The sequence below is a fragment of the Carcharodon carcharias genome, chromosome 18, assembly GCF_017639515.1.
Source record: "Carcharodon carcharias isolate sCarCar2 chromosome 18, sCarCar2.pri, whole genome shotgun sequence".
NCBI lineage: Eukaryota > Metazoa > Chordata > Chondrichthyes > Lamniformes > Lamnidae > Carcharodon > Carcharodon carcharias.
Genome location: NC_054484.1, coordinates 33,372,046 through 33,444,134, shown reverse-complemented (window position 1 = coordinate 33,444,134; position 72,089 = coordinate 33,372,046). Strand labels below are relative to the sequence as shown.

General features: G+C 41.4%; 2 protein-coding genes across 2 annotated transcripts; one reads left to right on the top strand and one right to left on the bottom strand.

Moving 5' to 3' along the window:
* The first annotated feature begins 24,122 nt into the window (after nt 1-24,122).
* On the top strand, nt 24,123-39,715 carry chmp2ba (charged multivesicular body protein 2Ba). Its single transcript, XM_041211758.1, has 6 exons — nt 24,123-24,373; nt 27,955-28,046; nt 32,132-32,326; nt 34,333-34,435; nt 36,812-36,918; nt 39,080-39,715. Exons 1-6 carry the CDS (start codon nt 24,340-24,342, stop codon nt 39,188-39,190), a joined length of 642 nt encoding a protein of 213 aa, XP_041067692.1. The 5' UTR covers nt 24,123-24,339; the 3' UTR covers nt 39,191-39,715.
* A 5,628-nt stretch (nt 39,716-45,343) lies between these two features.
* Nucleotides 45,344-69,965, bottom strand: pou1f1 (POU class 1 homeobox 1). Its single transcript, XM_041211812.1, has 6 exons — nt 69,884-69,965; nt 67,846-68,004; nt 62,671-62,916; nt 52,774-52,938; nt 50,000-50,060; nt 45,344-45,557 (listed from the first exon to the last, which is right to left on the bottom strand). The coding sequence occupies exons 1-6, from the start codon at nt 69,948-69,950 to the stop codon at nt 45,344-45,346; spliced, it is 912 nt and encodes a 303-aa protein (XP_041067746.1). The 5' UTR covers nt 69,951-69,965.
* Between the last annotated feature and the right edge of the window lie 2,124 nt (nt 69,966-72,089).

Genomic DNA, 72,089 nt, shown 5'->3' with positions numbered 1-72,089 from the left:
ATTTCCTGTTTTCTGCCACCCTCCCTTCTTGAATAGAGATACTGTATTTGCTACTTTCCAGTCTGATTGAATCTTTCCAGAATCTAGGGAACTTTGGAAAATTAACACCAATGCATCTACTACCTCATTAACCACCTCTTTTGAAACCCTATTATGAAGCCAATCTGGACCTGGAGATTTGTTAGTCCACAGCTCCATCAGTTTGCTCAGTACCACTTCCCTAGTGATTGTAATTTCATCAAGTTCCCCTCTTTCTTCCACCATCTGATTTACAGCTATTACTGGAATGTTTTTTGTATCCTCTATAATTAAGACAGAAGCAAAATATTTGTTCATTTGATTCGCCATTTCCTTATTGTCTATTGTCACATTTGCCACTGTCACTCTCTGGAGAACCAACACTCACTTTACCTACACATTTACTTCTCAAATACCTGTTGAAACTCTTGCTATCCATTTTTATATGTTTAGTTAGCTTCCTCTGATACTCTAATTTCTTACTCCTGATTCACGTTTTAGTCATTCTCTGCTGTTCTTTAGATTCTGACCTATCATCTGACGTGACACTCATCTTTGCGCAGTTGTATGCTTTTTCCTTAAGTTTGATGCTTTCCTTAACTTCTTCAGTTAACCATGGATGGTGGGTCCTCCCTTTAGAATTTTTGAAAAAAGAGACATGTCTAAGCTTTTCATCTGGCGCTCATCAGGGCATGTCCCAAGAATGCTAATAAAAGGGAAAAACAACAATTTATACTGTATGTGAAGAAAGTGCTGATTAGCTGGCAAGTGGACTGCCATGGAGAATGCACCAGTGACGGAGAATGACAGGTAACTGGCAAGCATTGTTTGAAATTTAAACCAGGCAGCTTGATACTGATTGGTCAAGGCATTGTCCTGAGGAATGAGTCAGAGAATGGGTGTCACTTATTTTGTTTAGCTGATACACATTCTTTCTGTTTGCAAAGAACAGGGCTCTGTGTATTAATATATGTAACTTCCAGTACATGCAAATGTACCACAGTGCGAGTCCGACTGATGATATTAAATTGGTTGTCAGCGTAATTCTTAGCCCATTGAGGGTTACTTAGCAAATATTGTCCAATCGTGAAATCACATCTAATGTTGGACACTGTTTTGAGTTTTGCAAGCATGGGCTGGTTGGATATGGTCTGTATCCTGCCCATTGCAAACAGCGGCTGGTTCATGCTGTTTGATACGATCTGCCAGTCTTTGGGATGTACGGCCTACATACCTAGCATCACACTGGCACTGAAATTCATATACCAAATTACTCATTTGTGTGGTAGGCAGAATGACTTTTTGGCTTGGTGGCAGCATCCTATTAGTGACGAATGCCACTACTGCATAGTTGCTCCTGCATAGTAACAACATGAAACAGCTAGCTTCACATGCTCCTCAAATTTTTGAGATACCATGACCTTCCAGGGTAATCTGAGGCAGACTGGGCACTTATCAGGGCCAAAAGTGAATGCCTTAGGCCTGTTCATCAGTTTGGGTGAAACACAGTGTGAAAGGATCTGATCATTGAAGCCATTATCTTGCAAGGTAGCTTTGATGCACTCTATTTCAGTGTCAAGCTTGCATGGTGAGCAAATGGCTTGGGCTCTATTTACAAGGTTGTCAATAAGACCAATCTTATGGCGTGTGGAACTGTAAGAATCCCAACGCGTGTATTGACCAGTGAAGGTAGGCTTGTGGTAGACCATGGTAGAGAAGTCCCTGCCAGATTTCGCAACTAGTACGTCAAGGAAAGGGAGCTCATTTGACTGCTCCATTTCAGAGGTGAATTTGAGTGCAGGATGGAGCCCATTAAGACATGTAAGGAATTTGTTTTAAATATAGCAAATGTATCACCCACATATCGGAAATATGCAAAGGGTAGGAGGTTAGTTGTCATTCCATCATGGAACCCAGCAAAGATGTTTGTGATACTTGGGCCTAGAGGGGATCCCATGACAACACTATCTATTTGGGCATACATGGTGTCATTAAAACTGAATTCAACTGCCTGAGTTGCTGAGTTCATAAGTTCAATGAATACTGATTCACACAATGGTGGCAGGTCTAGATCACCATGATAAAGTGCTGCAGCGCAAATATCTATGGCTTCTTTAAATGTAACTTTGGTGAATAGACTAGCAATGTGAAATGAGCACATGGTCATAGCATTGCTATCAATATGCTGTAATGCCTGTCAGGCCTTCACAAATGTGAAGGAGTCCTTCACCATATATGTGGAAATCTTTGTCAAAACTGATTGTAACAATTCACCCAACCATTTGGCCAATTCTTTGCAATCAGAAAGAACAGTTACACACGTTGCTCCTATATATACAACACCTCTTTCCCCAAGTGACAAATTCCCTTGAACCTAATTTGCTGCTCACTCATTCTTGTTCCAGCATAGTCTCCTGTCTCCTCATGTTGCCCTTACTGACCATATGTCTGAAAAGACTCTTGTATAGACCCTCTGATGACTCACTGCTAGCTTAGCTTCCTGCTACAGTAATTAACATCATTTGAACCAACTGCTTTTAGGGGATTGACAGATAACTGTCACTCCAGGCAGTTCCCTACTTAACAAGCTAACCTAACTTACTTGAAGGTTGGTACTATGTCAGATCTTGATTCTTAATCCATAGTTAAAACCTGAAAAGAACTTACCAGAACTTACCACATGTACCTAACTCACTACTCACTCAGTCTCCATCTCACTCCAGCATAGGCGCCTGTCTTCTCGAGCACCCCTTACTGATCAAATCTTTTAAAATTCTAGGCTGCAGCAAATCCTGAGAACTCCTTTAAGTAATTCAGTGTCAGAAGTTCCATTGGTAAGAAACCAGTCGATAAAACTTGATCCCTGACTTCGAGCCTGAACACGTGGCATCCAAACTCGTCCAAAGAAAACTGAAGACAGAGCAAAAAATTGCCTTCAATTCTAGTTCAAAAGCTCAGGGGAGTAAATCACTGGCCAAACTATTCATTTTGAAGGTTATGCACAGAGAATAATTAAAAAAAATATATGGCCCCTTCAGCATAACAGGAGCCTGCTGAAACCCAACAATTGTTGGAAGAAGAGCAGAGAGGAAAAAAATAGTCACTGCACCGACGGCACAAAGGGGCAAAAACATTTAAAGCTGTAACTGCAAAAAATATTAAATGACCATGGATTTAAAATCTAACCTATAAAATCAGTTTGGACTTATCCAAGGGCCAAAACCAATGGGAAGTATTGCATCCTTGAGAAGAAAATTTCTAAATTACTGGAGTACATCAGGTCTCAGTGAAGAATCACAAGAAGTGCAGATTAAAAGTTTTTTAATATTGGTTTGGTGAACTTGTGGAAGAATTATCCTAATGCATGGCATTGATGAATCCTCAACCAGCTTCAAGGAATTACTGACAGCCTTTGACAAATGTTTTAACCTTCAAGTTGAGGAATGTGCAGAGCATAGAAACACCCCCAGCAAAGTGATGAAAGGACAATAGACAATACCTGAACAAACCACACAAGGGTGCCAGAGAGTCAGGGAAATTTCCATAACTCACAAAGGTATACCTTTTTGGAGACCCCAACATGTTTTCAGAACACTACCAGCAGCTGTCTGTGAATGACAAGGCAGGCAGAGCAAGAAAAAGCAGAAGTAGAATCAGAAAATGTTTGTATCAAAGCTGAACTGGAAGATTTGAAGCGCAAGATTCAAGCTGAGTATATACCTTTGAAAACGCATGATAAACTAAAGTCTTCAATGAACCAAACTGTTCAAGGTTTGAACAAACAAATTTCTGAGACATCACAGAGGTACCAGGAGGAAATAACAACTCTCAATTCCAAGATTGACAAATCAAAGCGGGAGTTGGCAAAACTCAACCAGGTGTACAGCCAGGCACAACACCTGGCAGAAAAGGCACTCAAAGGAGTTGTGGCCTTGAAGGCTCTTTGAAACACCAATACATGACCTGGAAAAGTATGAGGAGTTAAAAAAGAAGTTGAATGCTACTTCAGAAAAAGCTGCGTTGGAGCTGTCAGTAGTGATAGAGCAATCCATTGAAATGCTGAGTGAGAAGACAAGAGCTGACCAAGGAAATAAACAGTTGAGAGAACAGCTAATCATCCTTCAAGATCAAATTCGAAAACAGTACATAACCCTTCAGCAACATGACAGAATAAAGTGTACCTTCATCAGCAGGATTATTGAACAGCAGAACAAACTCAATGAGACTCTGTTAAATTACAAGAAAACTTAAGACGAAGTAACTGAGCTTTGCTATGAAAAGGAAAACCTGTTGAAGGACCTTCATATGCTACAAGGATCTCTCAGGTCAGAGTTTGTTTCTCTGAAAAAAAAGTGAAACACAATGAATTTAATGTCATTCTGAAAGAACTGATGAACCAGTTGGCAGAGAAGCCTCAGGAATGTTCTGTATTCTGGGTGGAAGCCAAGAGGTACAAGAAAAAGACTGCAGCACTGAAAAAAATGGCTGCACATTTGGAAGGAACCTTGGAAAAACATTACATTTCCAAAGAGATACACAAAGGGATGAAAATCAAGAAAATAGAATGGCAAACAAAGATAGATGTTCTCACTAAAGAGTATGAGGTGTCTCAAAAATAATTGGCAGAAGCGCAATTACAGAAAGTGAGCTAAAGGATAGCACAGATGAATTATACTTTGCCAAAAAAACTGATTAGCATAGAGAACCAACTTTCATGTATGAAAGATGGGTTTGTTAACGAAAAACGAGCACTGACAAGAACACTGGAATTGGAGCACTTGAAAGAGGACTTGAAAAGCTTGAATTATGAACTTGTACACACAAAATCAACAAAGATAGATCTTCAATTAAAACTTGGAGTATCAGAAGTCTCTAGTAAACATTGTGAAAAATGCCAGAACAGAAGGAATTGCTGAAAAATCAGAGCAGTTGCTTGAGTGAAGAATTGATGACCAAAACTGATGAAACTGTTGAGCTCCGATCCAACCAGAACAAAATAATGGACAAGATGTGTAATATGGAAGAGCAAATCCAGACTTTAAAAGCAGAAAAGGAAAATTCTTGTTGCAGGTCCCAGAAGACCCTCAATGGTCAGAGCAGCCAACAAGCCAAGAGGTAACCATGATGCCTCCAGTGGAAGAGGTGAAAGAGAGTGATTAGCTGTCTGAGAAGCCTCTACCTCCAGCCCCGATGACAGCAAAGCAGGTCAATACTGCAACCACGGTGCATATGCTGTAATTCCCAGCTGGTGTGCCAAAGCTGCAAGAAATGCTGGAACCTGGTAGCAGCCACCCATGGCTGACAACGAAAAGCAGAGGTGAGGGTACCACTATATCTTCTTCATAGGAATGCTCCTCCTCAGCCACAGAGGACATCAAGATGACCCACATGATAATTGAAAAAGCGAAAGGAGAGACAAGGAGGCAAACACAATGTTCGTCCACTCCACAAGAAACGGGTAGCAGCAACCACCAGTCAATGCAACAGCTAGACTGACCAAGTGCAGTTCAACACGAAGGAATGGAAGAAAAGAATGAAATCATACCCAGATGCCAGTTCAACCTCCAGTCCAACAGGAAGAACCAGCAATAACAGAGCCTACCACTCCTCCGACAGAATTGCGAATGAGATACGGAAGGATTATATGGCTTCCAAATTGCCTGAACCTTTAAATTCAAGGACTTGAATGGGGGAGATGGGGTAGGGATAATGTACCAATAATGATGATGAAGTAACAGTGCTAAGGTAGAAATAGTGATAATGTAGTAACAACAATAAATTCATGAGACTGATAACAATAAGACATGTTGTAAACTAACATAACTCCAAATGCATTGGATAAAGATTTGGGCTGTATGTACTTAAGGCTCTGACTCTCCCTCTTCCCCCCACCCGCACAGGTAGCACTGTGTGTCACGCTGGGTGGACCTTAACTGGTCTACCCATGTAAAATGGCGGAGCAGAGCCAATCATGAGCAGCAATCCGCTTCGCGCCTGCTCCCAACCAGCCTGCCGGACAATCAGAAAATTCTCCCCATGGAGATAGCTCCTACCTTGTACCCTTTACTGTACATGTGTAAATAGTTCTAGTAGCTAATAAAGACTTATAGTTAACTTACAGAAAGCTATGGAGACTCCTTTAAGAACGTCCAATTCTGAAACCAACACTGTCCCAACAATATAGGGCTGGATTTAGTGGAACCTGCCGGAACAGGCATGGCTGTTTGGAGGTGGTGGGGGTGCGGGGAGCAGGAAAAATTCGGCAGGAGTACCTGCATCAGATTCTCATCATCCACATTATTGGAGTAAAATCCAGTCCATAATTTCCATTAAATATTAACCAGAACTAACCTCTTTGATTAATGTTTCCATGCTATCTCCCATGGATAGTAAGTCCAATTGCAGAACCCCTCCTACTCCCCAGTTTGAGATTTGTTAACACAGTGCAGCCCGGGGATTGAACCTTGGGCCTTCTAATCTGCATGGAACTATGCCAGCAGTACATCAGGGATTCCTTTATCCACAAAGCTCTCAGGCAAAGTGTTTGAGACCAAAACTTGCAGAGTTCTGCTGGTCCTATGGTTTGTGGTGGAGTGTAATTTCTGGAATGAAGAAAAATATGTTTCAGATACATTAAAAACTTCAATTGATGAGAAAAGATATGGGGCATTTTTTAAAAAACATCTTTTTGGTGAAGAGAATATTTAAGATTGTTCAGAACATTGAACTAGACATTAGTGTTGACGGTAATAGTGGAGAAAAACTTAATTTGTTCGTAAGACATTTTTCTCTTTGCTATTTCAACAGTCATTAGCCCAATCGCTCTTGTCACTGACTGTAATTTCTAGCCTAATGTTATCGTGCAAATTACAGCTAACTCTCTCACCACCACTATTCAGGATAAGGTTGTCTGTATTTACACACAGGCATTTTTATTCTTCCTAACAAGTTCCCAATGACTGTGTGCCTTTAAAGATACCACCTGTTACTCTTTCTGAATGAAATGTATAAACCAAGCTCAAGAAAAGCAAAATGAACAGATGTCAAAGTATGAAAAATACCATAAATCTCTTTGACACTAATTAGCGCAGGCCAAAATATTATGGGGCCGACTACAATTGCTGCATTCTTTCATGTTTTTTGAGCTGTAATGAGAAAAGGAAACTAGTGAAAATGTGTAAGTGGATCTGCCATTTTAGCTTTTAAGGACAGAGTCCATGCTTTTTGCTTCCTGTATAAAGTTTTCCATCATACATATCCTTGTGCTTGAATATGGCTTTCAAGAAAATTTATTGCCAGAAATTGAAGGAAAAAATGTTCATCTGATCATGCAAAGAAAATGTTAATCCTTTGGGACACAAGACTAGGGGCTGAATTTTTAGGAGGGGAATGAAGTCCCGTTGCAGAGGCCAAAAGCAGGAGCTGACCCTGCTCTGGCAGGCAGCGGGACCCGGGGCGGGGGGGGGTTGTGTGTGTGGGGGGGGGGGGGGGGGGGGGGGGGTGCACTTTGCCAGTGGCAGCCAATTAACAGGGTAGCGGCCCACTCCAACCCCACCCCCAGAGCTGCAATCATAGAGTCAGCAGTACCACCGCTAGCAGTGACCGGAGCTGGGACAGCAAGGTGAAGGAGAGACTGCCTCACTGCTAGGGCACGCTTGAAGAGCAAATAAATTATTTTTGAATGGATGGGGGGTGGGGTGGGTATTGTGGCACAATTTTGGCACTGTAGCCACCAGAGCTCCTCTCCATGGGCTCTGGAAAGGCCATAAATAAGAGCAACCACCCCTTCTGGAAACCCACTAGAAGGCCACCGGGGTTTATCTGGCAGTCTTCCCAAATGACAGTGGGCCCTCCCAACATGAATAAAATGCTGGCGGAAGTGGCCCTTAATTGGGCCATTAATTGCCTCAATTGGCCGCCCGATGTACCACAGAAGTTCCTGCCACTGCCAATAGACCATGGTGGTGGGAAGATATCAGACTCTCCTCCCAATGTCTTCACCCACCACATTGCCAGCCCTCTCACCTCCCAGCCTGTCTCCAAAGGACTGGGAAAATTCAGATCTACATTTCCTATTTTGGCTTTCAAAACCTATGCTTGAAACTGGGTGAGCAGGCAGTTGACATTCAAGAACACTCAAGAAGCTTGACACCATCTAGGACAAAGCAGCCCACTTGATTGTCATTTTTTCCACAAATATTCATTCCCTCCATCACCGACAAACAGTGGCAGCAGTGTGTACCGTCTACAAGTTGCACTGGAGAAACTCATCAAGGTTTCTTATGCAGCACCTTCCAAACCCACAACCGATACCATCTAGAAGGACAAGGGCAGCAGATACATGGGAACACCTCCACCAAGTTCCCCTCCAAGCCACTCACCACCCTGACTTGGAATTATATCACCATTCCTTCACCATTGCTGGGTTAAAATCCTGGAATTCTCTCCCTAACAGCACTGTGAGAGTACCTACTCTACAGGGACTTCAGCGTTTCAAGAAGGCAACTCACCATCACCACCTTCTCAAGGGAATTAAGGATGGGCAGTAAATGCTGGCCTAGCCAGCAATGCCCACATCCATAAATGAATAAAAAAAACCTGGGGTCGTAACTTATCCTCTCTAATTATGATGCCTTCCTGAAGGATGTCATTTTAAGCTGCTGCTTTTAGCAATACACTGCATCAGAGAAATCTAGTACTAAGTATGCAGATTGAGCTTCAGTGACACAATTGGTGGCCAACTGCAATTTTTACCTGCAGACCAAGTAGAGAATCTATTCTGCTCAGATACTGCCTCAAGAAACCTACCCTCTCCTTACAAACAACCACCCGACCTCCAACCTACTTTCACATGCCCATCTTTCGCAAAATTCCATTTTTGAATTTCTCTGATCATATCTGGGTCTCCACTCCAACACGAAAACATTCTTAGCCAGAGTCACAAGTAACATCCTCTGTGACTGTGACAACGGCGCATCAGCCCTCCTTTTTCATTCTTGTCTTCTATTGCAGTCTTTGACACAGAAGAACACTCCACCCTTTTCCAATGCCTTTTCTCTCTTGCTCAGCTTTGTCCTCACTTGGTTCTGATTTTAATTATTTAAGCATAGCCAGAACATCTCCAGCAATGACTTCTATTCCAAAACCTGCAATGCTACCTCTGGGCTCACGCCAGAATCTATCCCTGGCTATGTTCTCTACCTTATCTATAAAATGTCCCTTATCATCCATAGTCTACAGTCCACAGTCTTGAGGTCAGCTTCCACATATTCACTGATAGCAGTTCTATTTCTTCAATATTTCTTCATACAACTGTTGCCTCTTAATTTGTTCAATATCTAGTCTTGGTTGAGCTACAATTTTCTCCAGTTGGTTTGTGAGAAGACTAGGCCCCTTCCCCAAATTCAGCACTCACTACCAATTCTTCCCTTTCCTGACATTAGTCTTAAACTGTTCAGAATCTTGGCATTCTCCTTGACCCTGAGCTGAGCTTTCAACCCCAGGTCCATGACAAAGGCTACCTACATTTACTTCCATACCTCTTCTTAGGCAATCCCTTGGGATCGAGGATTACTTGTTTCCACTCTGGTTCAATGAGCTCATAGATGGTTAATAAGTCCAATGTGTGATCTGCAGGCTCTGCCACATGCGGGACAGGTGGCCCTTGGATGGTTGGGTAAATGAGTTGCTTGGAGGTTAGTGTGCTGTTTCTGATGCCTCGACTTTGCCTCTGCGTGTTCCCAATGAAGTCTCTCAATATGACTCGCCTGAGTCAACAGGGATGTTTGACCTCTTCAATGTTGTTTTGAGATCATCCCTAAAGTGTTTCTACTGTCCTGCCAATGACTGATTCTGAGTAGAGCAGAAACATTTCCTGTCTCAGCCCAGCTGTTACTGAAACCCTTATCCATGTGTTTTTCACCTCCAGACCAAACTATTCCCATACCCTCCTGGCTGGCTTCCCATTCTCCACCCTCCATAACCTTCAACTCATTAAAACTCTGCTTCCTCCATCATATCCTGCAGCAAATCCTGTTCGCTCATCGCTCTAGTTCTTACTGACTTACACTCGTCCCAGGTACTTAACACATCAGATTTAAAATTCTCATCCTCATATTTAAATTCCTTCGTGGCCTTTCTCCGCACTATCTTTGTAACCTCCAGCAGCCCTACAATCCCTCCTTCCCCTCCCAAACCTGTTGTTGCTCCGGATCTGGTCTTCTGCGTCCCTTCCTTCACCCCATCAGTAAATTCATTTACGTTAACAGAACTGTGTTAAAAATCTCTAGAACGTGCCTCAAGTAATAATTGAAGAGCCTATTTTATAAATTCGTCATTCAATCAAGATGAGATTCTGACCATTTGCCATTTGGTTAGATGGTTATGAAAGATCAGGAACAAACTTTAAGATAAAGCCTGGGGCAATTATGACTCTTTGCAAAGTGAAATGTGGTTTAAGGATAGCCTGTCCCCAATTGCTTTTGAGTAGATGGTAGTGAGCCACCTTCTTGAACAGCTGCAGTCCTTGCAATGAAGATACACCCACAGTGCTGCTGGGTAGGAAGTTCCAGGATTTTAAACGTGTGAAGGAATGGCGATTTACATTTCCAAGACAGGATAGACTTGGCGGGCAACTTGGATGTGGTGGTGTTCCTATGTGCCTGGGCCTCAACCAGGAGGCCTAAGGCCATCACAAAGTTGGCTTCAAGGCCTCAGGCAGCTTGTGCATTTTACTAAGAAGTAGCTGTAAGCTAAGTGTCAAGAGGGAGGTTGGACCAGCAACAAGGCCTCAAGGACAGTGGAGTTGAGGCAGCTTTCCTACTAAACATTTTCAAAATGTTAAAACTTACCCTTTAGTGTTGATCACTACTTAGGCCACACAAACTGCTGAAACATCCCAAGCAGAGCAGAACCAACTCTTCCTTTATGCAACTCAAACTAATTGCTGCAAGGGGGCCTAAAATACATTTTGCACTTGCTGTTTTACACGTTTACCCCTTGTTCTGCATAAAAAATGAGGGAAACAAGGGCTGATTTGTACCAACATGTCTACCACCTTCTTATTTTGCATTTTATGTACATTTATGTGCATTCATGTATGTACATTCATCCCACAAGGATAGGACAGACTAAAATACAATTACTACCAAGCAAAACAATATTTGTACTTTTATATTCATATTAATCAAGCTTGATGGATCATTCCATCTTAAAAAATTTCAATAAATATTTTTTAAAATGCCGTGTTTCCAGGTTATTAGTGACTTCCTCAGTCTAAGCTTGTCAGAGGAAGGGATCCACAGCAACATTTATATTCTCACCAAGGCAAACCTCCTGCAGCCAAGCAATTGCCTGGGTGTTGTTTTTATTGCACTATTTATTTGTATGTAGAGAAAGTTGAATGCTCGAGTGAACTTAAATTAATCTTCTGGAACTGATCTCCATACTTTTAAACAATTATGGAGAGGATAGAATTCCCATTTGGATAAATTGAAAATGGTCTTGAAAGAACATTTTCCTTATTGCCTGTCTTCCAGTGGCATTTGGCTGTTGATAGTTCTACATTACTTATCAAATAATATTGCTTGCATTTTAATATCATTTTATCATGTCAAAATGTTTCAAAGCACTTTACACAGTGAAATATTCTAGAAGTGCATTTATGCACTTCTGGAATGCACTGCCTGAAAATGTGGTGGAGGCAGGTTCAATCGAGGAATTCAAGAGGGCATTAGATGATTATTTAAATAGAAACAATGTGCAGGGTTATGGGGCTTATGGGGAAAAGGCAGGAGAATGGTCCTGAGTCATATTGCTCATTCAGAGAGCCGGTGTAGACATGATGAGCCGAATGGCCTCCTTCTGCACCGTAACAATTAGTGATGCCTGTAATGTATGCAATTATTTCTGCATTTAAGTAGTGATAGATCTCAAAAACAAAACTTTTGCTGCTCTGTACTGTGACAGTACACAGTACTCCCAGATAAGGAATGAAAATAACTGGATGCAGTACACATCTGTCTTTAATGACCATTCTATGTATCACAACTCCAGCTTAAGATCTTTGATGGACCCATTGTGTTGTGTCCAGTTTGCAGCTCAATATTTATACATATAACATTCAATGCTGTTCTTAGCTAGATAGTAGTTCAAGAAATTAATTAACACACCATTAACTATTATTAATAGGAGTCTAGTCCATACATCTATTCCTTCATGGAGAAAAATATTTTCGAATTTCTGGCTATAATTCGGTGCTCCAATGCACTGTTCCAGTTGAATGTTGCCACTTTTTATTCCAATTCTTTTGATTGAATTGAATAGCATGCTTCCATCTATACTATTGTTGTATTTCACCATTTAAAGACTGCGATCGTATTTCATTTTCATCTTCTATTCTCCAATGAAAACATCCATTTTTGTAACTTTAAAATTCCTAAATCACTGTTCTTCTTTGTATCCTCTCCAATTCACCAATGGTCTTTTCGAAGATAAAGAGGCTAAAATTGCACACAAAGATACCCTACTGGTGTGTCGCATAGGGTTGAAGTAATGTTTAAACCTATTGGCTTTGTTCGGATGGCATGAACTGTGCTAGAAGGTTCACTTATGGAATGTGAAGGTTATCAAAATACATTCAGCTTTAATTGACTGATAGTTAAATTCCATTATTTAATTCCTGATTATTTATTTCCTACCCATTTTGAAAGTTGCCTTTGTAAACATTGTTACAATCCCAGTTGAGGCCGATAACTGTTAAAAAGAGATGAGTTTCCCAAACGACCCAATGGAAGAAACTGATAGATGAGATTTCATTTTTTAAAACTTTTATAGTAACTATCAAACCAAAATCAGCATAATTCAAACATTATTTAACAGGCAAGTGATACTTAAGACAGAAAGGGAAATATAACTTTAAACTGGTAGCAGAAACACTCTTGGCACATAAAGGGCCATGTTTTACCGCCCCGTTTCAGCAGGGATGGGGCTGTTATAAATGCCATTGATGACAGGAACGTAAAACCCGCTGTCATAAAATTCTGCCCATATAGCATCAATGGCAGTCCCAAAGTTTCTCCCACACTCTGACAGAGTTACAGTGCTCCTCACCATGCCTAGTCAATTCTTCCAAAGGTCTTCGCCAACTGTTCCACTCCACCTGAGTTTTCTGGATATGATTATCACCAGCAAGGCATGCTTTGACGAACACTCTCCGTATCTCAGTCCTGAAATTCCAGATTCCCAGAGACTCCTTTATCCAACTCTTAAATAAGCGCTATTATACAGTTGAGTTAGCTCTGGTAAAACTGCTTTTTTCAACTTTTAGGTGGGGGGGGGGGTAGGGGGTGGGGGGGGGTAGGAGTGGGCTGTTGGCAGGGGGACAGGTAATCCGCTCCCCATAAAATCCACCCCATAGAGTCATAGAGTCATTTATGACACAGATGGAGGCCATTCAGCCCATTGAGTTCATGCAGGCTTCCCACAGAGCAATTCAGTCAGTCCCACTCCCTTGCTGAATCCCTGTAGCCCTGCACATTTATTTCCTTCAAGTGCCCATCCAATTTCCTTTTGAAAACATAGATTGTTTCTGCTTCTACCATGATTGTGGGCAGCGAGTACCAGGTCTTTACCACTGTGTGCATAAAAGTTCTTCCTCACATTCCCCCTGCATATCTTGTCCCACAAGTGGGACAAATTGCCTTCTTCTGTGCTGTAACCATTCTATGATTCTAACAAGAAGAATTTTTTTTCCTGTATACCTTAGCAAAGCCTGTCATAATCTTCTACGCCTCTTTCAAATCACCCCTCAACCTCCTGGGCTCCCAACCCGGCACCATCCCTGGAACCATTTTATGTGGTATTTTGTCAAACACTTACTTAAAATCCATAGAAATAACATCCACTGCATTCCCTTCATCAACCTTCTCTGTTACTTCATCAAAAAAAATCAATTAGATTAGTCAAATACAATCTGCTTTTCACAAATCCATGTTGGCTTTCCTTAATTAACTTGAACCTCTGCAAGTACCAGTTGACTTTTTCCCTGATTATAGATTCCAAAATCTTACCCGCCACTGATGTAACCAGCCTGTAGTTGCTTGGACTGTCCTTACAACCTTTCTTGAATAAGGGTATGTCTAATGACAACATTGCCAGAAACCACTTCAACTTCTCCCCCGAAAAGTCAGTTTAGTTCCACTTTGGATTTAAAAGATGTTTCAAAACATAAGTGCCTTACAAAGTTCATAGTTCATCATAAAATAAAAAAAAGTTTGGATTTGACAGATGGGGCATTCAAAAAATTTTAATCATTTTCTTGCTGTTATTTTTCTGATTCTACTTTTTAGTTGATGCTCCCTGAAAACAGATGTGTAGGCTCCAGTCAAATGATACATTTTTTGGTTGCACGTTTATCTGCTTCGCTGACTTTTTATTAAATGTTATAGAATACCAGTTAATTAATAGAAAGGGAACACTGCCACCTACTGGGTTATTCATAGATAATACAGTAGAAAACATTGGCTGGTAAAATAACAAATTGAATTTCACAGAATCACAGGGCAGGATTTTCCCCCCGTCGGGGGCAAAGTTGAAGTGCAGGCGCACGGAGCCACGCCTCCGATCAGCGCCCCCAATCAGGGCGTGCCGCCATTTTACGTGGGTGGGCCAATTAAGGCCCGCCCAGCGTGATGTCCGCACTGAAGCGCTGTGTGCTTCCTGTGATGGCGGGGGAAATCCCTAAACCCGAGAGTACGCTCTTTCGTGCGTGTGCATGGAAGAGCGCACTCATCTCCCTGAGGCTACGTGCAGCCTCAGGGAGATCGGCTCCACTGTCACATGAGTTGGGACATGTCCATAGTTTTTAAAAATGCTTTAATTAAATTTTTTGAAACCTACATGAAATCTCATCCCGCCTGTGGATGAGGTTTCATGCTTTTTCTAATTCTCACCAGGGCTCCTGGCCTGCCCGCCAACCTTAAGGCCTTGAATGCCTCGATTGAGCCTGCCTCCACCACACTTCCAGGCAATGCATTTCAAACCCTAACTACTTGCTGCGTGAGAAAGGTTTTTCTCACTTCGCAATTGTTTCTTTTTAAAATACTTTAAATCTGTGCTCTCTCATTCTTGATCCTTTTACAAGCAGGGACATGTTCTTTTTATCTATTCTATCCAGCCCCCTCATGATTTTGAACACCTCTATCAAATTCCTCTTAGCCTTCTCTCCAAGGAGAACAGTCCCAACGTCTCCAATCTATCTTCATTACTCAAGTTTCTCATCCCTGGAACCATTCTTGTAAACCTCATCTGCACTCTCTCCATTGTGTTCACATCCTTCATTTGGGTGACACCCAGAACTATACACAATACTCCAGCTGAGGTCTAACTAGTATCTTATATAAACTCGTTATAACTGCTCTTGTACTCTACACTCCTATGAATAAAGCCCAGGACACTGTATGCTTTATTAACTAATCTCTCCATCTGTCCTGGCAGCTTCAGAGATCTTTGCCCATATACACCATGTCCCTCTTCTCCTGCACGCCTTTAAGAATTGTACCCTTTACTTTATATTGCCTCTCCATTCTCTTCCTACCAACATGCATCATCTCACACTTCTCTGCATTGAACTTCATCTGCCACCTACCTGCCCACTCCACCAACTTGTCTATGTCCTTTTGAAGTTCTATACGGTCCTCCTCACAGTTTACAATGCTTCCAAGTTTCATATCATCCACAAACTTTGAAATTGTTCCCAGCACGCCAAGATCTAGATCATTAATATAAATCGGGAAAAGCAAGGGTCCCAAAACCAACCCCTGGGGAACTCCACTACAAACCTTCCTCCGTCCTGAAAAATATCCATTGACCATTACCCTCTGTTCCTCATTACTTTTCCCATTTTGTGTTCATATTGCTACTGTCCCTTTTATTCCATGAGCTATAGCTTTTCTCATAAGTCTGTTGTTTGGCGCTCTATTAAATGCCTTTTGAAAGTCCATGTACACCACCTCAACAGCATTACCCTCATCTACCCTCTCTGTTACCTCTTCAAAAAACTGCAGCAAGTTAGTTAAACATGATTCCCCTTTAGAAATCCATGCTGGATCTTCCTAATCAACCCACATTTTTCCATGTGACTACTAATTCTATCCCGAATAATTGTCCCTAGAAGTATCCCCACCACTGATTCAGAAAATTGGATTGATTGGAAAATGTCTGTTCAACTTATGCTACATTTATGCTGGTTCAAGTTGTGAGGGCAACATTTTCATTTCAAGACCCAAGCAATTTTGAAGATCACTTGTAACCATAGGATTGGGACTGTATTGTCTGTTCCACAAGGTGGAACGTTACCAAATTTGCACTAAGTGTGGTAGCGGGGGGTGGGGGGTAAAACAATGTTTTACCCGCCAGTTGTGATGATGTGTTTTCATGCTGTATTGTCCCAAACCCACCTCACTATCTATGCACTCCCAGGAAACCTGCCATTTCTTTGGCGGGCGGGGTCTTATTCCCCTGCCATCACCTCGCTGCTGCATCACGCTGGGCGCCAAGTTTAAAGTCCAGCCGCAAGCACACATCTCAGTGCTTTCAGCACACAGTTGCTGCACGGAAACATGGCCCTGAAACTGAAGAAGACTGCAGCCCCTTGTTTAATGACGGGTCTCTCGAGTGACTGCTGGATGTCGTGGAGGCCCGCCGGGTTGTCCTGTACCCGTGCTCTGGCTGCAGGATGGGCAGCAATCTGGCTTGGGAGGTAGTGGCAGCGGTGGTCCGTGCCAATGCTATTCAGAAGAGGACAGCCACACATTGGCACAAGAGGATGAATGATCTCCTCTGTTCTGCCGGGGTAAGTCACTCCTTTCATCACTCTCAACTCACACACTCACAAACCCATCACACATCCATAGGGCCCTCACTCACTGCCAGTTCAAGGGACATCACCATTCACTCTCTCATACACACACCTTCATTGTTCTCAGCTCGTCCATGAAGCCACTCAGCACCCACACAGGTCATACTTGGCATCTGGCCTGGCAGGCATCCTGCTTACACTTTCTCCACCTCTTTCCATGCTACACAAGCCTGGCACACAACAAGGGAGAGTGGTCACAGACCGGTGACAGAACGTCTGAAATCAAGCTCCTCATGGACTTGGAAAACAGAGCCATCCAGCTGGCCATTAATGACTGGGACCGGTCCTGTGCTGATGGTGATGTTTGTGCTGCTCTACCAAGTGAGGATCCAGCAGTACAACATCCACCAGGCAACAATGCTGTGAGTGATGTGTTCTCTTTCACAGGCCACTGCCATGCACTAATCATCTCTCCTTGCTTTCGCAGGCACTTCTGCCAAACAGCTGACAGAGTCCATGACCCAGGGCCTCCAATCAAGCCTGAAGAAACCTCTGAAATGTAATCTGGAGGCACAGTCCCAGAAGTCTCATCACAGTGCTCACCCACATCCTCCACCAGCGCAGAGATGCATACCTTGGTGGGACCTAGCTTTAGAGTAGCCTCGGGACCACAATCTGGTGAGCACATCGCACTGTCTGATCCACAGCAGGCGGCAACTGGGACTACCCTGGTGTCTGGCACTCTGAGGACTGCTGGAGGCCAGAATGTTGCTGAGTCCAAGTCAGATGACGAGCCTTTGGACTCGGTCATGTCACAGTTGCTGGAGCTGCAAAGGCAAGCTCATGAATATCAGGAAGGAATGTCTGCTGTACTCCTCAGATTGTAAGGCACGATGGAGGAGTCCGTCCATCTTCACTCTGAGGTGATAGAGCTGGCATGCCAATGCATTGAGGTCAACACTAGTAGAATGGCAGCTGCCATGGAGGCCTTGGTCCAGGACTTCACTCCTGCACTGCTGCACGGGCTCAATTCCATCGCTGATGCCATAGGTGGCCTCCAATAGTGTGTAAGCAAGAGGGGTGCCGGGCAGCCCGATCTCACTCCAGCTACCCCTGCTTCTCAAGGAGTCACCTGGAGCATCTGGGCACCCATAGGGAGGGGAGGAGGATCCGCAGATACATACTCCGGGCCCACCCATCCAGGTGACTCTGAGAGTGTCTGGTCCATCCAACTCCCTTCTTCCTATGACCTCAGCAGTTCCAGCTCCACAGGCCGAGGAGGGTGCCACAGCAGAACCCGGAAAGCAGGACTGGGCCCTCTATGTCTCGTCCCTCTAGAGGACGCCTGCCAAAGTCATCACAGACAGAGCGTCGCAGTCAGCAGGCTGCCTCCACCCTCGTTGTGGATGTCCTGGGAGCACCAAGACATAGGGACAGGGTTAGGACGGTTAAGGAGAATTATTTGTACAGCCTGGGCACGTGTGTTAATCACTTGTACATACTGTTCTCTATTGTCAATAAGCCCCCAAGAATGTCTCCCTGCCTATGGCTCCTTGTTCTGATGAGCAGTGTTCTTGTCACTCAGATGTGAAACCTTTCTGCACAAGATAAAGAAAGCTGTCTCAGTCCAGGGCCTCTTCCTTCTGGCCAAAACCTCACATTTGCTGAAGACATTACTGATGCCTGCACTTCGGCGGGGCTTGTCATTGCTGCCAGAACATATGGGCAGGCACCACAGAGTTCTCTCATTCTCTCTGTATGCACCTTTAAGGTGGGGCTGGCCCCCATCTCTTCAGCATCTGTGACCACTGATGCTGTGCTCCAGCTCCTGAAGGGCTCAGATGTTGAAGACAGACACAGCATCAGATTCTTCTAAACATTCCTGACTGCATCTCTATGATATGATCCTGATCACAGAGCGCAAGCGAGCTGCCCTTGACATTCACAGAGGCTGTGTGAAGATTTATGGAGTGTCCTCACTGCATTTTGTTATCAGCGACTATTAGGGCCTCCACTGTGTCTCCATGACAGGAGCATTCTCACAGAAGGTATGTGCACTGCCATAAGCCAGACTGGAGTCAAACATTCATAAATGTGCTGAGGAACTATGGGGTCGCCTCACTGCATGTCATCTTCATCCTTCAAAATCTAGCAGTTATGAGGGCCTCATGAGTGCGCCTGCCTCATCTAGGCAGTGCGAGGGTCTCATCCCTGTCATTGTCGCCTCCGAGAACCTCCTCAGCCTCATCCTCATTTGCATCCTCTGCATTGGAGGAGACGTGCAGCTCCTTCTCAGCCAGCTTGTCTTTCCATTGGAGTGCCAGGTTTTAAAGGGTGCATCAGACGATGATGATGCATGACACCCTCTGCGGACTATATTGCAGGGCACCACCAGACTGGTCCAGGCCCTGGAACCTCATCTTCAGCATCCTGATGTTTTGCCTCACCAAGTTGTAAGTTACAGCATGAGCCTCATTATAGCATCGCTCTGCTGCAGCCTGAAGCCACGGCACAGGTGTCTCAGACACGGTCTCTGCGGGTAGCCCTTGTCCCTGAGGAGCCATCCCTGCAGCTTCTGTGGACCCTGGAAGACTCCAGGGATTTGTGACTAAATGAGGATGTAGACTTTGTGCACACTCCCTGGAAACTGTGCACACACCTGCAGGATGCATTTCTGGTGGTCACACACCAGCTGTACATTCAGTGAATGGAATCCCTTGTGGTTGACATAGTTCACCATATGTTGCAATGGAGATTTGAGCACCACATGAGTGCAGTCAATTGCACCCTGTACCTGTGGGAAACCCAAGATCTGGGCAAATCCAATTGCTCTTGCACCCTGACAGATTAAATTGTTGTTCCCTTTTATATTTGATATTTTTGAGAACCTGTCCTGATGAGTGCAAGATGAAAAGCTTCAACAGTATGTCTCTTTTTTCAGCAATACCCAAGTTACAAGTTTCATGCCTTTTGAAATTTTCTACTGAGTTAGTGTTGCCTAACCAATGTCTTGCACCTTCACTTCCTTGATGTTCCAGTGCACCATGTTTAATGACAGTACCTCATGACAAAAGGTTTGCCATGCCTTTGCTTTCTTTGGCAAGGGAGGAAAGGTGGAAGAGCCCTACAAAGTGTCAAAAGTCTAAAAAAAGAGAAAACCATGGGTTTTTCTGAAATTGATATGCTCAACTCTCTCCAAGGGCTAGGAAGCCCCAATGTCCAGAAACGTCACTCACCAAAGCAGGTTGGTTAGATCACACAGAGTTAGGGGTAAGTTAGCTTGGATAGAGGATTGGCTAACCAACAGAAAGCAGAGAGTCAGGATAAATGGGTCTTTTCTCTGGATGGCAAGCAGTTACTAGTGGAGTGCCACAGTGTTCAGTCCTTGGGTCCCAACTATTTACAATCTATATTAATGACTTGGATTCAGAGATAGAGGGTACTATAGCTAAATTTGCAGATGACACCAAAATAGGTGGGAAAATAAGAAGCATGAAGAAATAAGAAATTTACAAATGGATATGGACAGGTTAGGTGAATGGGCCAAAATTTGGCAGATGGAGTTTAACGTGGATAAGTGTGAGGTTATCCATTTTGGTCAGAAGAATAAAAAGGCAACTTATTATTTAAATGGAGAGAAACTTCAGAATACTTCAGTGCAGAGGGATCTGGGTGTCCTGGTGCATGAGTCGCTGAAAGCTAGTATACAGATACAGCAGGTAATAAGGAAGGCAAATGGAATTTTGGCATTTATTGCAAAAGGAACAGGGTATAAAAATAGGGAAGTGTTGTTGCAACTGTACAAGGCATTGGTGAGACTGCACCTGGAGTACTGTGCACAGTTTTAGTTCTCTTACTTGAGGAAGGATGTAGTTGCATTGGTGGCGGTTCAGAGGAGGTTCACTAGATTGATTCCAGAGATGCGGGGCTTGTCTTATGAGGAGAGATTGAGCAGTTTAGGCCTATACTTGCTAGAGTTTAGAAGGATGAGAGGAGATCTAATTGAGGTATATAAGATGCTAAAGGGGATAGACAAAGTAGAGATGGAGTGGATGTTTCCCCTTGTGGGGCCTTCTAGAACGAGAGGCCATAGTTTTAGGCTAAGAGGTGGTAGATTTAAATCAGAGATGAGGAGGAATTACTTTTCTCAAATGGTCATGAATCTGTGGAATTCACTACCTCAGAGTGCAGTGGATGCCGGGAGGCTGAATAAATTTAAGGAGGTGATAGACAGATTTTTAACTAGTAATGGGTTGAAAGGTTATGGGAAGAGGGCGGGAAATTGGAATTGAGGCCAAAATGAGATCAGCCATGATTGTAATGAATGGCGGGACAGGCTCGAGGGGTTGAATTGCCTACTCCTGCTTCTAGTTCTTATGTACTTTCCCAAGGCAGTACCTGAACAGCAATGTTAAAGAATCAAATAGGTTATAAAAAGAACATTTCATCATAGGTGCTAAACAAAATTATCATGTTGTAAACCCCGGGCTACATGTGAGTATCATCATGATGGGCCAGTCATTTAAATGAAAAATAATTGGTTTAGTTTTTTTGACCTTGGATTTGGCAAAGCCCATCAATTGGATATAAAGGTCACAGGAAATGAGTGGCCTCTAAGCCCCCTTTACAATGCACTGGATTTCTGGGAGGTGGTGGGAATGTTGCTGGGCCTGCACTTGAATTAGACTCTGTAGATTCCTGACAGCATCCCGAAGATTGCTGCTGGCATAATGTGGGCTGGAGATTTTCTCTAACATGATATTCAGCCTTCTGGCTGCAATATTGTATTTATGCAATGCCTGTAAAATCATGGTGGTGTTCCCAAGTGCCTGTTGTCCTTGTCCTTTCAAGTGGTTGAGTTGTAAGTTGGAAGGTGCTATCCAAGAAGGCTTGGCCAGTTGCTGCAGTGCATCTTGTTGTTAGCATACCCTGCTCCCTGGTGGTGTCATACTCTGGTGGTGGAGGGAGTGAATGTTTAAGGTGGTGGATAGGGTACTGATCAAATGTGTTACTTTGTCCTGGATGGTGTCGAGCTTCTTGAGTGTTATTGAAGCTACACTCATCCAGGCAAGTAGAGAGTATTCCATCACACTCCTAACTTGTGCCTCGTAGATGATGGACAGGATTTGGGGAGTCAGGAGCTGAGTTACTCACCTCAGAAGTTACAGCCTCTGACCTGTACTTGTAGTTCCTGTAGCTACAGTAGTTATATGGCTGATCCAGTTTCTTTTCAATGGTAATCTCCAGGATATTGATAATTGGGGCTTGGTGATAGTAATTCCATTGAATGTCAAAGGGAGATGATTAGGTTTTCTCTTGTTGGAGTTGATCATCATCTGGCACTTGTGTAGCGCGAATGTGACTTGCCACTTATCAATCCAAGCCTAAATCTCATCCAAATCTTGCTGCATATGGACACAGACTGCTTCAGAATCTGAGGAATCACAAATGGTAGTGCACACTGTGCAATCATCAGCAGAAATCCCCATTTTTAACTTTATTATGAGGGAAGATCATTGCTGAAGCAGCTGAAGATAGATGGGCCCAGGGCACTAGCTTAGGAACTCGGCAGCTAAAAGCATGGCCACCAATCATTGAAGGATTAATATCACAGATATGCAAAAGTCCAGAATTGGAGGAGCCCGGAGACCTCAAGAGTTGGGCGTTTGTAGGGCTGAAGGAGGTTACAGAAATAGGAAGGAGCATAGACAGGTGGAAGTAGTCGTTCATGGTAATGGAGTGATAGAGGACCAGAACCTCATAGAATGGTCAAATAAGGTGCCAAGGTGGCGAAGGGTCAGATCCAGTCTCAGATAGTGGCCAGGGAGAGGGATGGAGTTGATGGCTAGAGAGCGGAGTTTGTGCTGGGGTCTGAAGTTCTAATAGATGTTCTGATACTTAGTGTGAAAAAACTGTTGGACATCCAGTGTGACCAATAATAAGTCACTGGAGGCGTTGAGAGAGGTGATGGTGCTGCAGCAATATTGTATTGAATGGAAGGCCAAAGGTTAGTCAAACTCCAATATTTTAGAACTTACAAAGGAAAGTGTTCAAAGAAAATTTAGAAAATAATTTTTAATGTCCTTTCAATTTGTCTCCTGGGTTGCTTGCAATAGTGACCAGGAGATGAATCTTTAATTTCTGGAGCCTCCAGGACAATCAAGCACTAGCTGTGGCTGTTAGTCAGAAATGCAATTGCAGGCCTGACAGATCTGAAATTGTGTCTGAATTTCCTCACCTTCATTACCAGCAGTAAATCCTGCCAGGGAATAGGCTTGTGCCAGAACATGTTAACCAACCAAAGTAGGGAATACCAGTGATCCTGAGCCTGCTGGACAGACTGAAGTTAACTGTGTGGGAGAAGAGAAAGGAGAACAAGTTGGGAAAAAAAATGAGATTAACAACAGCCAAAAACAAAAATACCTGGAAAAACTCAGCAGGTCTGACAGCATCTGCGGAGAGGGATACAGTTGACGTTTGCCACTTGTATAATACTAATACAGCCACTTGTATTTTAATGTAGTATAGCATCTGAAGATGATTTACATGAGTGCTTTCAAACAAACTTTGACATCAAGCCACACAATAGATGACCAAAAGCTTGGTCGATGAAGTAGGTTGATTATCCTTATGGAAAGCGAGGTGGGGAAGAGAGATTTAAGGAGGCAAAAAGTTAAAATGAACCGTAGCTGAGCACTTTTATTTTCACAAGATAGTCAAGCTGAACAATGGCTGTGAGGAGAGGTTGCATTAAATTAGGGTGGCATTAGCTCCCAGGCGCCAGCTGAGAGCGAGGCTCCTTCTGCCCCCAGTCCTCCCCACCGTCAGGGGGCGCGTTACCACTTCTGCCGCTTCTCCCCCCCCCCCCCCTTCCAGTCCTCCCCACCGCTAGGGGGAGCGGTAACCCTCACCCCCAACTCCGAGTAAAAGTCTGCTTCTGGTCCCCAGTCCTCCCCACCGCTGGGGGGAGCGGTTACCCTCACTCCCAACTCCGAGTAAAGTCTGCTTCTGGTCCCCAGTCCTCCCCACCACTGGGGGGAGCGGTAACCCTCACTCCCAACTCCGAGTAAAGTCTGCTTCTGGTCCCCAGCCCTCCCCACCGCTGGGGGGAGCGGTAACCCTCACTCCCAACTCCGAGTAAAGTCTGGTTCTGGTCCCTAGTCCTCCCAGCCGCTGGGGGGGAGCGGTAACTAGTTTCCCAAACTCCGAGCAAACAGGGGCGGGGGGGGGGGGTGGTGGTGGTGGTGGCGGAATCAACAAGGAAAGGTGAAAGAGGAAAAAGAAAGATAGCGGAGCGGAAACAGGAAGAGGGACAGAGTGAAAGATATATATTATATATATAAATATAAACCAAAAAAAAATAAAGACGAACATTTCCTTCCTTTCGCTTTACACTTTTCTGCTCCGATTGAGAGGCGGTAGGGTCGCCGTTTCCAAGGTGACGGGGGCAGACGGAGAGGAAAATGTCGCTGTTCGGGAAGAAGAAGACGGCGGAAGGTAAATGGCAGCAAGTCCCTGACACCGGGCATCAGGCTGGGGAGCCCGCACGGTCAATGCTTTCTTTCCTTGTATTACTTATAATAACTTAAAATAGTGCGAGTGTGGGCGAGTCCCTAGCTGTTTGGCCAGCAGTGTGGGGCCAGTATAAATTCTCGTGAACCTAATCATATTTATTGGAAATGTGTTAATCAACAAACCTAAATGGTTCCGAAGAAGAGTCGTAATCGGAGCCGAGACACAGATGCTGCCAGAGCTGCTGAGTTTTTCCAGTATTTTTTGTTTTTATATTGTATAAATGGTGTGAGGACCACCTTAGAGCCCTTGTTATTGCCGGCAGCGGTTTTCATTTCCTAAATTTGGAGACTTGAGATGGAACTGTACGCTGCTGTTTTTCGCAGACATGGAAGAATACGTCTGTTTTAAACATATTTATGTCATTGCCCCCACTTTCCCACGACTGTCACAGTCCTTCTGCTGCTATGATCCTTGTGTGGGTCACTTTTGTTTTGCTCTAATGCCCCACCTTTCTGAATCCTAATCTCCACCAACAAAATCTAGTCCAAAGTGCACCCACTGATATGCTGCCCTGAAATAAGTTCTGCTCAACCATCACCCTGTCTTCACTGATCAACTACATGTCTGCCGTTATATAAATTCAACCATGGCCTGGGCATCCTGATTGGTTGCTTTGACTTTAACCTTTTGTTTGTATTAACTCCTTTCACTCCACTATTAATGGGAGAGCTCTTCACTGACTTGGCCCCACTCTTGGAGTTCACCCCTGAAGTCCCTCCACATTTCTCTTTCAACAGCCCTCTCAGAAACCATCTTTTTGATCAAATTTTTACTTGTGCCTTTTGATCGCACCCTGTCTGTTTTTCTTTAAACTAGTGATTTTATTGTAACTTTTCAGTTGTGGAGTCCAGGAACAACAAGACCATTCTTTTACAAAAACAAAAATACCTGGAAAAACTCAGCAGGTCTGACATCATCTGTGGAGAGGAATACAGTTAACGTTTCGAGTCTGTATGACACTTCATCAGAACTAAGAAATATAGAAATGAGGTTGAATATAAGCTGGTTGAAGGGGGTGGAACAGGTAGAGCTAGATAGAGGGCCAGTGATAGGTGGAGGCAAAGAAGAGATTGCCAAAAATGTCACAGACAAAAGGACAAAGGGTGTTGATGGTGGTGATATTAGCTGAGGAATGTGCTAATGATGACATTCAGGGTAGAAAGCAGGACGAGCAAGTGACAGATAGCCCTAGTGGGGGTGGGGGAAGGGATCGAAATAGTCTAAAAGGTAGAGATAAAACAATGGATGGAAATACATTTAAAAATAATGGAAATAGGTGGGAAAAGAAAAATAAATATATATAAAAAAAATTTAAAAATTATAAATTATTGGAAAAAGGGGGATCGGAAAGGGGGTGGGGATGGAGGAGAGAGTTTATTAACTAAAGTTGTTGAACTCAATATTAAGCCTGGAAGGCTGTAAAGTGCCTAGTTGGAAGATGAGGTGCTGTTCCTCCAGGTTGCATTGAGCTTCACTGGAACATTGCAGCAGGCCAAGGATGGACATGTGGGCATGAGAGCAGGGTGGTGTGTTGAAATGGCAAGCGACAGGGAGGTCTGGGTCATGCTTGCAGACAGACCAAAGGTGTTCCGCAAAGCGGTCACCCAATCTGCGTTTGGTCTCTCCAATGTAGAGGAGACCGCATTGGGAGCGAATGCAGTAGATTAAATTGAAGGAAGTGGTCTGCGGTCGTGTGGGCAGGTGCTGTGGGAGGGGGTTGAGGTGTAGAGGGTGATGGAGGAGTGGACCAGGGTGTCCCGGAGGGAACAATCCCATTCTTTTAGACTGATATTAATGGCTCCAGCAATAGATAAAGAAAATCATTTGAAAACTATTTGTAAATCTTTCCATTCTGTATGATTACAATTCTATGGGAAAATATTTTTGGTCATAGAGTAACAGGTTTTGAATACTATCCTGTTTCCTCTAAAATGGTAGATTTTGATCTTGATTCCAAAGGAGCACGTTATACCACTGTTCCACAGAGTTGAAAAAAATATATAGATTTGATAAGAGATGACTCATTTGTTGGGTGACTCGCTGGCACACTGATACACCCAGCCACGTGATGTGATTGAGACAGTTGTAAATGGTCATTGTCACAGATTTCAACATCCAGCTCTGAAGCTTATACTTTGTGTTTGGGATGTGACTCTTTTAAATCACATCATGGATTTTAACAAGAAGGATATTCAAAAATCTTACCTTTGCTGGTGAGATATAAGAGCAGTTTTGAATTTTACTTATGAGTGAACAGAGTAAAACTATATCAGCCTTGCTGATTCTATTGTGATGCCATGGAATTTTCCAGAGAATGAATTGGTTATGACAGAATGGGGATGTGATTTCATTGTTTAGCTCAAGTCCCCTGTCTATAACCTGTTCGCTGGATGCTAAAATATTTATTTGGGTTTCTTCACTGGTTGAAAGAGGAAAACTACTTCAGCTTTGAAAATAATCAAGATTTGGGATTCCTATTATGAATAGAAAATGACATATGTCTCTCATTTGTAAACAATTATAAAATGTCGGGAATTCTTTATGCTGGTGGCTTGTGATAAATTATTACAGTAGATTATGGCACCATTCATGATGCATGAATACTGATAGATAGGCCCACTAAATATGAATGATGGAGTGTGTGTGTTTGTGTGTGTGTGAGAGAGAGCCATGTTTACAAATTAAAATGTTATTTCCATCTTTAATAGGCAAAAGTAAGTGAGGTTTTTAATGCTCACGCAGGTGTGACAAGCATTTGAAACCAGTCTCCAAACCAAGTCCCTGAAAAATACAGTGGTTTCTGAGCCTGTTATTGGGCACATACACTCTCCATATAAAGGCTGCATGCTATTCAACCTAAGTTTATAAAGATTAGGTGCAGGTTGGCACCTGTTAAGGATCCAATCTTCTGCAGAGACCATGCTGGAGTTTCACCAGTTAAAACTGTACAGTTGCTAGCACAGTGTGCTTGCAAGTTTCCCATTAAATGCCTACAAATTCCATCATTTAGGACTTTGACTTGTAGGGTTATCTAGTGCTGAGTGTGAGGAATCTCAGGCCTCTTAATGAGTCAGATCATCTCTAATATCATGGAGTACTGGTCACCTGCCTGGCTTCAGTATTAGTGAGTGAACCATAACGACTCAAATCTAACATCCATCACCATGTGTATCTTCCTGTAACCAATTCTATCTTGAAGAACTGCTGGTTATCTTCTCTTTTCCTCCTCCCCCTGCAGAGAGGGCAGTTAATAATAGAGAGATTCACAGCTAACAATGATTTATTTGATTTTGTAATGTTTTTACAAAGGGCATTTTTCAGTACCAAGTTATATTTGTGTGTATTTCAAATATCTCTTTAATTATGAACTGTGGCTTGCAAGATCATGAACAATAATATCTAGTAATGACTGTCCATGACGTAATACAGGCCAATTGTTTTTCGTACATTGCAACATTGATAGTTCTGGCATGTTATTTCAAGCACTCTCAATTTCTCTCCAGACATAATAAAGGAACAGAATCGAGAGTTGAGGGGAACTCAACGATCTATAGCCAGAGATAGAGCGGGCTTAGAGAAACAAGAAAAACAGCTGGTAAGTTGGTCAGAAATCATCTTGATGGAAATTCCAGGCCAAATATAGAGTCCTGGCTGCTTCATGTCATCGGAGACTGTGTGAATAGCAGAGGTCAGTAAAAAACTAGGATTGTAAAATATTGTAGATTCCGGAAATCTGGAACAATAAAGGAAACTGCTGGAAACACTCAGGTCAGGTAGTGATAATGTTTCAGATAATGATCCTTTATTAGAATTGAAAGACAATATTGATTAATAGTATTTAAAAAGGAATGGAATGAGGGAAGGAGAGGGAAGAACATTTACACCTAACAAAATGAATGAAATGACTTGGAAAATGCTCGGGTGGAAATGGTTAAATGGCAGAAGTGGTATAAGTATGAAGCAAGAGAAGCTACAAGAGAATTTTTAAAAAAAAACTTATGAGACAGTATGTGTGAAGAGCTAAATGGATGAAGGATAGACAAGTTGAAAGGGAAGAATGAAAAACTGGCAAACTGGAGCAGACCCGAGGGGCCAGGAGCCTGGCACAAAAATAAAAAAAGTTGCCATCATGTGTGCAGGCCACCTCATCAGCACAGTGCTCTGACTGAGGCATCCAACTTCAAGCACTAACCTGTTCCACCCCAAACTCTGAGTACATTATTCGGTTCAGCTCCATTGTCATATCTGCCATCCTTTGAATGAGATATTAAATCAAGGTCTCATTGGCGTTCTGATTGTCCACAACGTATATGACAATTATTTGAAGAAAAGTGTAAGTTCTTCCAGCACACTGGACAACCTTTCTCTTTCAATGAATATCACCCAAAAAATATAAAATATCAATTCATGTTGTTGCATTTGTGGGATCTTGTGTGTAAAATGCCTGTCATGTTTGACTATTTAGCAATAGTGCCTGCATTTCGATAATTAATGTGTTATACACTACATGTCTTGAAATGTTTCTAAGATGAGACAATGAGTCCATAAATGCAAGTCTTTTGCTGTTGTTGCCCAATTCACTTTTGTGCATCCCAGTTGTAGGAACAGATGAGCTGTTCCATGATTCCGTGAGACCACTTTACATCAACTCACAAATAACAATTTAATTAAATTTAATACTGAAATTTTATGAACTTTTGTATTTTGTGAATCACTTTTCATTGCCAATCCATAGATACTGGATGCAGTACCAAAATTCGAGTTCACTTTATTGCAGCAGGCAAAGATATTCAAAAATTCAGATTCAGAAGTCATGTCAAAAGGTATGCTGAGAACCTGCCCAATCCAGTTCCTCCCCTGCATTCTTTTACTACAACTTTAAAAATGCCAGCATTATTTGGAACTAGTTTTAGAAACACATCCTATGTGATACTGAAAGATCTCTGGCACTTTTTAAATGTTAACCTCTCTGCTTATCATTTACCATTAAATATAGATGAGGAGTTATACATTGCTTGCAATGAACTCAGGATGTCCTAAAGTGCTTTGGAACCAATGAAGTATTTTTAAAGTTGTAATGCAGGAAATTCAGCATCCAATTTGCTTACAGCAAGGTTCCAAACACGGCAATGTGATAATGATCAGATAATAAAGTGGTTCCATGGGATTGTTTACATTCACCCGAGAGGGAACAGGAAGCCTTGGTTTAACATCTTTTCCAAGAGATGGAACCTGTAACAGTGAAGCACTTCCTCAGTGCTGCACTGGAGTGTTGGCCTAGATCTTGTGATCAAATCTCTGGAGTGCAGCTTGAACCCACAACCTCTGATTCAACATAAGTGTGCTGCCACTGAACTACACTCGATACTTTTTAACAGGTGATTATAATGTCTTTTTCACATTTGTTTTTAACCTTATGACAACAACTTGCATTTATATAGCACCTTTAAACTCATGAAATGCCCCAAACTACTTCTTAGGAACAATTATCAAACAAAATTTGACACAGGGCCAATAAAAGAAATGCTAGGACAGGCTTGGTCAAAAAGGTAGTTAAGGAGCATCTTAAAGAAGGGGAAAGAGGTGGAGAGGCAGAGAGGTTTTGGTAGGGAATTACAGAGCTTAGAGCTGAGGCAGCTAAAGGCATAGCTGCTAATGGTGAAGCAAAGAAAATCAGAAGTGTGCAAGAGGACTGAATTGGAGAGGCACAAAAGATCTTAGCAGATTCTAGGGCTAGATGAGGTTACAGAGATAGGGAGGAATGAGGCCATAGAGGGATTTGGTAAAAAAAAATGAACATTTTTACAATTCCAGTGTTGTTGGAGGAGATAGCTCAGGTCAGCAAGCACAATGGCGATGGGTGAATGGGACTTAGCACAAGTTTGGATACGAGCAGCAAAGTTTTGAATGAAGTCAATCTATGGAAAATGCAAGATAGAAGGCAGCCAAGAGAGCACTGAAATAGTCAAGATGAGGCAATAAAGGCATGGATGAGGTTTTTGGCTGCAGCTGAGCTGAGGCAAGAGCAGGGGCTGTTGATATGGACGTGGAAGTAGGTGGTCTTAGCAATGCAGGAGATATGGGGTTGGAAGCTCCAGGGTCAACTAGGACATCAAAGTTGTGAACAGCCTCATATAACCTCAAACAGTGACCAAAGAAAGGGATAGTGTCATTTGGTAAGTACAAAGGTTGCGGTGGTGTTTGAGGACAATGGCTTCATCTATTTGAGGAATTTCTGCATATCTAATACTGGATGTTGTACAAGCAGTACAACAAATCAGGCAGTGATAGGGTCAAGAGAGGTGGTGATGAAGTAGAGCAAGGATGGCATCAGCTACATGTAGAATCTGACATTGATATAATTTTCCCTCTTTCGGGAGGTGTTGTGCAGGGGCGGGCGCAGATTAAGGCCCGCCCAGCGTGATGTGCACCTGGAAGCGCTGTGGTGGGGGGAGGGGTGGTGGGGGGTGGGGTGCTGTGGCCTGAGTCAGGAATATGCTCTTTCGTGCATGTGCGCGAAAGAGCACAGAAACCTAGAGATGCCTCAGTTTTAAAGTTTTAAACGGTTAATAAGGTGGAGAAATAATTTTTGTGACATGTCCCCTCATGTGGAACTGGCTGGGACATGTGCATTAATTTTAAGAAAAATTTGTGTGAAAATTTAAAATCGTTCATGAAACCTCATCCTGCCTGTGGATGAGGTTCCATGAAAAATGTGAAGGCCCCTGGGCTCTTTGCCTGCCCGCCAACCTTCAGGTTGAATGGGCAGCTCAGTTAATTGCTTAATTGCCTTTTTAAATGGCCTTAATAGGCCTTTGACAGATCGGCAGGCGTGCAGCCGACTCCGGTGCGTGCCTGCTGAACTGAAGATCTGAATGACACGCTGTGGCATTGGGATGCATGCCTGATGTCACCCCGTGTTATTTTACGCCCCGGCCCCGCTCACCAAGCCGAAAATTCAGACCCATGTTTTCAAATGATGTCACCAAGAGGCAGCATGGAGATGAGAAATAGGAGAGGGCTATGGATGGATATTGGGGGACACCAGAAGTCATGGTATAAGTGAGGGAAGAGATGTCATTGCAGATGATCCTCTGGCTATGACTGAATAGGTAAGAACGGAACCAGGCAAGTGCAGTCCCAGCCAATTGGGCAGTGAAAAAGAGGCATTTGGGTAGGGTAGTGTGGTCAACTGTGCCAAAGGCTGCAGAAGGCTAAGGTGGGATAGTTTATCACGGTCATAGTCACATAGAATGCAATTTGTGACTTTGAGTTGTTTCATTGTTGTGGCGGGGGTGGAAACCTGATTGGAGATGATCAAGCATGGAGTTCTGGGAAGACAGACGCAGACTTCGGAGGCCACAGAAGGTTACAGACTTTTTGTGGAGGAAAGTGAAGTTGGAAATGTACTGGTAGTTTGCAAAGACAGAGAACAAGAGAGGTGATGATGGCATCTTTAAAGGGACTGGCCAGGCTAAGTACTAGTTACATACCTTGTTGATGTTTCTATTTTTATGAGCTGATAAAGGGTCTAAAGCCAAACCATGAACCTGTCTTTGCTTGTTACAGGTTTTGACATACCTGCTGTGTATTTCTAGCATTTTCTATTTTTATTTTCGATTTCCTGAATTAGAAGGTTTTTTTTCACCTTATACATGATATTTATTTGTACTTAACCAGGAAATGGAAATTAAGAAAATGGCCAAGGCTGGCAATAAAGATGCTTGCAAGGTTCTTGCAAAACAACTTGTGCAGTTGCGGAAACAGAAGACCCGTACGTATGCTGTGAGTTCAAAGGTCACTTCTATGTCTACTCAGGCTAAATTAATGAACTCTCAGATGAAGATGGCTGGTGCCATGGCTACCACAACAAAGGTACATATTAAAAAAAATGTTTTTGATGCATTAATGATTAATTTGTCAATAAATATCCTAGGGAAGATGTAGTGTATGATTGAAATAAATTTAATCTAGTAACTCTGTTTAAAAACAGTTAGATTTTAATGAGCAGGATTGGTTACAACTTTGTTGATTATTGGAGAAAGCTGCACTTCAGTACCATTGAGTTATGCAACCTTATCCTGTTAGTAGTGATATTTATGTTAGCCTACTTGTAATGGGGTTCCTTTTCCTCACTTTACAGTTTGTGGATTTATTAGCCATGGATATTTGAGGCTAATTACACTCTTTTGGTCTTCCTGTAAACTCCAGACCAAATAGATGTGAAGGCATGAATACGATTTTTGCATTATTTTGCCTTGCAGCAAGTGAAGGTTGGAGAAAATGCAAAATTTAAAGCGAATTTCATAATGCCACATACAGGCTATACTATATAGTAGTGTTTAGAAATTCTAGCCAATGCATATATTTTATTAACAGATGCAAAATATTAGGGGTCAAGATTGAAGTAAACTTGAAACTAATTTACCCTCAGGCCCTCAGCTCAAGACTAATAGCTCCCTAAATTTTCCTTTTGGACTGAGAATTCTAAAATTTAGCTCCTGTCAAAATCTGGTTCAAAGCCTGGAAATATAAGCAGCCCTCTATTGCAAAATATTTATTAGGCAATTTAGCAATAGATTTAATCAGAAAACCTTTTAAAATTGGTTGAGAATTATGATCAACTATAATTTTCCCACCTATTTCCATTATTTTTAAATGTATTTTAATCCATTGTTTTATCTCTACCTTTTCGCCTATTTCAATCCCTTCCCCCTCACCCCACCCCCATTTGGGCTATCTGTACCTTGCTCGTCCTGCTTTCTACCCTTAATCTCACCATCAGCACATTTCTTAGATAATATCACCACAGTCAACACCACTTTGTCCTTTTGTCTACGACAACTTTTGGCAATCTCCACATATCACTGGCCCTCTATCCAGCTCTACTTGTCCCACCCCCTTAAACAAGCTTATATTTCATCTCTTTTCTATTTTTCCTTAGTTCTGTTGAAGAGTCATACGGACTCGAAACGTTAACTGTATTCCTCTCCGCAGATGCTGTCAGACCTGCTGAGTTTTTCCAGGTATTTTTGTTTTAGGTTTCCAGCATCCGCTGTTTTTTGCTTTTATCTTAATGTAACCTGTCTCCTGGAGACCAGGACTCTTGCTTTAAGTGTGGTATGATATAGAATTGAGTTTACCCTTAGGAAATATGAACAAATGATTGATTATTTTATTCATCAAGAGTTCAGATATGAGTACTTTTGTTTCTAGAATTTCCCTATAGAGTTTTATCATGCAAATGCAATGTTATTTAGGAAGACAGCTTCCATCCCAATAGGCAAATGTTATTAATTTCATATTAATCTCTTGGCTTCCATTTGCTATGTAATTTTGAAAATTTAGTTTGCTGGCACAAAGGAAGGTTCTGAATGAACTGCAATACATTAATGAAAAAGGGGTATAAACTGTGCTGTCAGGTTTATGTGGTCTTTGGATTTGCCCTTGGATTTGCAGGTTTCCCCTGAGGCAAGTTGGAGTGCCTTGAGCAAATACAAGCATTTAAATGAGGAAGGGGTGATATACAGGCACCTTCCACCTTATTTTCCTCCCTGTATATCAAGTGGATGTCCTTGTTCAATATTTATTTTCCTATTAAGTAAATTAATTGCATACTACCTGATATGCTATTGCATCAACATTGTTTAAGTGACATTTTGGTTGCCTGAGCAATATTTTGGAAAATAGAGATTAATTTTTAGGTAATGTATTTTTTGTCTGTTAGGGCCCAATATAAATAGTCTCTAATCAAAGATTATGGATGATGCAGAAGGATTGAATTATTATGTAAAATTGCTAACTCTTCTCCCACAGTTTTTATTAAATAACATACTGCTGAAATAATTTGAGAGGGAATGAAAACATGCTTTATATTTCAGACAATGCAAACTATGAACAAGAAAATGGACCCACAAAAGACCTTACAAACAATGCAGAATTTCCAGAAAGAAAACATGAAAATGGAAATGACAGAAGAAATGAGTAAGTATACCATTTCAAAGGATAAAATATGCTTGGAATTGTCTTTTTAAGCACTTTGCTGAATCATTTATGCAAAAGATACTCAAATATGAGCTTCAATATTTTCTATGCCATACAAAGCGTAGCTTGGTGAGGATAAAGGATTTTAAACTGATGGAAAACATTGTACATTCATTGGGATATATGTAGTTTCCCAATGTCCCATCTTCCCTCCAAAAATACATGCCCCTGATGGAGGAGTCATTATAAAACATTCTGTACCTTTTTCATGTTCTCGGAGCACAATTTAGATGCTGAATCTCAATATAGTAAACTTGTTTAGCCCAGGCTGGGGTCAAGGGTGGCTCAGAGTGCAGGAATAGACAGGTGCACAAGTGGCAAAGGGGATAACTAGTCAGATGTAACATCGCGCCAATGCAGCTCCTAGCCAAATTGTCCAGGTAATTTTTTTTTTACTCCATTAAAATTGATGCATGGCATTTTCTAAAACTGTCCAGTTTTCAGACAACTCTGGTTTTTGGACAGCTGGATTTGAGACACTGTACTGTACTGAGTATGATTTGAAATCCTGGTGATGCCTTAGTTCAACAAATAGACAAGATATAGTCTCTGATGAAACTGCATTTTAAAGTTGGAAAGGGTCCTGCTTTCAGCAGACTTTGTAGTGATGATTGGATTTCATGTTTAGTAATGTTAGACGATCTCCAGTGGCATTTCTTACTGACCAAAAAGGTCTTAATTGAATAACTGCTTCTCTGCTTGTCCATTCACAAAGCAAAGTTGAAGATCAAAGTCTCCAATCTTTTCAGAAATGATTAAATTTCTTTCTGGAAATGGGGCATTGAGGCAGGTACCAACTTTTTGCCTGCGTGCAAAGAAGTGGAGTGAGCACAGAAATGAGTTGGGAGAAAGTTGTAGGTGGAGGTTAGGGGAATCAGGCAGTCAGAGTTTTGGAATTAGAAGATTTAAAGAGTTTGGTGGGCAGATTTTTAAGAACTGAGGGGTCAGCTCCTGGGAATTAGGCTTGGTTGGATCCGGAATAGGAGGGCATAGTGCTTCTGAATGCTAGTTGAGCTTGGAGCAGTAAGTGATCCCATGAATCACGATGCATTAATGGCTAGTGTAGTTGAACTACATCCTGTGGGATATGGTGAATAATTGTGGGCTGTACAAATAGTGGTATTATTTAAAGTTTAAGTATATGAATAGATCATTAAAAACATCGCATCAAAACTTTATCAAAAATAAACAATGCTAAAAATGTTAATGGGACTTAAATAGTTATCCAGTGTTTACCTTTACCTGCCTTCAGGATCGAGCACAATTGATGAAGCACATTGCATTCTGAGCAGAGTTGGATTGAAGCTGGCTGTTGCATTCAGGACAAGGTTGGGTTGGGAAGAGAGCTGGATGACTCGTGATTGGCTAGGTCAGGCCAAGCAGGGATCAGATTGACTGGAGAGTTGCCAGTAGCACCAGCTGCTGCCCTCAGCTGGACTGGATGTGGAGCTGGCTGCTGTACTGAAGTATTGAAAAGGCTGTAACTCTTTCGAGTACAAACCCATTTCCATCTGTTTCAGATGAAGTTACATTGTTTGCCATGGTGAGATTTGAACTCTTGATCTTGGGGATACAAACCCAGTACCATAACCACTTAGCTATTTAGGCCAAGCATTGAAAAGGCTCTAGCCAAACCTGGAATAGTCAATGTGGGTCTCATTAGGAGGGAGGAATTGGAGCCTGGTGTGCCTGATGCTAAGGAAAAAATAGTGTTGGAGTACTTGGCTGAGCCTGAGAGGTGGGAGATAGAGCAGTTTGCTGTTTAATTCTGTTCATAGACTCATTCCATATAATTCTTTCTGCTAATGCATCTCACGCTACTTCAGAAAAGCTTCTGGACTTTGGATTAGAGAATCAAAAAATAGTGTGAAATACTAACTCTGCACATTTAAATGATGCTGTGATTGAAAGTGGCAGTTCAGCACTGTTATATAAAACAATGTAGTTAACTTGTACAGCAAAACAGTGGCATTTGTTATATAAATCATCACCCAATGAATCTTCCTAACCAGAATGTTGTATTCAAAGTTTGTTTCCTCTTTACTCCTTGCCCTCAGATGAATGCTGAGATCTCACTGTATTATGAAACACCAGGGAAGAAATGGTTGTGTCTCAAAAGATAGCTAAATAAGTACCTTTAGGGTTCAGGACAGCAATTTAGTGTTAAATTAGAAAATCTTATTGAATGACACTGCAGGTTCAAATGGCCCACTATTGAACTTACTTCTTACATTTTTGTAGCTTGCAATTTGAAATGTAATGTTCTTCTTTTATTTGACAAGAGCCTAAAAGAAATAAATATATGGTTTCTTCCAGTGAATGACACATTAGATGACATTTTTGACGAGTCTGGAGATGAAGAAGAAAGTCAAGATATTGTGAACCAGGTGTTAGATGAAATAGGAATTGAGATTTCTGGAAAGGTATTTATCCATTTGATTTTTAGAGATTTCGTATCCATTTGAGGATTGCAGATATTGTCATTGACCCCAAAAATTGAATATTTTATTTGTTTAAACTAAATCCAAAAAGAGAAAATAATCCAGCTGTTTGAGATGTAATTGTATTTTTTTCCTTCATGGATACATACCAAAGGAAAACTCTAGTGCAAAGCAACTTGAGGTTTCAACAATTGAATTCTAATCTCTGGTTCTAACTGATAAATCCAAATATGATACCATCAGACAGAAAGTTTGCAATTAATATCTATCTCAGTACAATAAAATCACATTATTAAAGGGAAATAGGCAAAGAAATGAGCAGGTTTATCTTTACTTGCATTTCTATAATGGGGACAACATAAATTCTTTTGGTTCATCAGTCAGATTTCATGTAAATGACAAAAAGTACTGAAAATATATTTAAAAACAAACAAGAAACTGCAATTAAAATGCTCTCCTTTTCATAAGGAATGAATCAATGAAAGGAAATAAGCTTTTTTTGCACCTAAGGTAATTTTCCACTTAGAACACCAGAGATAGTTCTAAATATAGTTCATATTAATCACTTTTTACTTGAAACCTCAATATGGTTGTAAATCATTGCAGCTTGTAATTCATAGAAAAGATTAAACTTCCACTATTAAAACTGGTTTCAGTTTCATGAAAATCTCTCTTTTAATTGAATAGGGATTCTAAACTTGGGCATTGATTTAAAATAATTGGTAGAAGGATTAGTGAAGTTGAGGAGAATATTTTTCACCAGGTGGTGGTGGTAGTCTAAAGTTTTAAAACTATCCACAGCCTGTCAATTTTCCCCTTTCAATCTCAGAATTTATCTAGTTTAAAAAGACTCCAGGTGTTCCTTCATGGTAAATACAATAGTGTACTCCTTATATTTATTAAAAGTAATTAGGGGAATAACCAAGTCCAATACCTACACAATCCTTCAGTCTGAATAAACTTCAGTTTTTGTTATATGGATATTGTGCATTTTTATAGAGTAATACTGCTGAACTGTCAGTTCTAAATGGAAGCTGATCTATAAAGCATCGGTTCTAAGGATACAGGTTAAGAGGAAAGGGTGCACAGGTGGATAACTGGAATTTTGCCTACAATGAACTATCAGCTCTAGTAATCATTTGGCGTACTGCCATGCCAATGACTCAGTCTAAATGCTACTGTAATCTAATTCAAAAGAGCAAGGAATAGGGGGAAAAGTGAACATTTGTCCCTTTTAGAGGAAATACTGCAATATCTTCCTACACAATGGATGGAATTTAATGCACCCTGCCCCATCCCCTAAAGATTGCTTTATAGACTGGGGATGAGGGGGGGATGGTGGCGGGGGTTGCTGTGTGATCAGCTGGGAAGGTGCGGGGTGGAGTTTCCACCGCCTTCCCCTTCCCTCTGATTTGGCCCAGGGCAGGAAGGCTTGAGGATGACACAGGGGGTCCCTTCTTGCTGGACACTTCATGCCTGATGGAGCCATCCATTAGCGGGAGTGGAGGGCTCTCAAATGACGCCCCCTTCTGACCTTCAAATCGACTCCTCTCATCCCTTTCCTGGGGGCCTCCCTATCTGGTCCCAGTGAACCCACTCTAATCTTAATCACCTATCCTTTGACTAGGCTGCACTGCAGTACTGGCAGCGGCCACCGCTGCTGCTAAAGGGCTTAATTCTGTTGAGCCTCTTGAAAATAGCCATGACGGGGTTACCACCAGTGTTTCAGCTGGTGGATGGGCCCTGCTGCCAAAACCATTAAATTCCACCCTGTGCAGCCAAAATGAACCAACCCAGATTTTACAGTTTATGATAAAGCTTTATAAACACTCTGTACTAGTGAGGAAAGCCAAGCTTTGTCTGTTATTATATCTTCTAATATTAGAGATAAAATTTGAAATAAAGTGGAGTGTTAATAATGTACAGGACTCGTCAGCTTCTGAAATATGAAAAAGAACGTAATGTTTTAGGAGAACTGGGGGAGTTCTCAGTACCCAGAATGTTTCCTATTTTACTGTCAGATTCTGATGGTCTGCCAATGAATTTACAGCATTTTTATTTTTTTATTGTTCTATTTGTATATGGTTTTAAATGACAGAGTGCCCACATTTTACGTGAGTGAAACTTGTTGTTACCCCCACAGATGGCTAAAGCTCCGTCAACAGCCAAAGGTCTACCTACAGCATCGACGTCTAAATCTCATATCTCAGATGAAGAAATTGAACGGCAGCTGAGAGCTTTGGGTGTGGATTAATTGATCAGGCTGTTACTGGGGGAGGAGGAAATCTCTTTCTGTTCACACGTGAACCACGCCTTTTACCTTAACTAACTTGGATTTACTTTAAAGGCAACATTGGATAAATAGTGAGAGCAACATGGACATTCTTATGTAACTTTAACAAAAATATTCATTTCCAAGGCCAGACTTTAAAGCCAGGTTCTGCCTTCTTCGGTTCCATATTGCTGCTTTAAAACTAATTTCTCAACGATTTTTGGGGTGGACAAAAATAATATGTATGGTTAGTAATGTTTCTAAGGCTGACAAATGTATATCAAAGCATGGTACATGTGTTTAATTTGTTTGACTCCACTTCTTGTGTAACAAACCATTTGTAATAGTTGCCCACTAAAATGAAAAAGAAAATGTTTGTTGCCAATTACTTTTTTTAAATATTCTGGTGTAATCTATACTAATTACATCTCAATAGGCAAAGCTATAGGTAGCAGTTTAATATTTTCAGTGCTTTCAAATAAACTGTGAAACAATTGAGTGACAGTTTATTGAGTTTCAGGTTTCATTGAGATCTAATTTACTAGACTTACTATTTTTGAATTGATGTTCAGTAGTTGCATCAGCACAACACAAAAGCACTTGGGAGTTGGATTCTGATCTGATTCGTGTGTAGTGAAGCCTGGTGGCGCGAGACTATCTTTAGTGGGTAGTCTGTAACTCTCTAGCTTTGGGCTTCACGCTGGATGCAGAATAATAACAGCCTGGAACAAATCCATAACAAAACTTTTCATTGTCCATTTCATGTCCTCACCACCTTGTAAACCTAGGTTAATTTGCTTTAATCAGAAAGTGCACACTGTTGCCTGATCTCTCCTAGCATTTAAAATTACCTACACATGTCTCCAAACATGAATGTTCAAGTAGCCTACAGCAAGGTAGAGCTGGCAGAGTAATTCGGCTTTACTAGTGGAACATTACATTCTATAAATAGCAGACCAAGTCCAGTATCTATAGTGTAACAGCAGCTGAAATAATTACCTGGAGCACATTATAAAACAAATTCAAACTAATACTTTACAAAATCCCTACTCTATGCTAAAGGACATAAAACTTCACTGTAGTTCAATAGTGACAGAGAAGAAATTAATATATTTAAATTTGTTTAAATAATTCCTTTACAATAACAAAAAAGCAAAATACTACGGATGCTGGAAATCTGAAGTATGATTCTTCTTGTTGAGGAGGCATATTCAACTCATATTCTCTTGCCACAGATGCTGCCAGACCTGAGTATTACCAGCATTTTCTGTTTCTGTTCCTTTACAATAACCATGAGTTAATAAATATATAACTTGTGCCTGCTACAATTAAATTATATATATATATATTTTTTTATATATATATACATTATATATGAAAATGCCTCTTCTAAAAAAAAATCATAGCAATCATGCTAGTTTCTTTTGGCTTGATCACAATCTTGTTGAAGTGATTATGTTTAAATTCAGTATTTACTGCAGTCTTAATGTGATGTTGCAATGTTATTTTTAAAATAAATGTCTATTAAACATATGTACAGGTCATATTAACTCAGCCAGTTAAGCACATTGTTCATTGAAGTGCGCTTGCTGGTCTAGTAATTTGAGCATGCCTTGATTATTTTCAACAGCTATTAAAAGGTGACTGTAGTGGAACACATTTTCCATTTTGAGAACCTAGTTACCTTTCTTTCCCACAAGTGTTTTTTTAACATCTACCTGCGAGGGTGAGCCTTATGGTTAAGAGCTTACTCTGTACTCGCCCAGAGAAGACTTAACAATTACCGAGAGAAAATGTACCTTCGTGATGAAATGGTTTTGTATATGAGGGTTAGCTGACTAGCAGAATGGGGATTGGTAGAAAGCTTTCTGTTTTTGGTCGCAGACTGAAAGCTGCTATTTAATTCCCAGGTTAATAATGGCCAAGATTATCTGCTACAAATAAGTCTGCAGCATGGAAGAATCTCCTCCAGTTTGAGAAAGATAATTTGTGGACATAAAAAGATAATGTAAAAAATAGTAAAGTTATAAACCAAATAACATTTATTATGCTAAAAACAGTATCCATAATGGTGGTATTTGAAAAATACAGTATTACAGGTCTTTAGGAGAAAAGCTGGTTTAAATTAATTATTTCTCTTCAATAAATAGGCTCTTAATTATAACATACTTCACCTTTAGAAATTGCATATGTATATCAGGTATTAAACTAATATTATTGAAACAGGCAAGAATCCAATCCTGCCTATTCTGCATGTCTTTTTCTCCTCTGTGTAAAAATAACAGACCATCAGTTTCTTGTTTTTAAAAAATTTCAGAAAACATTGGTCACGAGGAAGCATGTTTTAAATCTGATGGTTAAACTTCTAAAGTGTTTCATGTTTTTCACTAAATCCTAAGGAAAACTGGATTATTATTATACTTTCGTAACATTGCAAGGTAATTATGGATGAGGAAGGCCATTTGGCACATTGTAGTTCATCGATCCAAAAAGGTCGACTTTATATTGCAATATTCTGACAAAAGATGTGTGTGCCTTTTTATCAAAGCAATCTTGCTTTTGCCTCCCTTGGCAATGGAAAATAGTTGAATTAGGAGTCTAAATAGAGAAGACAACATTGTTGTTGGACTTTTAAGTCACAATATGGTAGGCATTTTTTGAATCCCTTTGCTCATTTGTATTTTGGCTATGCTCAAATCTTCCAACTATTAAATAGATCTATAAAAATGCATAGTTATTCATGATTGTATACACTATTATTAATTGTGCTTGTTTCTCCAAAAACAAATTTCTAGCATGTTCTTGCCTCAAAAGTTCTAATCATTATTTGACAGAACTGATAACTTTGTTAAAATTATCGGGGCAATGAAATATTTATGAAACACAAAATTTCTCTTTTGGAATTATTTATGGAAGTAATTTGAAACTTGATTAATTTATAGTTATTTACAGTATAGGTAATGTTATGATATGGTTAAACTGGCATAGATTTTTACTTATATAATGTTTTTCTCTGGCCATGATATTTGCAATGTTGGGTATTCATTTGAGTAGTAAAACACCTGCCCTGTATTAAGGTGCATAGTTTCCATTATTTGTACAGTAGATACTTATGGTGACATATTTCTCTGACCTATTATGCCAATCAGATGAGTAGCCTCATTTGGTTCCGAACTATTGTGAAGTGCTTACTAACGTGTGGATAGGTAGTTGTGTTTTATGATAGCTCCTCAACATTAAGGTAACTATACCACGTTTTTCTTCAAGGGTATAGCAGAATTGATCGTTTTCTTGCGTGGGCTCATTTAAGTTATCAACTAACTTACCACAAGAGCAAATGAAGATAATACTTGTAATTAGAGGGGCATGGAAATAATGTCTGTACTGATCACCATTCACATTAGTTCAAACCAAAAGTTGATAACTACATGTGTTAAACGATTTTCTGCAGTCTTTTAAAGAGAATTGGAAAAAGCAAATAACCACAGTTAAAGCAACATACATTGTGCTTTGAAGATGTTCAGGTAGTCAATGGTGTGTTATTAATTTTGCATTTTTTTTGCTAAGTGATTGAAGAGGATATTACTTTTGATAATGGTAACTAATAAGATTATAACTAAAAATGTTTTTCAGGCATTTGAGGGTAACTAAAAGGTAATTTATAATTCTGTGGTTTCACCATTTTTGTGCAAAAGTTAACATTTATGTATAATACTATTTAAAGTCAAGCTGGTAATTTGATGAACATTTATATGTTTATCAAATTACCAGCTTGAGTTTAAAAAATGAAGTCTTTTATATATACTACAGTGATGGTTTTAAGTTTCTATCAACTGACTATGGGCAATGCTCCCCGGTGATCCAACCAAATGAATTGACTAATAATTGCATTCAGTGCAGGTTTTAAGAATTACAATTCATTGTGCTGTACTTTTTGGAATGTTTCTCTTTTCATCTCGTAATTTATCAATTGTTAAAGGTGTTTAAAAGATCAAGAACTGAGAAAAGAAATTTGTATATAGACAAAGAGATACAAAATTTGAATATAGTGCATTAGCTCATTTGCAAAAATAAAGTATGTACACAGATTGAAACCTGCACAATCATGTTTTGCTTCCAACTCAGATTGTAGTCTTATTCCATCTTTTTCATTTGTTGGTGCTAATCAACCTCATTTGTTTTCTTATTTGTTAGTCATGGCTCAGTTGGTAGTACTCTCGTCTCTAAGTCACAAGGTTCCAGGTTCAATCCCAGCTCCAGGGCTTGAGCACAGAAATAAAGGCTGACACTCCAGTACAGTACTGAGAGAATGCTACACTGTCGAAGGTGTGACCTTTTGCTTGAGACGTTAAACCCAGGCCCCATTTGCCTGCTGGAATGGATGTAAATAAAAATCTTGGCATTATTTTGAAAACAAGGGCGTTATCCCGTGTCCTGGCCAATATTTATTCCTCAATCAACATCACAAAAACAGATTATCTGGTCATTATCAAATTGCTGTTTGAGGGAGTTTGTGCGCAACTTGGCTGCCGCGCTTCCTACAGTACGACAGTGATTACACTTCAAAAGTACTCCATTGGTTGTAAAGTGCTTTGAGATGCCCAGTGTTCATGAAAAACATTAATAATTACAAGTCTGTCTGTCTCCCTCCCTCCCTGACTGACAGTCTAATTCCCCATTTAGTTACCAGTCATGCCTTGCCTCCTCTCCATCTCATTCCTTCCCTGTCTTTTTGACCAAGCTTTTAGTCATCTGACCTAATGTCTCCTTATGTGGCTTAGTGTCATACTTTGTTTTATAATGCCCATGTGAAGTGCCTTGGGACATTCCATTATATTAAAGATGCTAAGTTGCTGTCTCTCATTGCTCCCCTTTAACATTCTCTGATGGTCTTCATACTCTCCTTTCTCTGTTTTGTCCCTCAATGTCTTGATTGCCTTCTCATTTCTCCTATATTGTTTGTCTTGTTCCCTTCTCTCATAGCATTTGTTCGTTCCTTCCAATGTCGCAACATTGCTGTGATGCTATTAAGTAGTTGACAAAATTTAACGTTTGACATTTTATTTCACGAAGAAAATTAAATGATTAATTTTCATATTAGGAAATTATAGACATTGTTAATCATAAACACTTATTGATATAGCATTCAGATGCATTGCAAAAAAATTACAATTAAGCTTTCTTATAATGTCTTTTGGAGGTATATAAGTGACACAAGTGTACTAGTTGATTGAGTTTTATTGAGCAGCTTTATTGCCTCAATTTGTGGTGTCATTAACCCTCCTTTTAAGATATAGCTTCTCCATTTCCACTGACGACTATTTTACTTCCCATTGATTCCAACTTTTGAAGATATTGGCCCCCTGTATTATTTACTAACAATTGAAATTTCCAATAAAATGTTCAGGATTCTGATGCTCCCCCTATTGGGTTAATGAAAAATAATACTACCATCAAACTCTGATGACTAACTGGATAATTCAGGAATATAGTTTCTGATTTTTGTAAAAACTTTCAAAACAAAGATGAACTTTACACTAAAATTCATGAATTTTAAAATGAGCTCATATTTGTCTAACTCAATTCTGCAATTTGTTAATGCAGATTATACTTCAGCGAAAGAGACAAAATGCCAATACAGTAAAAAGAATTTGACTAAGAATTGTCTGGCTTGGTTAGTAAAGTGGGTGAATGGATGAGATGCACAAATCAGAAGATTTTAGTTTGATATCCAGTCTGTTGAACAAGGTGATGGCAGTAGGACTGCTACTAGTGGCCTCTGTGTTCTGTGCCAGGGCTTCCACTCAAGAAACTATTGGTGTGTGTATGCGGGGTAAGGAGAGGATTGAGCTCTGCTATAATACCACCACTACACACACCTCCAACAACCACCCCAGTGAAATGGATCAGTAGCACTCAGTATAGAGGCTTGCACATTAGCATAGCCACTTTGGCAAGGTACGATAGAGAGAATCGAAAGTTTACAAAAATTACATAGCTATCATCAAAAGCTTGTGACCTAATTCCTTTTGCAGGAAGAAAAAGATTGTTTCACCAAAACTGCAGCAATGTTCTTTGTTTTATAAATGCTGATTCATAACGTTTAGCCCAAAGTACGGGAAAATATACAGAAAGTTATCTACAGTCATGGTGTTCTTTGAATGGAAACTGAAATGAATTGTGGTGCAGATTTGTCTTCACTCGTTTCTCCCTCTGCCGGCGGTTACAGAACCAGACTCTTACAACTTCTTTTTCCAGGTTTAGGCTGTCTGCTATCTGTATAATCTCCTGTGAGGAAGGTTTACATTGGTGTCCAAATTGTGTCTCCAGGGCTTCTTTAGCCAGCAGGCTAATGGTGCAAAACAAATTCAGCATTAATGCTATTTCTGTTCTTTGTACTATTTAATAAATTAACCCAATGTCTGCCTTTTTACTTGGCAGTTGCCTTTGAGGCAGAAGAGACTTCACGTGTCAACTTGTTTTCAGTGGTTTGAAAATTTTAGTAGCTATTTTAAAAGTAATATATTTCATAATATAAAGGAGACATACAACAGTAGAAAGGTAAATTATAAGGAGGTATTTTGCTAGTTTCTCAAGCTATTGCTTTCTTTTGGAATTTTGCTCAACTTAGTCTTGCAGCACCAAATTGATTTGTAGCATCCATTGTTTGTGGCTATGAGTACTATCTCATGTCCACAATAGTATCAGAAGTTCACTTATGAGACAAATCATGGCAGACACGGCACAGTGAGCCCCCACCAGAATGCAGAATAGGGAGATCATAACGTAAATTGCGCTGCCATTTTGGAACTAAATGCTCCAGCTAACATCATCTCTTAATCACACACAGCTGAACACATGTTCACCAAGTAGGACCCGTCATTGGTGCTATTTTAATGGATCATGGACTACTTATAAGCTAATTGCTGGTTGATTGTTTTTTGGCTGTTGCTATGATTCTATCAGAGATTGGTGTTTTCTACAATTATTTAAAATTGCAAAAGTCTATAGGAAATGGTGTGAAGTGCTGAAGGATGTTTTGCTGACTTCAAGCTTCTGCACTGCCAGTTGCATCCAGATATGGTTAGACTAGTAGGCCCTCCCCTTGGTATAGAGTATGACTTGGAGAAAGAGCAGAGGGCATGCAGAGCAGGATGAGTGGGAGGGAGAGAAAGCCTCAGTAGGAGGCCATGGTTTTGAGGGAGCAATTCTTACCTTAATCTCAGCAAGGAGCAGCATGTGGGACATCGATGCTTCCTTAAGATTGTCTCACTGAAATATGCCATCCACTACAGCAACAACTTCACCCTCAGGGGAAGGACCATATTACCATTGACTGTGAAGGTGACTGAGATAATGAAATTATAGGTGTCTGGCTCCTTTCAGACTGGAGCTATAGATATTTGCAACATTTCAGTTTGCCATCCACTTATTAAGGGAGATCATTGGTGCTTGCTATTTGTTGAGGACTAACTTCATTTTCTCTTGCAGAGAGAGACATGCAGAGCAAGCATATGGCTGTGCTAGGACTGCAGGCGTCACCATAGTGAAGAGTGGCATTAACTGTGCACACATCACTTTGCAGCACCACCCCCCTCAATTAACTCTGTCCTATGCTGCAACCAAAATTAGACTCCACACACTCAAATGTCCGGCTGCTGTGTGGCTATAGTAATAAATCATGTGGGTCACCTGGTGGTAGTCTGGCAGCAGTCCTCATGTCTTTGCATTGCAGGAGTCTGCTGTGCCACTTGCATTTGAGCTACCATGTATACCAAAGGGTGATTATTGGGCAACAAGGACTATCCGCTTACCATGTGGATGATGACTGGTGCATAATCTAATCATGTGAGCAGCTTGCATACAATGAAAGCTATGCTGCCCAACTAAATATAGAGCAGACCATCGGCATGCTTAAACAATGCTTCTGCTGCCTGCACAGCTTTGAAAAAGCCCAGCAAGACTTGGTAGGGTGTATATCATGATTTGCTGTGGCCTATTGCTTGCTGCTCAACCTCGCCATCAAGAGAGGAGTTCTCTGATGATCAGTTATATGGTGAGCAGCTTAGGGGCATAGCGATAAGGCACAGGAGGAAGAAAGGAAGCAACCTAGACGTGCCTTTCTACCCATGAAAAACTCATCCAAATTTGATCCCAGGAACTGCACCTCAATTCGCCATTTATCAACAGTCCCATATCCTACCTTGCTTGGGCAAAATGCAAAAATAAAAGCCAATGCAAAATAAACATTCCAAACCAAAATTATGAATAAAGAAGTCAACTATGTGCATTCCCTAAGTGCCTACCTTCTGCATGTCTTTGCCTGTCTGAGTGTTCCTATGCAATGCTACCCCAGTGGCTGCAGTGTGGCTGGAGCCTGCACCATTTAGGTATGGGCTGCAGCAGTCTGACGTGCTAACAGGCAACAATACCGGCACTGATGGAGTGGCTGGGATGAGTGAAGAAATGACTTCCTAGACAGGGCAGCAGGTTCATGCCCTATAGAGCCACTGGCACTTGCTCTTGGTGGGTGGTGGGGGCAGGTGGGGGGGGGGGGGGGGGGGGGGGGATGGTGGCGGTGCGGATGGCTGTGCCTCACCAGTCCTAGAAATCTGTTGGAGAAAAATTGCCAGACTGCTGTGACACCTTGTAAGCTCTTTTGCACACTGTAACCCAAAACCATAAAATGGCAGGCTGAGCTTGCACAACATAAGTTTGAGCTTCTATTGAAGTACCCAGACTTTGGAGGCTTCTGCAGTGAAAGCTGAGACAATGACCAGCAAATGCTACATCATGATTGGGGCCACAAGTGTAAACATCGTTTCCATGCTGGAAAGAGTGGACGCCATGCTCTGTAAAAAACCCTGGGCAAGGTTGATGCTGAATTCCTCCATTCTCTTTGACAGTGCACACAGGCTTTTCTAGCAGCCCTGGAATGCAAGAAACATTTTGTGCATATTCATTATGCTTCTTCTGTATGTTGTACTATCAAATTGCTCAGCTGAGTTTTCTATAGCAAAACGCGTATGCAACCTCACCCTCCATTGTACCTGCGCTATTCTGCACTTGGCTGTAGCCCGGTATCTCTCCAATTGTAAGTCCTGCCTCTAATCTATCCTTTAAGTTACGCACAGTGTCGATTTCTGAGCTGCTGGCTGGAAGTGTGAAGTCAAGTGAGGTTGCTGTGTCTTGATTATCACTAACTTGTTGCTGGTCTTGCACTTTCAGGTCAGGTTGCACTTCTTGGGTATCTGAAAGGAGGAAAGTGCGAGCGTATGGTTGGTGTGAGGGGAGGGGAGCAGGTGGAAATTAAGAGGTGCATGCTTACACCATCTGCAGTTTTCAAATCAGAAAGGACTGTATGATGAGGTGAGATATGAGAAAAAGGATCAGGTATGAGGGCACCATTTTTGATGATTTCAGTGCCTTTTCTGACCACAGCTTCAGCAATAAACATCTGAATAATGGAGCCTGTCCCCCTCTGATTAGCTCCTGCTGGCTTGGTTTTTGTGCCACCTTGTCCTGCAAGAGACAGGGAAGTGTATCAGTGAATGTCATGCAATCTGTTTGCAGATCTGGCTGCATTGGTTGGATAACTGGCAGTTTGTGCAAGCTGTGAGATGTGGGTGTGAGGCTTGTAACAGTGAAGTGTGTGGTGTGCTGCAGAATATAAATCTCACATATGAGACCTGATTAAGTGAGAGTATTGGTAGCTGATTGATGGGACTGTGATGAATCGATAGTGTTTGAGGATGGTGGTGCAGTTGTAGGATATAGCATTTGAAGATGGATTCACTGACCTTTATAACTCATTTGATGTCATTGAACTTCTTATGGCACTATACTGAACCGCATGCAGGTCCTTGGGGCTTGACTCCTGGCACTGAACTCCTCAGCTATCTACTCCCACAGCCTTCTGAGCATGTGTTGGCAAGGCCTCCTTGCATATTCAAGACACCTCTCCTCCTTTGCATCTCCTTCACCAAGACCTCCAGTGCAGTGTCCAAAAGCATCTGGAGCCCACTCTTTTCTGTGTTCTGTCATTCTTCATTCTTTCCCAGGTCAGAGTCAGTTGTACAATAACTTCCTGCACCTGCTCTAGCCATAATAAACTTCTCCTTCAAAAGGAGCAGGCTAGCTATAACTGGTGCTAGAGTCTTGCAATTTTGGGCCTCCTGCTGAGGCATGCAACCACTCAACAATGAACTTAGCACTTGATTGCACATCACAATCATGTTAATCAGCAGGCAGCATGAAGTTGGCAGTAGCTTGGCCTAAATAGCCAAGTGGTTATGGTACTGGGCTTGTAACTCCAAAATCAAGAGTTCAAATCTCACAATGGCAAACTATGAAACAATGAAGTTGGCAGTAGTTTCCTTAATCAATCTATTGTGGACATTTGGTGTTTCAATTTTTGTCAATTTTAGAATTGCATGGAAAAGTAATGTCAAATGGTCAACTTCTATTTACTTCTACGCAATACTGTACCCATTTTCCACAGTATTGTTTAGTTTTTTGCCAGATGTCAGACTCTAGAGGAAACTTGCATGTTTTCTGTCATGATCTCACAGGTAGCAAAATAGATTTCTTTCTTTTTGCATGTATTTATCTGCTTGTTCCACATGTAAAGTCTAAAATATTGCTGTTGTTGACTTGTCACAGCAAGAGTTCCAAGTAGTACCAAGAGGCTGATGATCCTAATATTGTGTCCTGAGACTGATCTATTCTCACTACATGGAACACATGCACTTCCCTTCCATGTGCATGCTTAGCTATTGTTGTCATACTCACCTGATTGTAGTTCTTCGCTTTCTTTTTCTATCGTTTGTTCCAGCTCTTTCATTATTTAAAGCTGCAAGGAAATGTGCATTGCTAAATACAATTCATGTGCATACGTATGAACTGGTGAATTTGCTTCTAGTTCAGTTAGTTTTCGCTTTGAAAAATATCTAATTGAATAATAATTCAACTGATATAAAAGCAAAATATTGCAGAAGCTGGAGATCTGAAATAAAAACAGAAAGTGTTGGAAAAACTCAGCAGCAGCACCTGTGGAGGGAGAAATAGAGTTAACATTTTGAATCCAATATGACGCATCTTCTGAAGGAGAGTCATACTGGACTCAAAATGTTAACACTATTTCAGAAAAGTTAAGGTGCTTCCAGTCCTGCTGAAACTTTCCAGCACTTTCTGTTTCTATTAATAATTTTCCTGAGTTAGTGATCTCTTTTGCTATAAGGAAGCTAAATTTCAAGGACGCAGTAGCCAATCCTTTTCAGTGCACATTTGGTTTTCTTTTGAATTACCATGAATATTTTCAAAGCTGGATAAATCTCTGGTGAGGCCCCATTTAAACAACTGTGGTCAGTTTGGGCACTGTACGAAGAAGGATATTTTGCCATTGGAGGGCTGCAGCACAAATTCAGCAGAACTGTACTGGGCAGAGACTAGGTTTGTATTCCCCTGAGTATAGAAGATTAAGGTTGACATGTTTAAGATGATTAAAGGACTTGAAAGGGTAGATAGAAACTATTTACTCTGGTGGGGAAGTCTGGAACATGGAGGCATGACCTTAAATTTAGAGCTGGGACATTCAGGGTGCAATGTTACAAAGCACTTCTACAAAAAACTGTTGAACCTAAGTCAATTGAAAATTTCAAAACTGAGATTAATGGATAATCGTTAGGCATGATATTGAGGGTTGAGGAGGAAGATTCAAATTGGCCATGATCTAACTGAATGGTGGAACAGGCTATAGGGGATGAATGACCTACTTCTGCTCCTATGTTAATCTTCTGACTAGAGCACTATGGACTTAGTTAATCATAATGTGCTACCAGTTATTACAAAGATTTTCTTCAAGATTTTTGGGGCATAAGAAGGGAGAATTTTTGTGTCAGGAGGGATGTTAATATAAACAGCTGCTGGTAGTTCAGAAGTTGGGTATTGCTGAAAAAAAAGAGATATATGTTGTCAAAGCTTTTTTGCCTTGCATTCATCAGACGTAAGAATGCCAAATTTCAAAGGGAACAACAATTTATACTGTATGAGTAAAGGGTGCTGATTGGTTGGAAAATTGACTCTGGTTGAGGTGTTGCCATGGTGAATGAAGAAATGGATCAAATCGAAAAATAAAGAAACCTGTGCACCTCAGACCAAGCACAGCGTAGGGCCCAGTGTACATTAGTAATCCTACAACCAAACTGTTCAATCTCATCCTGTATGAATGCTAGTTCAATCGTGGACATCAACAATATAGTTTGACTCACAGGTAAGTTATCTTTTGAATTTCTCAGCGTGTATTGGACCCAAGGCTGTGCCAGTGTGTTCATTTCCAAGCATCTTGCTAATGCTACAGTGAGACAGAATCTCACGATGGAATGTTCATTCATACAGGATGAGATTGAACAGATTGGTTGTAGGATTACTAATCCACACCATGATCTACACTGTGCTTTATCTGCCGTGCACAATTTTCTTTCATTTTTCGATTTGATCCATTTGCGCATTCTCCATGACAAAGCTTGATCAATCAGAATTGACTTGCCAACCAATCAGCACCCTGTTCTCATGTATATATAAACTGCACTCTCTTAGAAATTTGGCAAATTTGGTGTCTGTCCTGATGAATGCAAGATGAAAAGCTTCAACAGCATGTTGCAGCTTCAACATAGGCTAAATGCTAAATATTTCACCCTGGATAAAAAATGTGCATAAATTATTATCTTTTTCTCCCCAGTAAAAAACAATAAATGCACCATTTTATATATATTTTTCCTAACTCTTCCACACTAGTTATCAGTGTGGTCTCAACAACCATCTTTGCAAATTTAGATTCTATGGCAAAATGAATTAATGGCACAAATGGGTTTAACCTAATAGCCATTACTGAGATGTAGTTGCAGGGTGACATGTTGGGAACTAAATATTCCAGTTAATTGGCCTTTAGGAAAACTAAGCAAAATGGAAAAGGAGCGGGGTAGCTCTAATCATAAAGGATGAGATAAAGGCAGCAGGGAAAAAGAATCTTAACGCAGACAATCTGGGTGATGTTGATCTGGGTGAAAATGTTGCTATCTCTCCATTTTACATTTGAAGTATTGGCTGCAATCTTAAACTTTGGTGGGAGCATAAGACTGGCGAATAGCATAGGTGTATTTAAAGGAAGCTGGATAAGTACATTAGGGAGAAAGGAATAGAGGACATGTTGATAGTTTTAGATGAAGTAGGGTAGAATGAGATTCCTGAGGAACATAAACACATGCACAAATGAGCTGGGCCAAAATTTCTACTTATGTGCTGTAAATTCTACAGTGTAAGTGAAAACAAATTTGAAACTAAGAACAGAGGTTATTAAATGATTTTCACATTAGAAATACCACAGGCCCAAGAAAATGTCAACATCCATAACTGTTTTAAAGTGAAAAGATTTTCTGAAATCTGTTTGTGGAAACTTTTAGTAGGTTTCATGGAAGATTTATATTTCTAATACCTATGTTATGAGTTTTCCCGTTTGTCAATGTTGGATGGAACATAAATGATGGTAAGGATTGACAAATACATACCTCCTGCTTGCTCTGCTTCATCTAACCATTTGGAAAGAATTGATTTAAGCTTGCAAGCATTTTTAAAACTGAGCTGTAAATTTTCAAAGCGACAGATAGTTGTTTGACTAAATTCTGAGCCATGTACAGCAGCAAGAGCCTCTCCAACATTTGTTTGGGTATAACCTGTAATGAGAGAGAACGCAAGAGAAAAGATTAAGTGTTCTAAAGGGTTTTTTCTTTTGCAACCATGAAGTTTGTTAAATTGTGCTTGAATCCAGTTAATGTTGCAAACAGCAGTAAATGGTTAATTTCTAATTAATTCAGAAGATATCAATGACATTGTTGACTTATTACATAGGTAAGGATATTATTGGTTTTGTATACACTGTCACCTCATCATTTATAAAAGGACATACAAATATAACAATCAGAGAAAAATAAGTGTATTTCACATTTAAATTGTTGAGCTTCAGCTGAATGACAGTAATAAATATACTGTAAATCACACAGGAAAATGAGTCTCATGTATTACTTATTATAATCCAGACAAGATAGCAAAGGCTGGTATGTACTATTCAAATTCTTACCTGTGAGTGACTAGTGCCTTTTTGTTGGTTATATCATTGACTAACTATAATAAGTCAAGAGGCTATCCAATCATGTAACTGGGATGCTTTTAAATATCTAATATTGAATGAATTTTAACTACATTGAGATGAGATACTACTGCTGATGAATAGAGCAGTTTCCTACTTTTGGTATCCAATGCTTGTGTCAACCTCTCTTTATTCAGGCCAATGCACGTTCATCACTATGCCATTCCAAACTCAAGAGTGCCCCACAGAAAAGTTATACTTTGTATTCCACTTTCCAGGGTGAATTTTGCTGGGGTGGGGGAGTGGTGTGTGGTGCAGATTACCTGACCCCCCAGGCTGAAAATTCTATTGGCATCATGCCAACCAGAAAGCTGGCTGCCGTGCAGTGATAATATGCTGGATGTGGCCTAACTTACTTGATAGTGGGACTTCCACCCCCAAGAATAGTAAGTTCTGCCCTACAGAGCTGTCAGCCAATCTGATTGGCCTCTGCTGGGATTACAAGCACTCCAGAGGTGAACTGAAGATGTCTCCCAGACTTAAGATAAGTCCAGGGATTTTGGGCGGGCAGATTTTCATGACCACAGTGATGGGGGTGGAGAGGTCATGTTATAGAGGCCCAGGGGTTTCTATCTTGTTGGGGGGTTGTGGTGGTGGGGGGGAAGGAGGTTGGGTGCCCACGATGGGCACAGGGCCCCCCCCTTAAAGGAGGACCCCCCTCTCCTCCCCACCTTTAACCTGAGCTTTCAAAGCAGCCAAGCTGACCACCTTCCTTTCAGCCCCGCCAGCCCAATGTAACATGGCGGTGCAGGAGTATTAGGTATCCTAGGTGAACATTACATCCCCCATCCCACCCCATAATTAACTTCTGAAAATGAATATTGTGCATTAGTATGAATAAAGATTCTGCATTTTTATAATTACAGATTTATTTCACATGAAAAAGAATAGTATAATGATTGTAAATTCTCCTTGTTGTACACTTTCCATAGGATTCTTACGAGAAGAAATGTGCATCATAATGTGCAATATGGCTCACATGATGTAATACTATGTGTTCCTGCAACAGTTGCTAGGTGTTTTTATGCAAAATTTACATAATCGATAACCATTACAATAGAGTGGACTAAATTAAATTACATTCTTTGATATTATTCACTGGTGTGCAGTTTTGGGATATTTGTGTAGATGTACAATTTGTAAAACTGTTTCACAAACAGAATGAGTAATGTAATATGAAATGTTGGGAAAGACTGCAACATAAAGACATAGAAATCTATAAGTATGTAATGAAATGTGGATGTATATCAGTAGATCTAGACCTTTCAATCCCACTGCTGAAGTCTGTTTGTTTACATGTAGTTTCATAAATAGAGCATTTGTTATTTTTGCTGCACCTTCCCCCAAATTTTCTCACTCTAGGCGACAGCTCAGCTTACCTAGTGGTTGTATCAGCCTTGGCCGCCAAAGCAGATTGAGGCCCTTATGTGGCTATTAATTGGCCACTTAAGAACCTCAATAGGCCCAAAGGTGAGCTGCCTGATGCTTTTCTTGCCCCCCATAATATGGGGGACAGACTGGGGGTGGATGGGAAGGTGGTGAGCTGACCATCAATGTTATTTTACCTTCCCCCCCACCCCCACCCCACCCCACCTTCATTTACACCAGCAGTGGAGTAGGCATAAAATTCACCCCTCCATCTCTCGTCCTCTATGCCAGTTGATACCAATTTGTGGACCATATTGCATTGTGTGACCTTACATACGAATATACAAATTAGGGGCAGGAGTAGGCCATTTGGCCCCTCAAGCCTGTTCCGCCATTCAATAAGGTCATGGCTGATCTGGTTGTGGCCTCAACTCCATATTCCACCTACCCCCGATAACCTTTGACTCCCTTGTTAGTCAAGAGTCTATCTACCTCTGCCTTAAAAACATTCAATGACCCTGCCTCCTTCGGTTTCTGGGGAAGAGTTCCAAAGACTTAAGTCCCTCTGAGAGAAAAAAAATATTTTCCATTCCCCTTGCAATAAACATTGCTTGTTACTTCCTTAAAGAACTCCAATATATTACTAAAACAAGAGTTCCCTTTCAAAAAACCATATTGACTCTGCCTGATTGTATTGGGATTTTCTAAGTGCACTGCTATAACCCCCTTGATAATAGATTTCAGCAATTTTCCTATGCCAGATGTTAAGCTAACTGGCCTATAGTTTCCTGCTTTCTGTCTCCCTCCTTTCTTGAATAGAGGAGTCACATTTGCTATTTTCCAATCTGATGGACCTTTCTAGAATCTAGGGAGTTTTGGAAAATTACAACCAATGCATCCACTATCTCAGCAGTCAATTCTTTTAGGACTCTAAGATGAAGTCCAAGAGGACCTGAGGACTCATCAGCTTTTAGCTCTAATAATTTTCTCAGTACCATTTCCCTGGTGATTGTTACTGTGTTAGGTTCCTCTCTCCCTTTCACCTCCTGATTCACAATTATTTCTGGAATGTTATTTGTATTCTCTGCAATGAATACAGATGCCAAATATCTGCTTAGCTGCTATTTCCTTATTTCTATTATTAATTCCCAATTTTCACTCTCTAGAGGACCAACACTCACTTTACTTACTCTTTTTCTTTTCAAACACCTGTAGAAACTCATAGATGTCTACAGCACAGAAGGAGGCCATTCGGCCCATCGTGTTCCCACCGGTCAACAAAGATCTGACTACACTAATCCCATTTTCCAGCGCTTGGCCTGTAGCCCTGGAGGCTATGGCAACGCAAGTGAATATCTAAATACTTCTTAAAGGTTACAAGAGTTTCTGACTCAACCACCCTTTTACTATCTGTTTTCAAATTTCTAGCTAACTTTCTCTCGTACTATAATTTTTACCTACTTATTAATCTTTTAGTAATTCTTTGCTGTTCTTTATATTCTGGCCAAACTTCTAACCTGGCATTCATCTTTGCAGAATTAAATGCTTTGTCTTTCTATTTTATACCATCTTTAACTTCCATAGTTAGCCAGAGATGGTAAATCCTTCCCTTAGAGACTTTCTTTCTCACTGGAATGTATCCTTACTGAATATTCTGAAATATCACCTTAAAGGTTTGCCACTGCATCTCTACTGACCCATCCCTTAAACTAATTTCCCAATTCACTTTAGCCAGCTCTGTCTTCGTGCCATCATAATTGCCTTGATTTAAATTTAAAACACTAGTCTTAGATCCACTCCTCTCTCCCTCAAACTGAATGTGAAATTCAATCATATTATGATCACTGCTACCTAGGGGCACTTTCATCATGAAGTTGTTAATTATTCCTGTCTCACTGCACATTACCAGGTACAGAATGGCCTGCTCTCTGGTTGTCTCTAACACTGCTCTAAGAAACTGCCCTCAAAACACTCAATTAACTCCTCATCCAGGCTACCTTTGCCAATCTGATTCAGCCAAGCTATAAAAATTAGAAAATTAAAATCACCCACAATTATCACCGTACTTTTCTGAAATCCCCCCATTATTTTGTCCTGTATACGCCATTCTACAGTGTGGTTACTGCTAGGAGGCCTATAAACCACTCCCACAAGTGACTTCTTACCTTTACTATTTCTCATCTCTATCTTGATCTCCAGAACAAGGATCATCTCGCTCTATTGTACCAATGTCATCCTTAATTAATAAAGCTACCCCTCCACATTTTCCAAACTTCCTGTCCTTCTGAAAGGTCATGAACCCTTAAATATTCAGGTCCCAGTCTTTGTCATCCTGCAGCCATGTCTTTGGAATGTCTATCAGATCCAACATATTTATTTCTCTTTGTACTGTTAATTCATCTGTTTTGTTATGAATGCTACATGCATTCTGTCTTTTTACTATTTTTGTAACCTCTAGCCTTTATCTGCTGGCGAACTCTTAGACCAGGATTTTCCAGCCCCCCACCCCCATGGCGGGTTCCTCTGCGGTGGGGCCAGTGAGCCATTGAAATCTCCATTCACATTGGTGGGATTGGAAGACCCTGGCGTGAAGGGCTGGAAAATTCTGGCCTTAGGTTTGTACATTCTGTTCCTTCCTGAAAATTAAGTGATCAGGAAAGGATTTCTAAACTAATCTAATTTAATTTAGGATGTTTATAACCTACAGCATGAGGAGTCCTCTTTCCTATCCATTTGGACTGGATTCAAATCCAGGGATAATGTGTCACCCAGTTGTAAACTGGGGAACTTGATTATTCCATTTTGCTTTGCTGCATTTGTTTCATTTTGTGTTCTGATATTAAATGAACTGAAATTACTAAAAAGACTGAAGTGCACATTTTTATCCCTTAACTATGCAGTGAACAAAAATTTTTTTTCGGTTTTTTGTCCAATGACCAGTTTCACTTTATGGGGATATCTTTTTGCTAATCTTTTTATAATTTCTTACTGGATAGCTGGCTTGTCACATACACATTGTGAGGATTGTGCTGTAGTACAAACTGTGGATCCTTTGCACCTTTGCGATTGTCTGATAGAAGATCAGTATTATTGCTGAAGAACTTGCAATTAGCAGGTTTTTTTGCTCCCTCTACACTTTACATTTGAAGTATTGGCTGCAATTTTCATAAGACGGACAATAGCAGATCAGGTGTAAATTCTAAGACAATAGAAAAAGGAGCAGATTATTGTTTATGTTTGTTCATTGTCACCATTACATTAATGGGGCCATTGGCTTGTCTTGCTTCTTCTCTGGCTTTCTTCAGGCGTTCCTCAGTCCACATCTCAATGGTATTCACCAGTCCAATTTTTCTTCTTCATCTTCTGTTTTTACCTTTAATTTCTCCTTCTGCTGTTGACAGGACGAGGCTGTTGGATTTTTGTTTCCAATGTCCGCATTTGGATATCTTTCTCTCACTAACTGTATTTAGCAATCCTTTTGATCCCTGAACTTCTACCCTTGATCTAACCCACTCATTTATCTTTCTATCCATCCAGCTGATTCTAAGCATCCTCCCCCATACCCACATTTCAAAAGCTGTTATCCTCCTCACATCCTCTTTCTTCAGAGTCCAATTCTTGTATCCATAGAGTACAACACTCCACATTAGTGACTGTAATAGACGTTTTTCAGCTTCATGCTGATGCTTTTGGACTTCCAGATGCTACTTAAGTCACTGTCATGCCCATTACTGTAGCTTGCCTAATGTGGATTTTATTCTTGGATGTAACTCTGATGTTTATCATTGAGCCAAGGTACTCAAATTTGTCCACTGCCTGTATCTTGGTGCTTCCAAACTTGACTTTTCCATTGCCATTTAGAGCCATAACATTGGTCTTTGCCTCATTTATGTTCGGTCCACAAGAATCACTGGGTGGAATCGTCCCAGGTTTGCACTAAGTGCGGTAGCGGATGTGAAAAATGATGTTTTACCTGCTGGCTGCAATGGCGGGTTTTTGCACTGTATCGTCCTCTTCCCGGCACATTCAGCCTCATTAATAATGCATTCACGGGAAACACTCCGAATCAGTGGTGGGCAGGCTCTGATTTGCCTGCCATGCAGTGATCTCAGTGCTTTCTTGCTCCAGGCATCATATTTAAAGTGCACCAGAGCACAGGTTACTTCACGTCTACAAACCAGGACTGCTCCAGGTGACAGATGGCCCTGAGAGCAAAGGTGACAGGCAACCCCCAAATTTATTGGTCACCCATTCAGGAATCTCAGGGGCTGTCCTCTCCCTTCAAGTCCTTTTTGCCTGTGACACCCTCAATCTCATCTTCTGTCACCACAGAGGGGGAAGCTGGCCCACAGGAGGACAGCCAAAGCAAGCTGGGGCCCTCAAGGCCTCGGCTCTCCAGAGGACGCACATCAAAGCTATCAGGGGCATCAGGGCCAACCATTGCACAGGCTGTCTCCACCCATCCTGCAGATGTCAGGGCAGCACCTGGAAGCAGCGGTAGGTCAAAAAACGTTAAGGTATTCTGATCACAAGTGGTTTCACGGGTAAACATGTATGGTTTATAATCTGAAAATATATTCACTTTCACTGAATATTGTGTAATATTGTCTTTGAGCTTCATTTACAGGCTTCACCAGTCCTCCCACTGCACCCATCCCCCAACAGCAGTTCAACTGCATGCGGCTGGACCATGAATGATTCAGGAGGGAGAAACATGTGTGTGGCAGGGCCTTTCAGAGCCTTGTGCAAGCACACTCCCATGCACGTGAAGTTTTCATCCCTCACACTCATCTCACCATCACGAGCATTTTTAATGCTGCCTGCTGGGCTTCTCTTTCAGTTTTCCATCTGAGCTGATCCGCATCTCTGCCCACCCACTGATCACACGCCCATGCAGTACCTGTGCCTGTCCAACATGAAGCTCCGCTCACTTCCGACTTGACAAACATAATCTGGTCAAATTTTTGATCAGCTCCCCCATCCTTTCCCCTCCCTCAGTCATCCATGTCCTTCGTCCCATCACTGGGGATGCCCTTGGCCTCAGCTTCCACCTCCCCATCACCATCTACCAACCTGAGCCCTTATCATTCCAGGATGTCCAGGTGAATGTGCGCATTCCCTACCTTCCTGAAAATTCCACCCCCATCCACATTGACCTCCCTGACCTCCTCCTTCGAAACCCCAGGGTCCATGCCTGCCTCCAAGCCCCCACCAATCACCCTCACCATCCCTACTAATGTTACAAACACACCCTCACCCTTCTCAACCTATGAACTTCCTCTGCCCCCTCTCACATTCACCATTCCCTCTTACCATGCCCACCCTCAGTTTGCTCCCCTGGAGGCAGTCATTGACTCCATAGATTCCTCCCTTGCATGTTCACCTGACCATCAACCCCTTACTCCCCATTCCACACTTACTCCCTCCTCCCAGCAGACACCTTCCCCTCTCCAAACTCCCTCCTCCTCCCAGATACTTTCCCCCTTCCAAACTCCCTTCCTTACACCTTCCTCCCCCTTACACCTAACTCTCCACTTGCATCATCTCTCCACTTGCAGCATTCCCCCTGTTACACCCTCCTCCCCTATACTCCCTGCTCCCCCAAGACACCTTCCTTGCCACCCTCAGCCTCATTCCTCCTCCGACACCTTCCCCCCCGACAACTTCAACCCCACCCCCCCCACACTTCCTCTCCCATGCACATCTAGACCTTCTTCTCCCACTTCCCTGGTACCCTTCCTCTCCCACTCACCTTGCTCCCCCTCTCCTTCGCCGATCATCTATAGCAAGCCTGAAGCATCAATGGCAACCTTCCAGCTTCTGAGAGCTGCTTTGTGGTGGAGCAATGTCAATGACAATCCACTCAGCATGTGATGTACATGTTCCTCCAGGGTCCAGTAGATGTTGGGCTCCAGCATCATCTTCTCCATGGAGGTCCTCAATCTGAGCAAAGCCTTAATGGTTCGTCCCAACTTCTGCACATTACACTTGTCCTGATGTGTTCTGGAGGGGGGGTCTGGCGTGTTTTCCCACCAGCGTAACGGTAAATCAGACATGAGGGGACGATTCCAGTGGGGCCTTACTTTGCATCCCAAATCATGTCCCTACTGGTCTCCAGAGGAATTCGCATTCCACCATGGCAGACACTATCGGATGATCCCACTGTGATTTCACGCCAGTGTGAGCCTGATTTCTGCCCCTCATGCTGAATCCCCTCCCCCACCCGACATAGCGCCCGCCACCTATGGGACCGGACGATTCTGCCCACTGTGTCTTTCCACTGGGCCTGCCATAGTCTCTAGCTCTTCCTTTGTTCTGGCTATGAATGTCTTTTGTCTACGTACCTGAGATTCCATATGCCACAACATTGTGTGATCAGCCACATCTCTCTGGAAACACTTCCTGCAACATCCTCATTATCAATGATAACTCTGAAAAAGAACTATTAGTGACAGAGGCCCGTTCACAGGGATGGGGGTGAGGGAGGTGGGGTGAGGGAGGTGGAATGGGGAACCCACTGTAGCAGTGGTCCAGGTTGTTTTAGTGGAGTTAGTGGAAAAATGCATAACTTATCTATGGGGCTCTTCTTCCACTGAACTAAAAGCTGTACTACTACCAGCCTAGAATAACAATTCTGGTTCCATAGAGCGTTTGACGCATGAAGAAGCCATAGCATTCACATGGTGGTTGGACAGATTGGGCATGGGGCAGTAAGCTTTTCCCCCACCATTTTAGGGACACTATTACCTTCTTTCCGACAAGTAGTGCCAGTAAAAATCCACGCCAAAATTTTTTACCAATGATGACAGAAGTATGATTATCCTACTGGATTTGAGCTGTAAGCCCTTGCTTCATCATTATTGTTCCACATTCACTTCCCTATTCTACGCTAGAACTCAACATAGTAAAAGTAAGAATTTTTTAATATTAATATTTCCTTAGTTTCAGGGATAAGGCACTAATTTTAGTCAATTATACATTTAACTTTTCTAATGACTTGTCAGTATAAAATATTCACACTTTTACAAATAAAAAGCTGAGCTCAACCTGCAATTACTTATATCAGGAAATAACTTTTGGTACTTCTCTGTAAAATCCAACTTTCTGTTTTCTCTAAATCATCTTCATTGCACATTTCTAATTTATATTATTGATCCATTGTAAATCTATCCTCTGAATTAAATGACACTATTAATTAGAAATATAAACTATAATCTCCAAAAGAAAATTTGAACTTGTTAAAGAGATTAACACTCTCGTCCCATAAGGATTAAGTCCTCCCCTATCTATATTGGACATGTTCCATTTGCAGCTTGCTCTGAGGGTGGCATGGTAGACTGCATAAAAAAAAGTTAGCAACAAAAAGAAAATGCTGTTATGACTTACTTCATAACCAACAATTCTCTTTGGACATATCTACATGATAGATTCTTTGCTGCATTCATTACTGTTAGAATTACACTGTTCACAATTTTCCCAATGGTCTTAATATCATTTTCCCCCAAAGCTTTCCTTATTCTTGAGGTGCTTAGTTCTATGTTGCTTTAAACTGTGGGCTATACCAGTACAAATATAAGGATCTATTAAATTATTGTGGATCCTACTTGTTTTACAATTTATGTTTGTTACCAACAGGTATTCAAGCTGAATCTCCATATACTCCCAATATTTTTCTCCCTCTAGTAATCCCACAAAACATCTTAAACACCATTTTGAACAGAGTATTTGATATCATCTGAATCCATATCTAACCCAGAATTATATCTAACATTTTTTTGATACTTTCTGGAATGTATTTCTAATCTTTCATGTTCCCATTGTTATTAAGTATGTCACAGATGTTTAGCAAACTAATGTGTCACAGAATTAAGAAAATAGGTTCATCATTTACCTAACTTTATTCTTCTTATTTTAAATTGATTTGCGAACATTTCCAACTCTTTGATTTCTGGAGAATCCATACCAATTGGCTCCTCAATGGTTTTATTCTTTTTTCGGAACTCCTGTTTGAAGTCGATGACAATGGATTCTTCGCTTAGCACTGACTGATGAATCGGGGCAAATCCATGTCCCAGGGTACACGAAGATGTGCTCAGCGTGTGGTCAGGCAGTTTATACAGACATGGAGCAAGCCCATCTGTGCGTAGAGAGGCAAGACTGCAGACTGTTAAAGGCATACGGTTAATGGAAACAAGGCAGTGCATGCGCGGACCTGTAAAATATATGACTATATGGTTTTATCTTGGCCTATTTGTTTAATCAGCTGCAATTCACCACCATGTATAGATATCTAGAAAAAATTATCAGTGCCTCCTGACATGAAACTTGTTGCAAGATGGGTCAAGATTCTGGAACACTCCCTGAAGGACTGGGGATCTATCTACACCTAACAGACTGCAGCAGCTCAAAAATTGCTGGTGTGCCTCACCACAATCTCCTTAAGGGCAAGTAGGGATGGGCAGTGAAAGCTCACCTTGCCAGTGATGCCCATATCCCATAAGTGAAAAGAAAGTCAATGATGATGGGTGTAAGTTTATTCAACAGAGTAATCCTAGAAGTTAGTATCTGCGATCGGACGATGTTGAATGAACATCATTTTCACCCTCCTTTTAAGTTCCCCTCAGTCTTCAGGCAATTTTTAAAAATTATTCATTCATGGGATGTGGGCGTCACTGGCTGGGCCAGCATTTATTGCCCATCCCTAGTTGCCCTTGAGAAAGCGGTGATGAACTGCCTTCTTGAACTGCTGCAGTCCATGTGGTGTAGGTACACCCACAGTGCTGTTAGGGAGGGAGTTCCAGGATTTTAACACAGTGACAGTGAAGGAACGGTGATATATTTCCAAGTCAGGATGGTGAGTAACTTGGAGGGGAACTACCAGGTGGTGGTATTCCTATCTATCTGCTCCCCTTGTCCTTCTAAATGGTAGGGTCGTGGGTTTGGAAGATGCCTTGGTGAATTCCTGTAGTGCATCTTGGAGATGATACACACGGCTGCCTGTGTGTGTCGGTGGTGGAGGGAGTGAATGCTTGTGGATGAGGTGCTAATCAGTTGGGCTGCTTTGTTCTGGATGGTGTCAAGCTTTTTGAGTGTTAGAGGGAGCTGCACTCATCCAGGCAAGTGGAGAGTATTCCACCACACTCCTGACTTGTGCCTTGTAGATGGTGGGCAGACTTTGGGAAGTCAGGAGGTGAGTTACTCACCACAGGATTCCTAGCTCCTGACCTTCTCTTGTAGCCATAGTATTTATATGGCTACTCCAGTTCAGTTTCTGGTCAATGGTAACCCCCAGGATGTTGATAGTGGGGGATTCAGTGATGGTAATGCCATTGAACATCAAGGGGTGATGGTTGGATTCTCTCTTGTTGGAGATGGTCATTGCCTGACATGTGTGATGCAAATGTTACTTGCCCCTTGTCAGCCCAAGCCTGGATATTGTCCAGGTCTTGTTGCATTCAGACATGGACTGCTTCAGTATCTGAGGAATCATGAATGGTGCTGAACATTGTGCAATCATCAGCGAACATCCCCACTTCTGACCTTGTGATGGAAGGAAGGTCATTGATGAAGCAGCTGAAGATGGTTGGGCCAGGGACCCTACCCTAAGGAACTCCTGCAGAGATGTCCTGGAGCAAAGATGACTGACCTCTAACAATCACAACCATTTCCCTTTGTGCTAGGTATGACTCCAATGGAATTTAATTCACCCCATGAGATATCAAGAGCTGAGCCCACTGGAGATGGCAAATGCTATGGACTTCAACAGCATTCCAGACTTGTGCTCCTGAACTATCCAGACTTCTAACCAAATTATTCCAGTACAGCTACCACATTGGCATCAACACGACAACATGGAGAATTACCTGGATATGTCATAAGAAATGGGAACAGGAGTAGACCATTTGGCCCCTTGAGCCTGCTCTGCCATTCAATAAGATCATGGCTGATCATCTTGTGTTTTGAATTCCACATTCCCATCTAACCCCAATTACCTTTGAGTCCCTTGTCTAACAAGAATCTATCTACCTCTGCCTTAAAAATATTCAGTGGCCCCACCTCCACCACCTTTTGAGGCAGAGAATTCCAAAGTCACACAACCCACAGAGAGAAAAATTCTCCTCATCTCTGTACTAAAAAGGTGATCCCTAGTTCTGGACTCACCCACAAGAGTAAACATCCTTTCCACATGTACCTTGTCAAGGCTGTTCAGGATCTTGTATACTTCAATCAAATAAACCCTCACTCTTCTAAACTCCAGTGGAAACAAGCCAAGTCCATCCTACCTTTCCCCATAAGACAACCGGCCATTCCAGATATCAATCTAGTAAACCTCCTCTGAATTACTTCCAATGCATTTACATCCTTCCTTAAATAAGGAGACCAAAAATACACACAGTATTCAAACTGCAGTCTCACCAATGCCCTGTATAACTGAAGCATCACATCCTTACTTTTACTTTCAACTCCTCTCATAATAAAGGATAGCTCTGTCCACAAAAGACAGACTCATTCAATCCAACCAATCACTGCCCACCAATCCATTCTCAATCATCAGCAAACTGATGGAATGTGATGTTATTAATGCTATCAATTGACATTCACTCACCAATAACCCCACTGATGCTCAGTTTGGGATCTAACAGGACCACTCAGCATCAGAACTCATTGCAGCCTTGGACTCAACATGGACCAAGGAGCTGAATTCAAGGTGAGGTGAGAGTCACTTCCCTTGACATTAAACAGCATCTGATTGAGTCTGGCATCAAGGAGATCCAGTGAAATTGAAATCAACGGGAACTGGGGCACAGCTCTCCACTGACTGGAATCATATCTAGCACAAAGGTGGATGACAATGATTGTTGGAGCCAATCATCCCAGCTCCAGGATATCACCGCAGGAGTTCCTCAGGGCAGTAACCTGGACACAACCACCTTCAACTGCTTCATCAATGACTTTCTCTCATCATCAGGTCACAGCCAGGGATATTCATTAACGATTGCACAGTTCCATTTGCAACTCCACCATTACTGAAGCAGTCTGTGCCTGCATGCAACAAGACTTGGACAACATTCAGTCTTGGGCTGATATGTGGTGTGAATATTTCTGGATTCCTAAGTGCCAGACTATGACTATCCCCAGCAAGAAAGAAGCTAACCACCTCCCCTTGAAGTTTAATGGCATTACCATTGCTAAATTTCCCATCATCATCATCCAGGGGGGTCACTACTGACCAGTAATTTAATTGCACCTGCCACATAAATACTCTGGCTACAAGCCAGAGACTGGACATTCTGTGGGGAATAGTTCACAGTGCAAGGGACAAGTCAGGAGTGTGATGGAAAACTCTCCACTTGCCTGATTGAGTGCAGCTCCAATAATGCCCAAGAAGCTCAACACCATTCAAGAAAAAAGTTTGCTTTATTGACATCCCATTCACCAACTTAAGCATTCAGTCCCTCCACCAATGGTGCACAATGGCTGTGGTGAGTACCATCGACAAAATGCACTGCAACTGTGCACCAAGCTTCATTTGACAGCACCTTCCTAACCCATGACTTCTACCACCTAGAAGAACAAGGGCAGCAAGTGGACAGAAACACTATCCCCTGCAAGCTCCCCTCCAAGCCATAAACTGTCTTGACTTGGAAATATTTTGCCGTTCCTTCATTGTCACTGAGTCAAACTCCCTACTTAATCACACTGTGACAGTCCATAAGTCATACAGGCTGCAGTTTCTCACCACCTTCTCAAAGATAGTAGGGGATGGGCAACAGAAAACTGGCCTTGCCAGCAAAGACTGCATCCCGTGAATAAATAAAACAAAACCTACTCTGGGTCATCAATAATGTAGATGAAATATCTGTTAGCAGGAGTTCGGTATGTGAAAAATACAAGCATTGATAGTCTCTTTTAACATACATCAAAATAAAATCTGTAATCACTGTAGTTAAAGTTGTGCTACACTAATACTTCTTATATTCAAATCAAACTAGTGAAGATATTGTCCACACCACTAATCTGCAGCAAGTAAATGTACCACTTCCTTAATATTCCACGATTCGCAGCCAAGAAGAAGAAAGTGTCCTGAGTGGGATGCTATATAATTGTCTGACACCCTTGCCTACAAATCCGAAGCTAGCTAAGGACAGCGAGCTGCTAAGAGAACCGGAGTGAACTGCAGAACTTGACTGAGAGACAGCCATCAAAACTCTACTGTTAGACCTCCAGCTGTAATTGCAAGAGGGGTTCTCTAATCTTATCCGGCCACTGTACTCTCCAGGCCGCGATGTACATGTCCGTTTGGTGAATTTGAGCACCCACCATTCTCAAGTGTCCACACTTATTTAGTCCTTCGTCACCTTGAACTACCGGAGGTCAGAATGCTCAGGCATGTAGCAAGGTACTGGGAGCAGAACTGCATGGTGGTGGTGGTGGCGGTGTACCTGTCCGGGTTTCCTTCCCCGCTTTTGTGGGACTGACCTCCCACCCCCCGCCGCGCCGCGCCGCCACCACCACCACCACCACCATGCAGTTCTGCTCCCAGTACCTTGCTACATGCCTGAGCACTCTGACCTCCGGTAGTTCAAGGTGACGAAGGATTAAATAAGTGTGGACACTTGGGAATGGTGGGTGCTCAAATTCACCAAACGGACATGATCCAATAAAACAAACTTACTTGCTTATCTAACTCAGCTAAACACTTGCAGCGTTTGTGCTATGATTAAGAAGGGTTATCACTTCTGACGCGACATTTTAGAGTAAGGCAAACATATTTGAGTCAAACATAGCTGTAAAATGTTGTTTTAGGTTGAGGAACAACCCCACTTTCTGAAAATATTATGAACGTATGTCCATAGCGTCCAGCTATACATATAATAAAAATGACAGTCTGAAGGGTGTTTCAATGAGAATTTAAAACAGCGGATCTCCTTAATTTTCCCACCATTTCTACACCAGTGTCATGGACAACTCGTCAGCCCCTGAGTTTTCACATATCACTAAGAAATTGAAAGATAGAAAGAATTGTAATCATAACCAATACTAACCGGAAATGTGTTTGCCTCACCTGCCATCACCCCAAAAGCGGATTGTTGGCTCCCATAATGACAAGATGGCACGGAGTAGTGAAGTCGTGCTGGTGTGTTGGCCAAAGACCCCGGGGAGAGGTGCATAAAGGAACATTTGGGCGTAGACAATGGTTGGATCGAAGATAACACCGGTGGGACTAGTAAGGAATTGCATAAAATAGGCCACATTTGGTTAATTTGGTAATGTTCACAAATAAATAGCTGGAGCCTCTAAGTTGCTATCCACCGTTAATGTACACAGCTTAATCTTTTCATAGAATGTATCTTCCATTATTAAGTTTTACTTCTGCATTAAAACAATAGAAATGACAGTTTGATATGAGCACGTTACCTTTTGACGGTAACTTGGTCGGCAGTAATTTTTAGTCCTATAAATAAAGATTTTGTTAAACTGTAGTTACAAAAGTGAAGGGTCAATTGCATTTGAGCAATGAATAAAGCTTTTACTACGAATGAAAACGTTATTTATATATACTTCCAGATTCAGAATTGCGACTAAAGCAGCAAATGAATAAGTGGAAGTTGATTTGTATTTCTGGTAACATGTCCCTGGGGGGGGGGAGATCAAATTTTAGTGACATTTCGTGATTTTTTACAATTAATGGTTATGCATTTCTATTTTAACTTTATAAAGAGAAAAAATATTCTAAACTGCAGAATTCATTTTGAAAAGATAACTAAGTTTAGAAGAGAAATATATTTTTAAGAAACGTGCACCGAATTTGTATTAATTGTCACATAACAAAAGTTGCATTAAAAAGGAAAGCATCTCAATGGTAGAGACGTATTGGAATTTTTGGGCCTTTGTTTTTTAGCTTGTAGCATGACTTATATTTACAGAAAACAGTTCTTTCTCAGCCAATGTTGCTCTACCTGCATCTGTTAGCAGTAACTAAAATTAAACCACTGCAGTTTGATTTTATGTACTTCCTGCCGCTGAAATAAGCCAAATGTACTACATGTCTGTAAAATTAATTGTGATTATAATGAAACCTAATAGTTTCAAAATAGTAATCCATTAATAAAGAATGGCTTACAATGTTATTACATGTAGCACAGAGGAAGTCTTTCCCAACGTGTGCAGAGAAACCATAACAAAGCCCTAAGTAAACTAAAGACACTCCATTTTTTTAACCAACAATTTATTCTGAGACATAGGTGAAACAGTTTTAATGTTAATTTTACAATATATATTTCCACGAAACCAATTACAGAGTGCACCTGACAAAGGAATCCTCACTTTACATTTTTTATGGTCTTGGCATTCTGGCTTATTCTGAATTGTATAAAACAGCAAAACACTGCCTTGCTCATATGAAATTTAATCAGGGATGATTATAACGTGTACTATAACGAACCTGACATCGTCTGCCATTTATCCAAAGGAAGCTTTCGCCAGTCTATAAAAATCTGAAGAAAATCCTTGCTCTTATCACTTCATGATCTCGTCCATCCGTGTCTTTACAACCTTCTACAGTCCAGAAACTCCCTTCAAATGATCCCTTCCTCTGACATTGGCCTCTTATTTCACCCCCTTCATTGATGGCCCTGCCTTTAGCATCTAAGCCTTATGACCTCCATCTCCTCCTTGAAGACCCTTCTTTAGGTCTACTATTTTACTAAACCTTTGGTTGCCTCTCCTTATAAGTTTTTTCTTTAGCCTAGTGCCTCTTGCTTATTGCCCTGTGAAGTGCGGTGGGGCGTTTTTATGTTAAAGACGTTATGTAATTCCAAGTTGTGCTATTTTGATAAATCTTGCTGAAATAAGAGTTATCTCATTCCTGCGATACTTAAAATCTGATGACACTTCCACATTACGTCTCTGTATATATTTCAGAACAGTGCTAAGACAGAACTCCAGGCCCTGGTCACTCCTCACTGGCGAGGCCTTCCTCATTCTTGAAGTATGTCAATGTACCTCATTATGTATCCTGTTTGTAGCTGAGTCTATTTTTAAAAATGCAATGGGCACAGTAAACACCTGTTTTAAAGGAGAACACAGATTATTATGATTACCTGTTGAAACCGCATTGGTTCCCTGGTTGGAGGCTGAGAGGCATTCGGCAGTGTTTGGATGGTGCATTATCAGAGGCAGAGAAGAGGTCTCACACCTAAACACTGTAAAATAATTCACATTTTAAAAAGCTTGTTATTCGTTTTTTTAAATACTAATTTTGTTTTGCGAAATATTTTAGCTGATCTGTCAATTTTTACCTTTCTTCGCATTTGCGGAGACCAGAACAGATGACCAGACGGTGACCAAGCAGCACATCTACATATACAGGTGCAAGTGCAGGCGGCGGCTGTCTTGCACACGCTCGTCGCGTGCTGGTATTTATAAGGCAATTTCACCCCTTCCTTCCTTTTAATGGCCTTTCCCAGGGATATGACTGTCCAACCCCTGAACCTGCTTCCAGCATCTAATCAGGAGGGAGAAGAAATCTGAGACTCTGTTTGTAATTGAATGAAAAAGTAGACACCTGGAAATCTGGGGACCGGTATAATAAGTTTAGACATCGAATGGAAAGGGCAACTGTTATTAAGGATGTTTTTTAGTTTGTTTTCGCAATATATTTCATCAAACTCACGAACGTTTTAACGAAATATCCTCAGATATTTTTTAAACATTTCATTATTGTTTAAGACCAGTTTCATTCGAAGAGTATAATGGACTAAGTTACAGCCTGCAGATCTGCCTAAGTTGAGTCAAACAAGTGCGTTGAAGGCTTCGCCCCGACCAGCTTTTTAAAATTAATACATGGTTAGCAGTCTATGAATTTGGATGTTAATACTATGTTTTGTGAATGTACCCCCTTCACAACTACCGTCTGATTTTGTACCCATGGATCTTTGTTCCATAAGTTTATTGATACCTTTAACATAAATGCAATGTACCCAGCAATCGTACCTATTGTCGAATTTTCAGACGTTCTTAAAGACCGAAATTATGCTTCAGTGATCATACTCGGGGGGCCTTGAATGTGATGTCCACAGAAGATTAATGGGCAAGATAAAAAAAAGAGTGGGCATAAACCAGGCTTTTTAAAGTTGGCAAACCGAGTGGAATGCTGCCAGGATCAGTGCTGGGGCCTCAGCTATTCACAATCTTTTTAATTACTTAGGTGAAGAGACATAGAGTAATGTTTCTAAATTTCATGATGATACCAAGCTAGGTGGAAAGGTAAGCTATGAGAGAACACAGAGTGGCTGTAAAGAAGTATCGAAAAGTTAGGCAAATGGGGAACTAGATGGCAGATGTGGTATAATACAGGGAAATGTGAAGTTATTCACTTTGGTCATAAGAATAAAAAAGCAGAATATTTTTTAAAAGATGAGGAACTTGTAAGTGTTGATGTTCAAAGAGGCTTGCGTGTGCTCATACAAGGAATGCAGAAAGTTAGCATGCAGGTACAGCGAGCAATTAAGAAGGCAAATGGCAGGTATTTTTATTCATTCACGGAATGTGGACTTGGCTGGCTGCACCAGCATTTATTGCCCATCCCTAGTTGCTCTTGAAAAAGTGGTGGTGAGCTGCCTTCTTGAACCACTGCAGCCCATGTAGTGTAGGTACACCGACAGTGCTGTTAGGAAGGGAGTTACAGGATTTTGACCCAGTGACAGTGAAGGAACGGTGAGATATTTCTATTTCAGGATGGTGAGTGACTTGGAGAGGAACTTCCAGGTGGTAGTGTTCACATCTATCTGCTGCCCTTGTCCTTCTAGATGGTAGTGGCCATAGGTTTGGAAGGTGCTGTTGAAAGGGACTTGGTGAAATCCTGCAGTGAATCTTGTAGATGGTACAGACTGCTGCTATTGTGCATCGATGGTGGAAGGAATGAATGTTTGTGGATGTGATGCCAATCAAGCAGACTGCTTTGTCCTGGATGGTGTCAAGTTTCTTGAGTGTTGTGGGAGCTGCACTCATCCAGGCAAGTATTCCACGTAGATGGTGGACAGGATTTGGGGAGTCAGGAGGTGAGTTACTCGTCGCATGATTCCTAGCCTCTGACTTGCTCTTGTAGCCATAGTATATGTATGGCTAGTCCAGTTCAGTTTCTGGTCAATGGTAACTCCCAAGATGTTGATAGTGGGGGCTTCAGTGATGGTAATGCCATTGAATGTTAAGGGGTGATGGTTAGATTTTCTCTTGTTGGAAATGGTCATTGCCTGACACTTATGTTACTTGCCACTTGCCAGCTAAAGCCTGGATATTGTCCAGGTC

Excerpts from the sequence above, each read along its gene's own strand:
- chmp2ba (XM_041211758.1), top strand. The coding sequence starts at position 24,340 with ATGTCGCTGTTCGGGAAGAAGAAGACGGCGGAAG. Across the intron at positions 34,436-36,811 it reads GGAAATGACAGAAGAAATGA|TGAATGACACATTAGATGAC; the intron begins GTAAGTATACCA and ends GGTTTCTTCCAG. Across the intron at positions 36,919-39,079 it reads GAATTGAGATTTCTGGAAAG|ATGGCTAAAGCTCCGTCAAC; the intron begins GTATTTATCCAT and ends TTACCCCCACAG.
- pou1f1 (XM_041211812.1), bottom strand. The coding sequence starts at position 69,950 with ATGCACCATCCAAACACTGCCGAATGCCTCTCAGCCTCCAACCAGGGA. Across the intron at positions 52,939-62,670 it reads AATAAGAAGAATAAAGTTAG|GTTATACCCAAACAAATGTT; the intron begins GTAAATGATGAA and ends CTCTCATTACAG. Across the intron at positions 45,558-49,999 it reads AAGCGAAGAACTACAATCAG|CCTGCTGGCTAAAGAAGCCC; the intron begins GTGAGTATGACA and ends TTGCACCATTAG.